Source organism: Oxyura jamaicensis, chromosome 14, assembly GCF_011077185.1.
Source record: "Oxyura jamaicensis isolate SHBP4307 breed ruddy duck chromosome 14, BPBGC_Ojam_1.0, whole genome shotgun sequence".
Classification (NCBI taxonomy): Eukaryota; Metazoa; Chordata; class Aves; order Anseriformes; family Anatidae; genus Oxyura; species Oxyura jamaicensis.
The window spans coordinates 2,255,476-2,327,564 of NC_048906.1; the positions used below are offsets into that span (position 1 = coordinate 2,255,476).

Here is a 72,089-nt window from a genome sequence, read left to right on the forward strand (position 1 = left end):
CTGTGGTGATTCTGAGGGCAGGTGCAGGTACTGGCCATGAGGACAGGCCAGTGCCCAGGGAAGGTGTCACTGAGCTGTCCCATGCACCTCCCTGCTGAAAAACAAAAACGTGGCTCTTTGCTGCTATAGGAGCAGATTTGGGGCTAATCTCAGGAAGGTGATGTCTAGCTGCAGCATCTTCCCACTGCAAAAGTATGCTGATTTCCCTCCCTGCTTCAAAGGTTTCAGGGTTAAAGCCTTATGCCAAACCCCCCATGGAGGGATGTGCTGAGCATCAGCATCCTAGGAATGGCAATGGAAGGGAAAGTCGCACACTTGGGAGGGCTCGGGGGAGGTTTTGGGATCATCTCCCAAGGAGGCTGAGCTGTGGGGAGCCCAGAGGAGCTGCTAGCCCCATCCTGCCCATGCTGGTACAGCTGCAGAGCAGCACGCAGTGCCTTATGCAGCATGCAGGTCCCTCGGGGAGGCTGCCAGCCTTGGCCCCCATGCTGACAGCAGCAAGGAGGCTGCAGAGCAGAGCAGAGCATGGCCCTGTGGCAGGAGATAAATGAGAATGTGGCACAGGCTGCTTTGTCCAAGGGACTTCTGAGACAAAGAGACTTTTCCCTATTTTTTTTTTTCAACTGCATCTCATCAGTTGTAAAAGAAGAAAATTAAAAATGTGAGTATGCTATATAGTGCAAGCTCCAGCACCACTCCTGCAGTAAAACTCAAAAAGGAAAGCAATGCCTTTGATCGTCCTGTGAACATCAGGAGGGGAGAGGTGTGTTTTGTCCCCTCGCAGTGCCCTTCCCTACTTCAGGTCACAACTCGGTGCTTTAAATATCCCTCCCCTGCAGTCCTCCGGCTCTGTCCTGCACCAGAGTACAGCACTTGGACCTCACATGGTCCACGAAGGCATTACCCCATGCTCTGGCTGATTTGTGCCTTTTGTTTTTGGTATGTCACCTGTCCCTGATAGCTCAGAGCCTTGGTCAGAGGCAGGGAGAAAGACATCGTGGTGGAAAAGGGCTTTTGCGCAGCTTTGCAGAATTGAAAAAATAAATAAATAAATAAATAAAAATAACCTTTAAATCTGTAGGTGGGCCTGTGTTATATAACGGAGAACGCAAATCGCTTGCAGATGACTTATGTTGGGAATGGGTGGTGTTAAATAAAACTAACAGGTGATTAAAACAGACCGCAGCGTGATTTCTTTGTTAATGCAAAAATCTGCAGCCAGAGGGTTGATGAGGGGGGACCAGGGGCTATCGGGGAACGAGGGCTTCCGCTGTACCAAGGGGAAGATTTACACATGCCACTGGCATCGTGCTCAGAGGCTCTGCTGGAGAAATGCAGAGGTTCGCTGCTGTCCCAGCGTGACCCCGAGCGGCGTCCAGCTCTCCATGAGTCACCCTGCAGAGCTGGGCTCCTCCAGCCCAGGCTTCCTGGAGCACCCCCTCCTCCTGTCCATCCCCATCTCCATCCCTGTCCCCGTCCCCGTCTCTGTCCCCATCCCTGTCCCCGTCCCCTCCACCCCGCAGTGGTTCCCATCCCAGCCCTACACACACGGCAGGAGCAGGCAGTGCCGGGCACAAGCCGATGGGAAACGGGCACACAGAGGCGTGCACGTGGCTGCAGCCTTTCAAAAGCAGCCAGGAAAAGAAAATTCTTACTCACCCTTTTTTTTGGAGGGACCTTAGAGAGCATCTAAGAAAAGAAATGACTTTGCCTCACAAACGCCAACCAAGAGCTTGCTTTTATTTATTATTTTATTTTATTTGGCAGGTCGGTAACTGTAGCACAGAGGTTCATTTTCCTTATTTTTCTTTTAGGAACTGAGTCTGAAATTATCCCAGGAGGGAGCTTACAGCTCCACTCGGCTGCATTGGTGGGTCTGCTTTCTGTGTCTGCACCTTGATGCGACACCCCACACCCCACAGCCCCTGGGGGTGGTTGCTGACCTCTCCCCTCTTGCTTAGTCCCACAGAATCACGTGGAGCCCAGAAGCAAATAATTCAGCATCATTTTGTGTTGTGTCAGTTTAGAGGCACCATGTGGCTGACACTGATGCCTCATCAGGCTTTGGGTCTATCTGCCTCCCAGAAGCGTGCTGCAGAGAGTTTCCTCCCCGTCTTTCTTTCCTTTGTCACCTGGCAAGTATTCATGAATAGTACATAATTAGTAAATAATATCTGTTAGCCCTGCTGAGACATGGGAGCAGCTTTGCATCGGGTATAGCATTGCAACCAGAACCAATGCAAAGAGAAGTGCAAAAGACCACGCCGAGGTGCTCCGGGCAGAGGGACGGAGCCCTGCAGGTGGCCGTCCAGCTCCTGGCTCTGCTGCTGCAGGCGCTGGGAAGGTCCCGTGGCCCCGAGATGCCACGTGTCACCTCCCAGCCTTCGTTCCTGTTTTTAGGTTTCTTCAGGACAAAAAAAAAAAAAAAAAAAAAAAAAAAAAGTATAACTGTATAACTGGAGTGCAACTGGGCAGAGCTCTGCTTTCACAGGGGGGTGAGAGGCAGCCTCTGAGCTTGTTTGTATGGTTATAAAAATAGTTTATAGATGCCACTCGATAGAAAGGGTGTTTGGGGCTCTGAAAACAATCTTATCCGGGGAAAAATTGTACAAAACAGGTTTATATGAGATATTTTAATTTTTACAGTGAAAGTTTGGACAGAAAAAAACTGTTATGGTAACCGGCGTCTGGCATCAGAGCCAGTCTCTCCAGATTAAACAGGTTTTCTGCCTCTTAAACCGACAGCCTCCTTTTTCTAAATAGTAATCGTATTCAAGGAAGAAGGATATTTCTGTTTACACACTTGATTTATAAAGCTTGGCTTTTGTGCATGTGGGGACCAAGGGAAAAAAGCCAGCCAGCCAGTTTGCAGCAAATTAATAAGAAAGTCGGCGTGCAATGCAGCAGCAAGGTGAGGGCGCAGAGGGCCCAGCTCCTGCTCCCTGGTAGCGAGCACGGGACCTGCCACGAGGGGTGCAGGAGGAGATGAAACAATGCTCTGCTAGGAAATGCGTGTGCCTACGGTGAATTTAGGCCTCTGAGCATCGTCTGGCAGAGCCACGATTTTCTGTGCAGCCTCAGCATGCTAAAACAGGTCTGGTGTATGGGAGGGTGAATGTTTCTAATCGCTCAGTCCACGAAGTGCCGGGGTTTTGGTGAGGGTTCTGGCGTCATGCTGCAGGAGCAGGAGCTCTGCCTGTGTTCGAGGTGCTCCCTTGCTCCCTGCCCAGCGATGTTCCCGATGCTCCTTATGCTGCTGGGAAGGGTTGGAGCACCAGGGAAGCTCATAAAGGTCCTGCGGGACCCCTGGGTTTTCTGGTGCTTTGGTGGCCCTGGGGGCTGCGGGTGTTCCTCTGTGCCGGGCACACCCCAGCAAACGCGCCGTACTGAGCGGCTGGGAGTGGACACAGCTCTGGCACATGCACGTACAACCTTCACTCCAGGTAGCCGATGGTCCTGACCCTCTGCTGAACCCACCACGAGCCCTACAAACAGGCCCTGGCTTCTCTGCCCTCATAGCAGCAGCCCGAAGGGTGCTGGGGACACCTGAGCAGTGCGCGCAGGCACACAGACCCACTCGCTGTTCTCCAATTGAAGACACAGATTTTTATTTTTATTTTTTTGAAATCTTTCCAATGCACACTATAGAATGGCTCAAGTTCATGACTTGTAACCAGCTCCTTAAACAAAAAGGCATGTTTTATATGGATTTTTCCATAGCGCTGAACTCGGTGAGAGGGACGGCTGTGTGCTCTCTCTCCTCCCGCCCGAGGCCGGGGCTCTGTGCCATGACAACATCTGCATCACGTGGTGGACACACACAGCTGATTCCTATGGAAACATTAAATATTAAACTACGTTTCCTTCTGGCTTTCTGCTGGGGTGTGATGCTGGAGCACAGCAGTGCCCTGGCCCTCACAAAACGGCGCTCCCCAGTGCCAGCGACCAGCACAGAGGGAGGCGGCAGGCTGCGTGCAGAGGTGGGATTAATGCTTCGACTGTGCTAACTCCAAAACTGAAGCAGAAAAAGTGAAGAGAGCTCTCTGTGCCCTGCCATGTCAGCCAGGGAAGAGTTTTCTAAGCCTCTAATATAACAGTCCCCAGCCAATAACATGATTTAATAGAATAAAGTACGTATATGTGCGTGCGTGGATGTGCAGGGCTTTCAAGCGGCCAATTGTACAAAGCCAAAAATAATTAGGAGTAAATTGGAGTTTAAACAGCAGCATGCGAATGATAATTGGGAACTGCTTAAGAATAATTTGCTAAATAACATGAAAGCTATGATTTCACAACAGAGCGAGAAAATATTTACAGTTAAAGCCTGCTTCTGAGGGGAACAAAAAGCTTTCTGGATGGGAAGAAATGCTGAACACAATAGGTGCTGGGGAGAAGTGGGTGGCTTTCCCCAGCGTGCTGGAGCTGCTCATGCAGAGCAGGATTGCCAAGGAGAAACAAGATGACCTGGAGAACTGCAGGTTAATCAGCCTCCAGGTGAACCTGTCAAAGCAACAGGACTGATGATGGTCCCTAATGAAGAGCTAACGGAGAGCAACGCGGCCAAGGCTGATCTGCCAGGACTGGTGGGGAAGAGAGCCCCCAGACCTCATCACCTGTCTATATTGCAAGTTTACTCAGTGCAGGTACACAGACTTTGGAAAAACACCAGTTGTAGCCTTTTAATTAAAAAACGAACGTGATGCTAACTCAGGCTGGCACGGAGAGGTCGGCGAGCAGGTTTGCAGCAGGGTGATGAGGAGGGACGAGCTGTCCCGCTGCCAGGACTAACGAGGCACGACATAATGAGGCCTGATCACGATGAACCGGGTCAGCCTTGCCGGGAACCTGCTGAATAACCAAGTGATGTTCTTAAAATTCACCACAGCTGCTCTGAGCTGCGACATTGATTCATCATTAAAGCTCATCTGCAAGCTGTCAAGCTGTAGACATTTCAGGCCTGAAATCCGACTTTGGAAATCTTGAAAGGTTTGAATCTCAATTTTGAGGCAAGCCTTTGTTAAACAGAACTGGGACTTCGCAGTGGTCATAAATAGCACATCCATCTCCCCCTGCATCCATCTTCCTGTTGCATAAAAAGCAGCTTAGTTTGGCTGAATAACCTCTTAGACAGGACTTAGGGCATAAATTCATTTTAAACTACGGTGTTAGTGTGATTAGCATTAGCTAATCTTACAGGGCTTTAGGTACGTGCTGGGAAGGCTGCCCAACCCCTGCATGGGCCTTACCTTTGGGGACAGCAGCGCAGGTTTTGGGACTGCCCTCATAGCTTCTGGCTCATGGTAGGAAATATGTTTGCTCAGGTCTGTGGCACACACCATGGAATTTCCACACCATGAAACATAAAAGGTGGCTTTCCTTGTTCTGCAAATTTTCTCTAAAAGCCCATTATTTAAAGTAATATTAGGCAGCGAGCCCTAATCCTGCTATTCAGACCCTGCAGCTGCCACCCAGGTTGGACTCCTGTCCTTAACCTCCATCCACCTCTGCTGGGCATTGTGTGAGGAGGCAGGGGAACGTCCCTGTGGGTAGAACAGCACCCACCAGCACCACCACGAACTGTGCGTTATCAGCAAGGCCTTCACCTACACCTGCTCTTTACCTGCACACAAGAACTGCAATCATCTCCTTCGGCTCCTCGGCACAAACCATGCTGGAAGGGGACAAGCCTCAAATGCCAAGCCATGCAGCTGCGAACAGGATCCAGGACCTTGCCCAGGCTGTCTCTGGCCAGGTGGTCATGGATAGCAATGCAAAAAATATTTACTCCCATTACCGAATGTTTTTAAAGCGTCTGACTGGTTGTTACTGGCTAGCATCTCCTTGGAAGTCCAGAGCATCTGGCTAGCCGCTGACCTGCTCACCACCGAATGGAGGGCTGGATTACACCAGGTGCAACCTCGCCAGCAGCAACGCGTGTCCACAGAGCTCAAATCTCCTTCCCCAGCTGCCTGAGACAGGCTCTGACACAAGTACACGGGTGGTCGGGCGTCTCGCTATAACTGACAGGTTTTTTTTGCAGTTGACATTGATGAGACGAAATGGCTGCCCCATTATCCACGTTTCCTAGGCAGTTCTGGAAACTGGATGAGGAAATTAGGACTACAGTTAGAGACGTGTTACTTAAAAACCTGAGCCGGTGACAGACCCAAATCCAAATAGCTGAGCCCAGAAGGGAGTCCTTGACATAGCACTAGTGCTCAGTGCTCAGATAGGTTCGTCACACTGACCGTATTTGTTCAGAAACCAAAATGAGCTGAGAAGGAAAATATTTCTCTTTGTTGTTTTGTTTCCAGAACAAAAGAGACTTCTGATTTTTCACTTTAATTTCTTTTCCAGTTCTTAGATTACTTGTAATTATATGGTGCCGAGCAAATAAATGGTGCTCTACCTCTTTGTAAATGACTTGGAAGTTTGCTTTAATCCCTTGGTAGGGTTCACCTGGTATGTCATTCATCACGCCGCTGCTCTGCGTTCCAGCAACTGGGCTCATTTAATTTGCTAGGCTGAATGAAATAGCTTTACCATGCCTACTTATACAGAAGTAATGATGGGTAGAGCCCCGTAGCACATAATAATTGCTATTTTCCACAGAGCCCGCGTGCATGTTCGCAGAATAATCTTTAAAAAGTTAAAACTCCTGAGGGAGAGACAGGCTGTGGACAACGGAGTAGAAATGATGGACGGTGTTTTTCTTCCCAGCTTTGTTTTGGAGTCACTGGTTCTCACCTTTAAAGTGGTATTTGCTGGTTGGCTTGCTGGGCTGTGGGACACCATACTGCCTCTTCTGCCTCTCCCCATGCACGGTGTGGCATCTGCCGGTCCTGTCTGCTCTTAACATTTAAATACTCAACCTGGGTATTTGGGGGATTTTTCCAAGAACAAGGATCTGTGATTTAAAAGTGGGAGCAAGAACCACACATCTGTGTGAGGAAAGCAGCAATGAGGCAGTTTGATAAATAAATAAATAAATAAATAAATAATGCTTTGTAAGCAGCTTTGATGCCAAAACTTTCTCTGCCCTCGTGTTACCACTCCTGGGTTGCCACAAATCCCAAGAAGAAAGTCTTTGCTTTGAGAACTTTGGAACCAAATGAAGCAGAGAAAGAAAGCCTGCAGGCAGGTGGGGGCAGAGAGGGGCACAGAAAGCTGGAACAACCCAGGCAGAGCGCGAGGTGTTCCTGCATGCATCCTGTTCAGACACCAGCCAGCACTGCAGTGATGTCTGCGTGCTCCTGCCTCACATCAATTGCAGAGCAAAGTACACAGGTCTGAATCTCTCTCCCTGGCATTTTGGTTAATGCTGATGATCCTTCCTACTTGCCAAGGCATGAGTGATCACCCCGACAGCCCGTCCACCTCCAGAGCCACACCACTCATGGAGCCATGAATGCATCAGACAGCAATTCACATGTTTTGGCAGCAGGGAGTGGTGGTTTTGGTTGGTCTGGTATAATCTTGGAGATTACTCTTTTTCCTGCTGGTTTGGGTCTCATTTTTAAGCAGATGCAATGTTGTCAGAAGTGTAAGACCTGGATGGGAAGAGCTCCAGAAGAACAGGAGCAGTCTGCTCAGGTAGGCCAGCCCCATGGACAGCCACACAGATGTGCTTTGCCTGCTGGCTGCCAGACCAAGGAACCCAGCACAGCACCCTCTATCCACAGCTAGCAGTGGCCAAAAGCATCATTTTTCTTCCAGCATCCAGACAAAAAGAGGGGGAAGAGCAGCATGTAGCAGTGATCAGCGGGATTGCTTGACATTGACATATATCAGGAGTATTTTTAGTATCCGAGCGCACTTTTTCTTGGCCACATCGTGACACCCGAAACCACTCCTGCAACATCAGTCTACGGGTAATCGTTTTATGACGGCAGAGTGAAGGCACAGAAAGGTTAAATGATTTCTTCCCATCTGCGCAGCACGACTGCAGCGGATCTGGGAATAAATCACAGGATCTCCCCCACCTCCCACCACTGCCTCAGAGGCTGACAGCAGGCCAGCACTGGTTCAAGGGCTTGCTGCCACTTCTGCTGCTCTTTAGGAGGTTGAATGGAGACGCTTTTGCAAGGAAGGCAGGCAATACATCATCTTGGTGACGGTGGCATTCCCAGTGCCCTTCCCAGCTTGTCCAGTGCCGCTCCCATCCATCATCAAATGCATGTCAGCACTGTACTTCCAAAAGATACCATAGTCTGAGACTTGGAATAACTTCTGTGCACAGTAGCAGCAATTTCAGAGCAGTCCGAGGTAAGAGGGGACAGAGAGCACCAGGGACACTTCAAAGTGGCAAGAGACACACGTTCCAAATCTGAATCTCTCCTCATTGCTGAGCAGAAACGGAACCTTTCCTTTTTCCAGGAAAAGACTCATCCAAGCAGTACTTCAAGTCTCCAAGGTACAAACGTTCAGAGGTCAAATTTGACTGAACTGGGGCCATCAGAGTCCAGATCTGTTGGGGTAATGCAGCCTCGGCACACCTCTGTGGCTCAGTGCTTGGAACAGGCAGAGGTTCCTGAGCTCGTCAGCCCCCACTGCATTTACACCCATGGAGCAACCCAAGAAGCAGCCATAGATTTTCATCCCCACGGGGCAGGCAGGGAATTGCTGCAGAGAGGTCTGAGCAACATGCAGAATCTGTCAAGTTTTTGGCAGAGGGCACTGAGCTGGAGCTTGTCTGTTCCCAGTGGGCACTGACGGAGGCTATTAATAGCTGGGGAACTGAGAAGAAGAAAAGCAAAGAGCTTTATTTGGACATCTTGACATTGAGAAGTTGGCCTTTTGGTGGGAAATCAGTCCCATGAAATGTTTCTGGGAGTGACCAGGACCCCCATTCGGGATCCATCAGGTTAATGACACCCAGGCTGGTTCGAATGGGGTCAATGTGGCAGTCATTGGGGTTGATTTCATTTTCTCCTTGTCACTAACATAAGAGCAAAGCTGCTGGCAACGGTCACCAATGTTATTGCAGTCAAAGGCCTCCCATGGACTGACTGTGCATTTTAAAATCCTATTCCTGCACAGCCACCATGGATCAAATGGGCAATTAAGGCAAGATGCTTTTGTGCTGAGCCTACATCTTCCTTTGTTAAATAAAAATCATCTCTCCCTGTTTTGACATTTCACTTTTGGCCCCAGACCAAATGCATAGGATGAAGACAGAGCGGTCCATTCGTCTGGCCATCCTGCCAGGAAACAAATCTGCTCTTAGTGGCACTAGGCTGGGTTCATGTCTCAGGGCAGCAAGCACCGATGGGGAAGCACAAAGAGGACAAAGTGTCTGCCAGTAGCGTAGCACGGAGCACAGGCTGAGCCAGAGCAGACCTGCTGGCCTGAGCAGCAATTGCCAACAAACAGATGTTTGTCTGGTCTTAAATTACATTGCCTGCATGCCTGAAAGAGATACTGTCTTATAAATAGCAGTGCTTTGATGCTCTCTGGCCCTGCATATTCAGGTCCCACCATGAATCACGTAGGTGTTAGAACCAGCTGGAAATGGGCTGTGGGTGGAAAACCTTTTGGTGTGTCCAGCAGTAGGGTGTCTTCAGCTCTTCCTGGGAAGCTTTTGCTGGATAGCAGGGGAATGGCTCTTCCTTTCTGTTCTGCACTGCACAGGAGGAGGAACCCTGGCTCAGCACTAATGGGGCTGTTCACCACCTGCAATGGGCTCGTGGTGAGCTGCTGCCCATTTCAGACCTCAGGGTGTCCCATCCGTGCTGCTACCTGCGAGTAGTGCTTTCTGAGTACTGTACAGGAAGAAAAACAAATGTGTCATAGAAGGTTTTGGGGAGGGAAATCGGAGAGAGCCCGTGCAACTCACCCATGGACTAAACAGAACCATTCTGCATTGCAATTTAATGTGATGGAAAGCTACAATTAGCTCTAATTAGGGTAGCCTCATTGCCTCTCTGAGAGCAGAGCTGCTGTCAGTTCTGTTTTCTTCCCTTTCCATGACACAGGCATGCAATTCAGCAGCTTAATACTCCCAGCACGATGTCCTCCCCGTGCACCACTGATGAATAGGCGCTGAGGATTATTAGTGGGGCCGAGCCTCCCCCTTACCACAGGTAGGGGTGTATTTATTTATTCAGAGCAAGAAGTCAGAGCACAGCGAATGCAGACGCAGGAGGTGCCCAGGGTGATATGGTTCCCAGCAGGGCTGGGATAAAAACTCCTTCATCTGGCTTAGGGGTGGGGGTACACCCATCTGAGCACCTGGCTCTGGGCACTGCAAATTGAGCATCGCTCACCGCTGTGTCTTCTGAGGAGTCTCTGTGACATTTCTGAGCTGTATCTCGGAGAACCGCCGGTAAAAGAGTGAAAACCAGAAGTTATTTTAAGCGTATCATCTCATGAATTTTTGTCTCAGTCAATGAGCATGACTGGGTTTCCTGGAAAGAGATTTAAGACCCCTTTCACATCCTTTTGTATTCAGATCTCTTTGCAAACTATTTTGTGTGTGGATGAGGCGTGTAACTGGCACCTGCCTTGGGATGAGTGAGCATTTCTCTCCTGCGCCTTGGGATAACAGCCGGGGCGGCTCTGCTCAGTATTCAGGGCAGTCGAGCAAAGTGAATCATTCTCATCTGCGATGCACTGTATTCAATGAGTAGAGATGCTCTTTTCTTGTAATTAAATGTAATTTCTCTGTTGCCCTAGAGAGTACAGAACTTTACCTCATTAGTGCATCTAGTCTTTTACTAACTCCAGGACAGGATTTTATTATATCTGTGTTGCTCAGGACACTGAGTAGAGAGACTGGTGCCATTTTGGGTCACATTATTAACTGAAGAAAATCTCTGTTACAGATGATGGATTCACACCAGTGAATATCTTGAATCTTTTCCTGAAATCAATCATTTTTAGGGATTAATACAGCTCTTGTTATGAGAGTGTCAAAGCCTCTCCAAATCACATTGTATCTGTCTGCACACTTTGGACTTGGCCAGGAGTTGGATCCTCCCACACAGGAAGGTTTCCCCCATTTGCTTTTAATTCTGAAGCAGAAAGGGATTACACAGAAAGACATCCTGTGGCTCAGATGCGAAGCTTTATATGAATTTCATGTTCCATAAAATATACGTGCATAGAACAAGGCCATTTCATCTAAAAACAATCACAATTAGACAAATGCATGCATTCCCTCCTGGGAGGGTCAGAAGTTGATGTTTCAGTGTGGGGTGGTTTCCTCATCTCTTCTGCAGGGCAATGCCGGGGGAAGTCATCCCAGTGCCTGGCAGCACAAGGACTTTGGTGGCCACCAAGGCTTTGGGATCTCCTGGGGACCCCAAAACATCCAGTACACAGACCGGACCAGGGCAACAATGTGAGCAGCAGAGGAAAAAAACCAGCTGAGACACTGGGCACAACCACACGTCACTGCGGTTAATGGCTTATTGATGGGATTACAGCGTTTCCTTCTATCATTAACATGCGAGATCTGGTTTTAGACTTTTACTCATTTGTTTGTTCGTAAATGTTCAATAGATCTTTTTGGCAAACACACTTCAATCTCTGGGTTGTTCACAAACATGTTTGCTAAATATATTGCCATCCACTTAATGAATTCCAGTTTTTCATTAGCACACCTATCATGAGATATTACTTCTGTTTCCTGAATGGGTGTAATAAAATAGATACATTAAATAAAAAGTAAATTAAAAAAAAAAAAAAAAAAGTGGGTGGAGAAAAATAAAGTGTCATCGCCATTTTCAGGTGGAAGACGTGAAAACCAGATGGACTTTGCACCGAGGAGGGCAGTGGCTTCCTCTGCAAAGGCAGAGCAGAGGGGCACTGGCAAGGCAGCAGCAAAGCACAGCTCAGAGCCTTAATCCTTCAACAGGTTAAGTCAAAAAATGGGGAAAGAGACCAAGCTGCAGCTTGCACAACCCTAGCTGAGGCTGTAGCCATTCTGTAGAGCCTACTTCACCCTGCACTGTCCTCTTCACTATTGAAAACTCAACCAGAGTGTAAAGCTTGTAGCTACCAGAGAAAGGAAAGTAGATTTCTTATTTCCCCAAGGATCTTTGAGTATTTCCAGGTGATTTCCTACCTGACACCTGAGAGAGGATAAACATGAATTATCTTAAGTTTTTATGAAATGGAATCACCAAATATTCTAGTTTTGGTTTGGCTTACATGCTGCGTTGATATCAACTTTTATTTTTATTTCCCCAGAAAATTACTTCTATTTCACAATGGAAATTGAATTCAGCAAGAAAAACATACAACCCAAGGAACTTCTTTCCCCAGGTACCAGGTTGGCTGCTTGGCAGGTCAGTCACATTTTCTCCCTCGGGAGTTTTTCAAGATAGGATATCTGGACACAGATTCTTCCCACCATGTATTCTCTCTTGGCATATTGCATGTGACAATAAAACCCTACTAATTATTATTATTATTTTTTTTTAAATAAACCCATTCAAATGCCAGAGGATACCTGGCAGATGTGGAACTCACCCCACCTCCATGGTGTCTCATTACCCCGGCCTTTCAAGAGAACTGGGGACTACTGAGCATTTTAGCACTCTCACACAAATGTGTTTGGAAGATATTTTCAATTCCTCGGTGCACCTTGTAATTGAATCAGATAAATACATGGAAGATACAGTGATATTCAGGGGACGCTAAGCACTGGTTGTATGATTACAGCAAATCTTTCAGCTCCTCTGAGCTCGCTGACAATGACTTATTTCTGTATTTGTAAGAGCTGCTGTTTATGATGGAGGAGTTCACAGGGCAATAAACAGGATAAAAAGCCAGGCTGAAGAATTTGATTACTGTAAAATCCATTTATTTCAAGTATACCAGTTATTTCTATTATGGGACATTTTAGAAATAATTCTGCATCTTGAAGTAGTTTAAAGAAGATTAATTTTCAAAGGAAAAAGCCTTTCTCAAATCTATTTTATCTGCTTCTCGGACAAAGCGTGAAATTAGGAGCTTATCCTAAAATCACTAAAATTGAAGGCAGGTCTTTCCCTTGACTTTAGTGGGTCATAAATCAAATACGATGCGAATAACTGAGTAGTCTTGTAACGGATAGCTGGTACGCGGCAGAGTGATGGGGCTGGAGATGTGCAGTACCAATAAACAGATGGCTGTCATAAAGACACCACTTGTCTCCACTCCTAAAAAAGCCCAAGAAATGAATTTTCCAGCTTCCTTCCAGTTTCCAGTATATCCTGTACAGTCCATACCTGAGCTGTGTTGTCCAGGGGGCTGGAAGTTGCCAGATTTGTACACCAGAAAGAAAGCTCTTGGGGTTTTCCACCCCTATTTCTTCATCATGACCCCTGTCTGTGCCCTGTATCTGAGCAGGTTGAGCCCTAAGAACCAACAGCTCAGCCCTGAGATGGATCCGCTGGGATCCCCTTGCTGACAAGGGCTGCTGCTGTTTCCCAACAGAAACTTCTGTGTTTCAGTTGCAGCCATCCTTTCCCAATACAAAGCTCTTGCTAGCTACTGCTGGATTTATGATTTTTGGACTGAATTCCCAATGTTGACCCCAAAAAGAGTTGGTGTTTTATCATGTTAAAACAGAAACCCTCATTATTGCATATGGACTAAAATTTCCCTGGATTTTTGATTCTCTTCACTTCTCCGTTCTATTGTTCTTTATATTAGACTGACCCTTTTGCTCACTCTATTCAGAGTACTTGTTTTTCAGCAGCTGCCTGGAAATGTTCACAAAGAAACCACCAATAAACTCAGAGCGTTAAATAACACTTCTCTGGACTATTTGAGAAAGAAATTCGAAGTAAAATAATTAAGAGGTGGCAATTAATAAAACATAAAGATGATCTTCCTGCTAAGTGAGTTGTATTAACATTTTAGAAAGTGAAAAACACGGTGGCCTTTGCTCTAATCATTTGTCTGATGGAATGGATTATTTTGTATACATATTCAGATTGCTGTCGTTGCTGTTGCAGTGGAATTAATTCTAGCTGCCTGTCAAGGAAAAAAGCTACAATTACTTTCCAACTGCTGCAGGTGTCCTGTTCTATATGCGTAAGAGACGGCCCTATTTAAGCAGGTCATAATAATTATTACTGCCTCAAAGGGCTGTCCGGCTTCTGTCCCTGACAATACCATTGGTTCAGATCTTCTTGCAAATCCAAGGGTTTGGTAAAAATATTTTCCTGGGACAGCAGCAACCTGCGGTGCTGATTCTCCCACCCCAGCCCCGTTGGGTTTTCCACATTGTAATGCGAGATCCCATGGGCAGATCTGCCGGGTTTAGGCTCTGTGTTCCCCATAGTTGGGTGCTGATATGAGGGAGCGACTCGTTTTGAAGTTGTGCTCACATAGGAGCACACCAGGAAAGCCAGGAGGAGTAGTGGCCACAGCTAAACTCACACTGAGTATTTTTCAAATGAGCCTTAAAATTTCCCTTGCGCAATTCAGTGGTTTAATTTAGCTCCTGGGTTTAACTGATCAAAGGACAAAGTGAAGCTGAGAAGGATCACATTTAGTGTGGAAGGAACAATTGATTCTAGGTGATAGATTTAGAGGTAAAATGACTGTTTTTCTCCAAAGAAAACACACTCATTCATTCATGCTTTTTAACCTTAATTTATTAATGCACTTTCTCTTTCCTCGGAAGCTCTAAAATTCCTCTGTCCTGCTGTCTCCTTCCCTTCTGTTTTTCTCCAGTTAGGTGTCTTCTGTGTACTTCAGATCTGTTCCCTGGGATGCTCAGACACAAAGCTGCCCTATCAGTGGACCCTGCGTAACGAGCTCTGCTCAACGAAGTGTAGGCCCAGAAATTTGGATTAAGACATCGCAATAAGAAAACATTTTACTTTTCTTTATCAGGAAGAAGAACAATGTTCAGATTAGCATTCAGGCTCGGTGTGAGAGCAGGGAGAATAACTGCAGATAGTTAATTTATTCAAACTTAATTCCTATTCCTAATTACTCAGAGTAATATTATCTATATAAATCTCCCTTGAAGAAGCATGGGGGATGACAAAGAGGAAGACAGAGCTGTGCTGAGCACCCTTGGGTTGCACTGTGGCAGCATCAGCAAAGGGTTAGGGATTAGAAGGGGAAGTCTGCTCACACCCACTTTGGCCTTAAGCTGGCCAGTACAGGGCAATTAAAATCAATTTGATTAAATGCTTTGCCCCCAGGGTGCCTGGCTTTGCTGCACTGGGAAACCAGAGGCTGAATGAAGGGCTCAAAGACGCTCTGATGCATGGGAAAGGGCTCCTGCAGGCTTTGCGGACTGTGCTGCAAAGAATTTATGCCCTGAATGAAAGGAAAGCAGGAAAGGGAAGCAACCAGATGGCCTGATTTGCCTATGGCTGTGAAACTGGTGATCAGCAGGAAGAGGAGAGCCCCGGTCCCCAGAGCCTCATCCCGGCCACCCCCTGGAGCTGCTTGCCCTGCGGTTGTGCAGGACTTTCCAGCACACGGCCAATTTGTTATTACTTGTCCCGTTAGACTTTTTTATTATGCCAGCTCAAAGCTTCTCTCTCTTGCTGATCAAGTCTAAAATAATTATTACAATCTGAAAAATTGCGCCTGTCTTCCTGGGAATTAAATATTTAAACTCTCAGACAAATGGGCCTTGCTTGTTTCTGTTAAAGGTTCATGCTCTCAAATGTCACAGTAAGTTAAATGTACCTTGAAATATAATCTCATTTCTGGTTACTTTACTTTTCATTCCATTTTACCTCCATATAAATTACCCACGCTAATTCAATCAGAGGGTTTGACACCACAGCTCCCCGGGTGGATGGCTGGGAAAACAACTGTCACCTCCGACAGGGAGGGAACAGAAATGGTTTGGTGAGAAAAGCTGAAAAGAGGCAAACACCTCCCTTCGGGTCACACACTGACACTGTGATGCTCCTCAGGCTCCTTCAGATCATCGGTGCCTTGTTAGGAGCATCCTTCCTGCCAGGGAGTTAACCTTTTGCCACTGACGGACTTGCAGAAATGCCAGCATATAGCAATGCTCCAGAAGTCAGAATATTTACGTATACGTGGCTGGCAGCTTGCAAACAGGGCTGGGAGGTGGGGAAGTCGCTGCAGTGCCCGTCACCTGCAGGGGCTGCAAGTCCCAAGGGCATCGTGCAGGTACTGGCTCAGAGAGCGCAGCCTGCAAGCCTGTGTGAGGTTTGGCTTCCTCATCATTCCATAAAACACAGTGGGAAAGTCTCAAGTTCAGTGAAAATTGGAACCTGTGCAGTTAAGAAAAATCAATTCCCCACTTTACTCCAGAAAGCAAAGTGCCGTGGCCTGCTAGCTGCATTTACTGCATGTCACTGGACAAAACCTTATTACAGATGCTGCCTACTGAATCTGACTGTTTCGGTTTGAGGGATGTTGCCACTCTGCCCATCTCCTGAAGGATCCTGTGGCCAGATTTGGCTGGGCAGGATGCGGTCTCTGCTCGGCCACCTGCCCAGAGCAGATCAGATGTCCTGACAGACCTGGCCATGCTCTGCTGGCCCACAGCCCTCGGGAGATGCTCCGCGAGCTTTGCTGATAGCAGGCGTCAGTGCTTTGACGTGCTCTGTTTCACCTCAAAATACTGCAGAACGCTAGGAGAGGCTTAGATTTTAGGGACAGACGGAATGATCTTCAACCAAAATCACTAAAATTGCCATGGGATGGCAAACTGGGTGGCAGGCAGCTTCCTCAGCTGGGGAACTGTGCAGCTCCAGGGCTTTGTGCCCGAGGTTTGAGGGCTGAGCCCAGAAGTGTGCAGAGGAACCTGCGCCCCTGTGCTCAGTGGCTGCTCACCTGTGATGGGAACAGAAGTGTAAAGAAACTCCAGGGGACAGTCTGTGGAATGAAAACCTCACAAGACCCAAAACTTTAGAGAAAAAGTCTCTGATTAAAAGAGATTTGGAAAGTGGCAATGCTGTGCTGTTTCAATCAATTCCTTTGACACCCACTCATTTTGAAGTAATTTTTCACAATTAAGATAGGCATTGTAACACTGCTTTGAAAACTCTGGCAAATTACGTACCATTATGCCATTCAGAGATGTTTGCAAGCCTATTTTTTTTTCTTTATTCTTTTTTATTATTATTATTATTTTTTAAACCACATTTAGATAAATCCTTATTTCTGAGCTCGGTGCCTGAACCCATCTCTCATGGGAGCAGGGGCTGCAGGGCTGCGGCTGCTGCCATCCCTGGGGCATGATCCTGGGAGCTGGAGGCTGGGGGAAAGCCAGCACCCGTCATCACTTCGCTCACTGCTGCTAAACACCCCCGAGAGCCCGAGTCTTGAGGGCCCAATTCAGCTCTCGAGACTGCGCTCACATTGGTCCACATCAAGATCCAAGGGGAGACTTAATTTGATCCACTCCAGGGCTGCTGCCAGACCTGTAAAAAAGCCAGGGGGAAGCAACCTGAGACATCCCCGGTGCTATTCCTCTGCTAATGCACCCAGGGGCCTTTCTTTTTAACCAGCGATAAGAAAACCCACCTGTTTCTTGAACCAAGGGATGATCTGGGGAGCCGAGATATGGAGGATGGATAATTTCTGCTAAATTGAACAGGGCTGCAGCTCCCCAGGCAGGCAGAGAGATGCGAGCGAGTGCAGAGGAAACACTGAAGGAAGTCCGGAGGTCTTGGTCTGACTTTTTCCAGAAGAAATATTTCCATCTTGAAAATTACCAGGCATTATTTTTTAAGTAGGGGGGTCAGAAAGGATCAGGATCAGTAAACAAAACTGAGCGCTTCAGCTCAGGCCCCACAGTATGTCTCACTTGACTTGTAAAGCAATATATTTCCTCCCCAGACTTCCATTTCGTTTAGGCAAATACACCATGAAAAAAAGTCTCATAGCAGCAGGGGATGACAAATGTGCTTGGATGGCTTTTTCCCCTTCCCGTTTTTCCTCCTCCCTCTCCTCATTATTAATTAAAGGACCCAATTTCCCACTCCGCAGTCCCACTATCCCTCCGCTGGCAGCAGGAGACATGGGACAGGGCTGGAGCTTTGCAGATCCCAGAAGAGGTGGGGCAGAATTTTGTATGATGTTTTCCCTGTTCCAACCCAGAAAAATATTGGAGAATGCTCATTGAAAAAAATATATCTATATCTATCTATCTATCTATATATAACCTGGGGTCTTTTCAAACCGTAAGGTTGCTCTTTTCTTTAAGTATAAAAAAAGGCACAGGAGGAAAAACCATAGCTGGACTTGCAAGTGGTTGTTGGATTTGCTTCTCCTTCAGCTTAATGTCTCTTCATCCGGCAGGACTGTGTGCAACACGAGCGGGTAAAGCAGGGTAACGGCATCGCAGCTGCTCCGTGCCGCTGAGGAGCTCCTCGGCTCAGCGCTCGCTGTGTGATGAGCTGTCAGGGAGAAAAATGTAACTCTTGTTCAGCGTCATAACCAGACAAACAATTTGTAAAAATAATCTTTCTGACAGATCATATTCCTTTTCCTGCATTAAAACAGCTTGTGGGCTTTTCTTTCCCCTTCATCAAGTTTAGTTGTGTTTTTTTTTTTTTTTTTTTAACCCAAGCACTGTAGGTAAGTTGAGTGGATTTCAGTGTGGCAATTCAGGGATTAAAGTGGAAAACTGGAGCTGTTGCCACAGGACATGTTGATGGTGCTGGTTTCTCTGTTCCCGACCAGCTATTGCTAAACCGGGTGTGTTTAAGGAGGGCTGATCCAGGAGCAGCTTCGTCCTGGACAGGGTGAATGCTGTTCACATTGCAGCTCTTCAGCATCCCTCGGGGGAGTACCAGAGGGCCCGAACATCCCTGGGGGTTGACTGTGCACAGGTTTGTGTTTGCAGGTGGATTTTTTACTTCGGCAGAGGTTTTCGTGAGGGTGACCACAGCAAAGCTCCTCCTGTGTGCCAGCCGGGCTGCAAGCGGGGCTGAGCGCAGGGTATGTCCCTTGCCTGAGCTGGCCCCGTGGGACAAGAGGGAAGATGCCGATGGTAGAAATGTGAGTGAACAGCCTCGTGCAGCAGGTGTCTTGCTCCCAGTTTTGGGCCAATCTCATCCCAGGAGTGTGAGATTTTGGTGAGCTTCTGTTTACTTCTCGTTTGAACACGTGGGGCTGGCGGTGCCCCAACATACATCCAGGTGGCCTCAAACCTCAGCAAAATGCCCAAAAATCTTCCTCTGGAGACTGCCCTCAGGCGGCACCAGCGCTGAAAGGTGTCCGAGGAGCAGGCCAAGTGACAGGGGAGAAGTCACATCTCTGCTGCGGCATCTCCCTGAGTTGGGACAGCGATTATTTTAGGCATAAATGGAGCCGAGCATTTGTCACCATAAAAAGTAACTTCTGAATCCCTCATTTCAGCCAACTGTTAGGCAGCAGGGTGGGGAGCAAGGGTCAAATACCTCGGGAAGCATTGCTCCCATTTTAAAGTTTGAATTTCCCAGAGCCCCAGGAATTCTATGGTTCAGACTTAGGGTAAAAGTCCAGCTCCATCCAGCTTTCTTTGTTTCCCATGAAGCCATTTTCCAAGGAAAAATATTGTTTATTTAAAACACACTTGCATTAGCACGATGATTTTTAGCTTTCATACGCTTACCATGTCAGTCTATGAAAAGTGTGGTTCTGATTTTAAAAAAAAATAAAAAAATAAAAAAATGTGAGTGTTTTGAACGTTGAAGGAAAAGACGGCCTCCCTCCCTCTGGTAAAACCCAACTCTCAGGGCACAGAGATGGAAAGGGAGCTGCTACATCAGCACGGCAACTAATGGGGATTCGCAGACAGCCTCTGCAAAAATCCTATCCTGGACAATCCCAAAGCTGACATTTATTTACGTAAAACATAGAATTGAAATGTCAGAAGAGAACAATTAAAAGCATTAACTGACATTAATGTTGATGAAAGCAGCACCATGACTATCTGCTTTCTCTGAAAAGGGAAAGATTGGTTTGGGCTGCTTTTCCCTTTTCATTAATTTCCTTAATCTGCTTTCAATGCACTGAGCATTTTGATCTACTAAATACAATGCGTGGCAGAAGAAAAAGGTTTTAGCCTCCAACAGCTCAATAGATCTTCCTTCACTGCTGTGGCTAAGGTCTCACACTTATTGATTATGGCTTTTTTACACTGTAAATTACACTTCCCTGAGTTTTTGCAGAAGATGGGGGACACCAGGGTGATCCCTCATGAGACTCCCCATCTTCTGCAGCCCCCCCAGGGCAGGGTCTCGCACAGTGGCAAGAGCTGATCATTTTTTTTTTTTTTTAAAAAAAAAAAGGTTGTTTTTAAATAAAATAAAAATATAAATTTTAAAAATTAAAATTTTAAATATATATATTTTAGAGTACCATTTTAAAGGGCAAAGCGTTAATGATGGAGCCAGGTCCCTCCAGGTGGGATTTCTGCAGCCCAAGGCTGAAGCTGGTGCAAGGGCAGCATTGGTGCTGCAGGGGCTCGGGGTGAGCAGTGCCTCCAGGCAGAGCCAGCACCTGCAGAAGGTCAGAGGGGTGCCCGACGAGCAGAAAGGGCTGCAAGCAGGAGGCTGCATGTTCCTCACAGGATTTCGGGTGTTTTCATGTTTCTCCTTGATTTTTGTGGTTCCCCCTCAGTTTATTTCCTCCTCCGTGGCTGGAAGACGCTCAGTCAGTCCCACGGCAGCTGGTCAGACAAGGTCGCCTAAAATAATTGCAGCCTGGACTCAGTCCCTGGTTGCCAGCCAGTTTCTTCGCTGTAAAACATCCTTTTATTGTACCTGACCTTCAGGACGCGTTTGCGGTTCTATGGCAATGAGAACAATATTCAAGAGACAGTCCTTTTGGCATTTTTGGCTTGATTTTTCACACATTTCAGGAGAAAGAAAAAAATAATAAAAAAAAGGAAAAAAAAAGAAAAATAAATAAAAAAGAAAAAAAAAAGCATTCTTATACCTAGCATCCTTCTATTCCAAAGAGACACCTAATGAGGCCATTAGCAGGAGTGGTCTGTTTGTTTGCTCTATCACCTAATTCCATACTGTGCTCCAGAGCCCTCCTGTCATTAGCCCGGCTTCTCTTACTGTCACCGGGGGTCTGCACCAGGCTGAGCATCACAGGGCAGCGAACAGGGACCAAAGCAGATGTTTCCCACCAAACTTTCAGCTCGTGGCAGCGTGTGACAAGCCACGAGAAGAACATGACAGTAATCAGAGCTGGCAGCCAGCAGCGGGAAATATATTTGTAAGAGCTTTGATTAAACTGTCAGCTGGAATTTTGGAGCAGATGCAAAGCATTTAAACATAGGCTGTTTAGTGGTGGGAGGCCTATTTTTTTTTTTTAATTTAAATGCTGGTTTAGGGGAAAAGCTATGGAATGTATTTACCTCCGAGTGCATACACAAATCTTGTGCTGTGACACAAACTGGGAATTAGGAGGCTGTGTGTATAATCACAAAGGCTTGATGCTCCTGTTTCTACAGGATGCTCCCTCACACACACTGCAACGCCTTCCCCTCCTTCAGCACCCACGTACTGCCATGGGGCAGCGCTAGGGTATTGGGAGGAGGTGACAGTTGTGACACACCAAGGTGAATTTAGAACAAGAATCCCCTCCTCTTCTGCCTCCCAGATGTGCCTGTGCATCCTGGGCTGTGCTCGTCAGGCCGTTCTGTCTGGCCACTTCTTTAAAAATAAAAAGAATCTTGGGAAATGTAATTTCATTGCCAAATGAAGGTACTCCCAAGTGCTTCTGCTTTCTTGGTGCTTGTGGGTTTTTGCCACTGTTATCACACTGCAGGAACAGCATTAGAAGAAAGACACTGAACTAATCCCGTGTCGCTGCACGGGGGCTGCACCTCCCTGTGCCAGCTGGCGCTGGATCCAACACTCAGGTACTCACTTCCCAGGGATTTTGTTGGGACCTAAGCCCATGTTTTAAGTACACTGGTGTTAAGGCCACATAACGCCATGGATTTCCTCACATTAGTGGGACTGCACATTGAAAGAGGTCTGGATCCTCACACTTCAGGGCTGAGCTTGCACAGGGTGGGCTGGCTCCCATGGTGTCCGTGCTGACCTGGGGATGCTGCCAGGACTGGGGGTGCTGGATGCTGGGGCTGGCCAGGACAAGGTTCCAGGAGGTCAGGGTATAGCGTCAGTGGCGTGGATTTGAGCTGCATTGGCTGGGTGCCTGCCGGCTCTGCCACAGGCATCGGCTGGGGAAAGCGTCAGATTTGCCTACTTTAAGTCTTTATTATATTGAAGGAGACAGCTGCGTATGGGCTTGCATCATCAGCTCTGGAGACACGGAGACCTTGTAAAAGCCATTCTTGCCTGTAAAGCAAACTGAGCGTGTAACAACTCCAGTGACCAGATCGTATTGGCACAGCCACCTCAGAGGGGTGCAGAGCAAGGGAGGACGGAGGGGTTTAATCCTTCCCAGCACGGGTTTCAGGGGAGGCAGCACAGATCCTGGGGAAGTTTCCATTCTAGACACATGAGGCAGGAAGCAATAATCTGAAATTAATTAAACATATGAGCTCGCTCGCTCAGCTTTACCATCACTCAGTGTAAGCTGGGCTACGAAGGCAAAGCTCTTCCTTCCTGGTTTATGGAAGCCAGTAGAGGCTTACACAAGGCTTTATAGGTTTTATATGAAGCACTCATTAAGTTGCTTGGAGAATATTCTCAGCAACCGGTGCCTCAGTTCAGCATTTGGTGTGAAGCCCACAGCCCTGCACCTCCACCCGGCCAGCACTGCTCCCCATGCCAGAGGCAGCGAGCAAAGCATCCTCTGCTGGCAGTGTAAAAAAGCTGCTTGCTGTGTAAGTGCTGCAGCAGACCTGCTGGCTCTCTGTTTTTTGGCAACAGACTTCGGTCAGCTTTTAATGGTCACCCACTGCCAGGTTTCCAGACAAGTGACCACCATGCAGAAAAAGTCTCCCAGACTTTCGCAGAAAGCACAGCGCCGTTTTACAACCCAAATGGCCTTCGCAAAAATAAATTGGACTTTGCAGACTGAGATAGATGCATGCAGCCCCACATTAATCTCTTGCACGCTTGAACCCATTCGGATTTTAAAAGCCTCTCCTATGAAGAGCTCATACACTGCAGCAATCATAAAAATGATCTTCTATTTGCAAGGCCCAAAGGCAATGCTTAATCATGAGCCCATATCTGAACGAGGCACTCCATCATTACAGGCTAAGTGTATGAAATGGAAATACAGCCAAGGACTTTGGTGGATTTCAATTTATCCACTGTGCGATCCTGCTCTGCAGTTCTCAGCCTTGTGGACGTTGCCACCTGGGCGTGCTGGAGGCTGCAGCGGGCAGCTGGGCACGCTGGTGGGCTCACGCTGCTGCAGGTCATTTCCTTGCCTAGCAGAAGAAACAGCCCCAAAACACAATTCCTCCAGAGTCCTGCGTCACTTACCGAAGCCTCTGACCAGCCTTCTCCTTCGGGGAAGGCAGCTAGGATGCAATGTGCAGCCTCGCCCTGCTGTTCTGCCCATCCTGCCTCCCCCGGCCGCTGAGCAGCCTTGACTCAGCGCTGGCTGGGTCAATTCCCTCTAGCAATGATTCACCACTTAACAGGCTCTCAAAAGGAGCTGGTTAAGGAGGGGAAAACTACAAACATTTCAAAATAAAGAGAAGCTCTTATATTCAGTCTCTGTGACTTTGTCATACTCTTCTGCCATTCCATGTCTGGGACAATCCCCATAGTTTTTTGCTCAGTCTCTGAATATGGTTTAAACAATCTGCACGGTATTTTGACGAAGAACCACCCTGTTACCCCTCTTTTCCATTTTCTCTCTGAAACGGACATGACATGAATCACTTGGGCAACAATTCATGGTCTAGACACTGCTGCCACAACAGGCAGCCCATGCCGAGCTCCACCAGAGTCCTGCTGACTCAAAGTGCCCCATGTGGTTGCACCATGCCCTCTGCAAGTCCAGGAGGGTTTGGGGAAATGTCTAAACAACAAGGAAAGCTCCAGCCCACATCCACACAGCTACAACGAAGAGCTGATTACAGCCCCATGACTGCCAGGGACTGCATCGTTTTCCCTGGGCTGCCGGGAAGCCTCATCCTGGCAGGCAGAGAGGGGAGAGAAGTGGCCACTTTCCTCCTGGAGGCACCCCCTGCTTTGTGGAGACATCTTCAACTATCTTGAACACTCAGAACGAACGTCGGGAAGTTCATCAACCTCCTTACGAGCTGCACTCAGTGCCTGGGGCTGCTCTGTGGCTCTGCCACCCTGCCCGTCTGCTCTCCCCCAAAAAGTCCCAACCAGCAGATGGGGACTTTCTGCCAGAGGCACTGACACCTTTCAGCCCTCTGGCCTGGCTTCCACCCAGGAAGCCAAAGGGTCACATTTCCACCTCTTTGCTGCTCTCTGCTCCATCAGCCCATCCTATGGCAATGAAGCCAAGAGCCAAGATTTGCAGATCAGGGTTGTTTCGCTGGCACAATGCATTTTGTTTACAGCTCCTGAAATACAAACACAGAAGCCTGAGAGAATTTTCATGGCTACAACCTGTGCCTGATTCACGTGGAGGGGAGCTACAAAGCTTTCTGATCCCTCCTTCAGTTTTGCAGCTTGATTTTATCCTTGGGAAAAAGCTGGTGTCACAAAATGCCAGGAACTGGCTGAAGAGCGCCCATGTCCTGTCTCTTTCTGGACATATCTCAGATGGCTTGGTGCTGCTTTTGTTTAAACAAAATAAAAGCCCCTGATTTGAAAGAGATCCCTGTCCCATAGAGTGAAAGGTCACTGGCAGAATTTTGAATTTTTAAAGCATGAAACAATGAAGGTTTCTAAGAAGTAAGTCTGGAATTTCTACCCATCTTCAGAGTTATTTCCTTTCTGGATTTTTTTTACAAATCTCCTGAATTACTCCATGACAAACATATCAGTTTTCCTGATTAACTGCACGACTATGTGAAAAGGTCATTCAATTTTTCTCCTCTGTCATTATTTTTATATAAATCCTCCAAGAAACAGTATTAAATACTTAAATCTTCCTATTGCTTTTAAAAAGAAACAATTTCTTTACCCTCGATGGCACTTTCCCTGAGGATTTCATCCTCTCCTGCTGCTGTTGCACTCTCGGGGTGCCCAGGCTTGTGACACTGCTGTCAAAACGCAGTTGGGACTGTGGCAAACCTCCCCCATCCATAACCTCAGTTTGGAGCTATCATCCTCTTAAGCATTTGGGGTAAAATCCACCTCTTCAGCAGGGCATTACTGCAGCAGTTGATTTTGCTCATGACACAACAGTAGTATGAAGGATGGAAAAGTATAATTTTCCTAATTCCTATCAAAACCCATGGGATGCAAATGTTGACTTAGGAGCCAGGTGTCCCAGTACATTTGTCAACTTGGGCTTGCTTCAGACAGGATTTTTTTACTGTCCAGACCTCCTAAATTCTCAAGAGGTACATACTTGCTCTATCTTCCCATTCTCCTTTTTTTTTTTCCTTCTAAGAAAGTTGAAGACGGATTTATAGGACCAAGGTGCATGTGCCTGGCATGTGGTACAAGCCAGAACACCCCCTGTACCCACAACTTTTTGAAACAGGGATGCTGTAGTGAGGTTGTCATAGAAACAACTGCATTCATCACCAGAGAGCAGTAAAACCAGGCCGATGGTCCCCGTTCAGGGATGGAGACCGGCAGGATGCGAACCTGAAGGGCCTGCCACTCCTTTTGAGACAACAGGCATTTTGGGGAACTAAAGGCACGTGGTATCTCAGAGGATGAGCTCCTTTCCCCATGCACCGTGAGCGTTTTGGTCTCAGTGAAGACATTACAAGGTGCCATGCCCACTCCTCTGAGCAGGCCAAGTGTAGCAGGCCCAGGGCAGCCTTTCTTCAGGAAATATTTCTTTGAAGGAACCAACACAAAATCATTCAATGAGATAAACCGTAATTATCACTCGTTCATTGAGGAGCGTGTTCCTAGGGAAGGGAGAGCACAAAGCCTGTAGTAACAGAGCGTGGAGTGAGCGGACGCTGCAGGGCTGTGTCAGCCTTCCTCGCTGCTCCCCTCTGTTTAATTGTGGTCTCGAGTGTTGATTTAATAGCTTGAATGACAACGCATCACAGTACAGTTTGTTCACAATCTAGATAGGTACCTTGGGCACATGAAGTATTTTCCATCCATTAACTTTGTGAATGTTGATTATGAACAGGAGAACAAATGACAAATAGAGGGTGGCTATTTTCCAAATAGATTGTAAGGAATTTTCAAGATGAATAAATTCACTGAATGTTAGTTAGTTAATAAATAATATCCAATGATGCTATTAATGTCAAGTCCAGCTCAAGCTGTTTGTTCACGGACTTATTAGCTGCACTGACCTTTCCCTATTCAGACAATTCTCCTCATGCTCGTTCACGTGGGATTTGTTTCTCAGCGATACGAAGACCCTGCTGCCACTTTGGACATGGAAAATGGGGTATAATAGATGGAAATAGGGCCGCGGGTGTGCTGAGTGCTGTGTGCCAGGGCCTGCCAAGGCTTGTGCCAGGCCGGGGGCAGGACTCTGTGGGCTCCCCTCTGGGACTGCTGCCCAGATTGATGTGCCCAGGGCCCACCACGTCCTGCTTGTCCTCCTCATGAGAGCTCAGCAGCTGAGAAGAGCATCGCAGACACTGTCACAGCAGGTAGAAAGGAGCCTACTTTGGAGCCAGAGTGCGGCCTGGCTACCAGCTACATCCCAGGAACAGCACAGGGCACTAATGAGCACCGTGCATGGCCGTAAAGTCGTTACCGTGACTTTTATTACTGACAAGACTGATGTTGGGATGCAATTTGCTAAGAGAGGCCAGCAGATCTAAGAGGCTACTTAGGAATTACTGGAAAAAAAGTGCTCAGGAAAAGATTTTAAAATAATTTCCTCTTCCCTGCAGGTTATCTTTGCAATTACACCACAAATTACCTCAAACAGAATCTTGAAGAACAATAGAAAAAAACTTGTGTTCAGATCACTTCTTTAGGACACATCTGGTGTTACAGGCTGTCCTTGTGGCTTTTTACTACACAGACTCTATTAAAAATCAGTATTTTAAGTAGGCACTGTTTGTGTCAAGTTTCTGGGGCCCAAAGAGGAGAAAGATGCTTCTGAAGAATCTTACCTGAACATCTCAGTGCTGGTGTCTGCCTCTTTGCTATTAAATTTTTAGTGACCTGTGATGTGGTACAAGGTTGAAATTATGAGGCAGCTGTTCTAAGCTTCAGTCTTACAGAAAGTCAACTGTCTGTGATAAATACAACACAAGTATTAGCTCCTCTTTGTAACCTTTGCTCTCCTTGCACAGCCATCTCTTCGTAACAAATATGTTTTTAGTGGTCTTCACTCCTGTTTTTTTTTGCTGTTTGTTGGTTTGTTTGTTTTTTTTTTTTTTTGTTGTTGTTGTTGTTGTTTTTCCTGAGGGCCCTGTACCAGGCATTATGAAGGTACCATTTATCACACCAATACTTCCTTCCTCCACCTGTGAGCAGAAACTCCCAGACTTTCCATAAATTAGACCTTGTCTTCATGACCAGAAATCTTTCAGGATAACAATAACAATACATTTATATACATATATATCCTAATGAAGTCCAAAATGTTCATACTTTTCAACCATTGGGAACCTCACCCATGACACTAGCTCATGTGAGAGCCAGCTAAAACATGTTTTAATCCTTCCTGGTCAATCCTCAGCTTAAAATGCATTGTTAAAAAGTAATATTAAAACTTGTTTACATGCTTCAGCAGTGGCTTCAATTATGATTTTTTTAAATCAGCAATTAAAGAAAAAATAATTACAGAAACTTGAAGCTCCTGCATCTGATTCACAACCTTACAACTTGCTTGTATTCATCTATTACCATGTGAATAGAGCAGTGATTACACCCTGCCAATGTATTAGGTTTACCAGAGCAAAATTTTCCTTGATTGGCCTAAAGCAAGGGCAGAGTAATTTAGTTCACAAAGGTAAATTAAACTGATAGGCTTTAATTAGGGAAAGATCCATTTACAAACCTATACAGGGCATAAGGTTATTTGTACTCAACACGGTCTCAGAGAAGATGACAGCACTTTCCTTTTCCTCTCTCTAATGCAAAACTCTTGAATTAAAATAATAGTTCTGGGGCCTTGCATATTCCCATGGTCCCGTTTGCCAATGACTGTAACCCAAATTCCACTCTGACCCCGACTGCTTCAGTTTTCTACTACCTGAGACTTTTCTTCTGCTGTAATAGATCTTGATCTGAAGAAATGGAAATGGTCCCCACCTCCAGTATTTTTCTCCAAGACTGAGATTTTTGAGATAATTGGGTCAGCATAAATAAGGGAAATGGAGCTTGACCTTTCAGCCATGTGACCTACACCTAGGATTACCTCTGCTCCAGTGCTGCCAGCTGAAAGCAAACCATCAGATAAATTGCATTCACTTGGAGATAGAACGAAGTTGGGGAGAAGGGGTGTGTTGGGGGAAAGGAGAAAAGCTGAGGTGTCAGGAGTCAAAGTCTTAGTGGGAAGAAAGGAACTCTAGCAAGTTTGATATTTCTTTAGTGGGTGAGAAAGGTCAATTTGAAAACGTTGCTCCTTTCTGTACTTTCTGAAAGGTTTCTGTGAATAACCCAGAAATGCATAGCAGAGCCACATTTGACTTTTTTAAATCCACATGCCATTTCTGTCTAATAAGGATTCAGCATCTGGACTATGAAAATATAATCACGAAGAGGAAATTATTTAAAAATGCAAAAGAAAACTCTTGAACACAAAACCTGCAAAATGGAGGCTTGGGTCAAACTCCCTCACTGATGCAGCTGGTTTTCAAAGAAATAAATGGTAGTAGCTTTTAGCAGGAGGGCAATTGCTGAATACTGCGCTGCACATCCTGAGTTAAGATAATACAAATAGCTGTCTGTGAGCAAAACAGATAGGCTAATGGCCTCTCCTGCTCTGGTTAACAGAGCAGGGCTATTCAGAGATGTACATTGGCTAGGTTTGTGTGTGTGCTGGGGAGGAGGGAGGGTTGATTTTTTTTTCTCTTTGGTCAGCTGCTTTTTAAAAGTAAAAACCTGTAATACAGGAAACCATAATGGAATTCTGTTCTGTGTCATCATTTCCCTTATTTGACATATGTCACATTTTCAACCAAGTGGCCTACTAAGCTAGCTAATGGATGAATGACATTTGTTACATTGCTCTACTAGAGTAGATGAATCTGATGCGTTCTCCATTATGGGTAATAGTTCAAACACATGCCTTGCTTCCAGGGAAAAGGTGGAACAGATCAAGAGCTCAATTCAACATCCAAGTGCTTAAGTTGAAAGGCATGATTGCTATTCACAAGCTGTTTAATTCTCTTTTTTTTTTTTTTCTTTTTTTTTTTTTCCTGAAAAAAAAGATTGAATTGACTTGAAAGTTAAAAATCCTTGAACTCATTTTCAGATTAGATAAGCAGGTGTCACAGACTGGGAGTGTTTTTTGTCAATAGTCATATTGTCATCTAACCAGTGCAAACTTTTTTTTTACTAATATTGTTTGAACAGCTTAAAAGTCTATCCTCTATTTCCTTGCTGCTTATGTGATCTTCTGTCAGGCAACCAGTTTTATTGCTCTCATTTCAGGCTGCCTGAAAATGCTAGAAAGCTATAAACTTTGTATGTCCACACCTGTGTACATTATTAAATACTCACCCAAGATATTCATTTATTAGGGTGAAAACCCCAAATACCACATACTGTGCAAGTTATGCGAATAGGACATAGATAATTTCTAGATACAATGAGTTGTCTTTAAACTGTATTTTAAACTGAATATACAGATTTGCACTCAGACCAAATTTTTAAAGGCAGGACTCAAAGCCAGACATGATATACTAGTGCATTTTAATACAAATAAAGGAAAATAACAGTACTTCTGTGTATAATATTACCCGTGTATTTTCTATGAAAGACTCTAGATTATACTTGTCTTCCAGACTTTGCATAGTACAGAGATTACTACTGGTAACCTGCTAATTTAAGAGTAGAAGGGTACCGTGTGCGATGGGCCATGCACTTTTGCCTATCAATAAAAATACTGTTTGTTTTCACAGCTATTTCTTTTTCTAAATTCATCCGTGTGTCTTCCAGATTCCTCAGAGACTGTTCAGCTTCTAGCAGTTTTTTCTTCAGAGATTCAATGGACTCTGTTAGTTCTTCAACTTCATTGATCAACCTGAATAGAATTACATAAGTAATATAAAAATGAGCAGAATCTTGTCTGTGTTCCCAAGGATACATGTACTGTAACAGGAATAAAGATCAACAGCTGTAGAAGCATAACACTCACAACAAAGGCAGGAGGAGAGACTGATCCCAATGCATCAAAGTGTACCTGAGACTTTGGGATACGGGACTCAGGCCTGTGGGACCTCTTTGAGATCCTGCACACCTAGTGAAAACCACTTCACTTTCACAGGTTTTTACTGAAGTCTCCCATGACTTAGATAGTACTAAGCATGCCTTTTGCCACTAAGCACAGTGGAACTATTCGTCTTTACCTTCTCCCACTGTGCAGGACACTCATACTAATAATTTTAAGACAGAAATTGTTCAATGAGTTACCCAGTTTGACTGTATCTGCATTTTTTAAGCCTGGATTTTGATATCTATTCACTGGTATAAAACTCAAGTATTAAAGATGATATTTGTACCAGACATCAGAAAACAGTCTTTGCTTCAAATGCGTTTAAGTTTTTAAAGAAGCAGCAGTATGGCATTTAAAAAAAAAATAAAATAAATACAATTTTTAAAAAGCCCATCAGTTCAGCTGAAAGTCAGTGTGGGTTAGGTGCTTTACTGCAATCTCTGTCTGCACATATTTACTTCCTGGGAAAACAAAAATCCTGTATGCTATGGGAACTGAGTAAATACAAACAGAATAAGCACAGCAATTAAAGACATGCCCATTCAGCAAAGGACTTGAATATGTCCTTAGATCCCATTAAAGAAAACATACATACTGAAAAGCTTGCACGAGAATGATTTGCTGAATCAGGACCTAAATGAGTGTGACTGCAGTGGCATAAAGCATTTGGATTAACTATAACTTCTTCCTCTCTGTGTAAAGAACAGCATATTGGCTTTGAATGGGAGACATCTTTGCTACAAGTAAATTGTAAGCCTGCAAAAGCTGATCCCCCACTTTTCCTAAGGGCAGGAAAATGTGAAGGATGAGAATCAATTACAAGGCTTATAATGAGATCAAAAGTGACAAATGTGACGTTCAGACCTTTAATTTGAAAGGATTTATTGACCTCTAGTTTTAAAACGGATTATTACTGAAAATCAAATGCCACCAGCCCAATTCTTTGGAGTGCTAAGGACATGTCTCAGACTGTGGATATGCGCAGCCCATTTACATTCTCAATGCTTGAAACATAATTCTTTCAGCACATGGTCCACCTTGTGGTGAACTTTTGCTAACAGCTAAAGAATGGCAAGTTATCCACACATAGCCAGATTTTTTGGATCATTTAAATCAAAAAGAAACCACAGTTCGGAGAAAAAAGCATAGAAGCAAACAGCAGAGTGTTGTCTATAAATTTTCTATTTGTCAATATATTAGGTTAAAATAATGTTTTCCTTGCAGTGATTTTAGTCAATTGAATTATTTCTGACATATCAGAATCAAACCTCGCAATAAAAGCTAAAGGCTTTGCCACTAAAAAGTGCAAATGCTAACACCACCTCTGGACAGAATGGACATCTTGGAAGACTTGTTTAATAGCGTTTACCTGAATTGTGCTGCATCTCTGCAGAGCTCAACATTGGGCCTAAAAGACCTGTCATACAGCCTCGTTTGAGCAACTTTCATTGGGGCTTCTTTCTCTTTGATAGCTTGCTTGAGAGCAGCGATGTTAGCTTCTTGATCTCCAATCTCCTTGAGGGTCTGAAAAGGATACCCAAGAAAAAGAACTGTTTAAAAAAAACATATTGTCTCTGTGCATGCTATACATTTCATCATGGTCCCAATGAGTCACTTACAGTTTTGACCTATTTGGCCAGAATATAAAAGAAATAGAAGTGCAAAGGTGTTTTTGACATCTTTATTTCTACTCCTACACTGAGAATCTGATCTCTGTGTTGAAAAGAGGTGGAAAATATGCTGTAACCTGTTCAAAAACTCTTCACATCTCCTCACAACACATCCCACTTCCATGAATTGCTTTTAATTGTAAATCTTTAACTGTAAATTATCCAAGAAAAGCTCAAGTTATTTCAAATAGGATTATGAACTGCTGGTCAGCTTGGAATTGTATGGTTTTCTAGCATTAGCGAAGAAAATAGAAAAAGACATGAAATTCTGAATTCCTTCTCTTTCATAACCACTGACACACATGCAGAAAATAAAGTCTGCCCAGCTGTCATTACCGCCAGGTGCTAAGGAATGACTTGTTCTTTCCATACTTCCCAATAGCCTAACACAGAACTAGGAGCTGTTCAACACTGGAGAAGGGGCAGAGTCTGAATACACCTCTTATAATTTGCCAGGAACTGCTGCTGCTGCTGCTACAGAAGCAGCACAGCAGACAGCAGAACAGGCTGAATTGGAGCCATAATCCAGCACTGAAGACTCTTACCAGATACTAAACTGACACAAAATAGTGTTTTATACCTGACATGGACTAAGAATTATTTTCTAGAGGATAATTTTACCGTGATCTTTTCAAACGATGCTATAATGCCTGTAACCAGCATTCCAAAAATAGCACTTACTTTTTTCAAATGATGCTCTAGTTTGTGTTTTGTATCATCCAGCTCTTCAAGACGTTTGGCAAAAGCCTCATTAACAGCAGCACACTGCATCCTCAGGTCCTCAGATACGTCATGAAGAATATTATCAATCAAGGCACGAAGATTAATTGAAGCTAGTTTTTCTCGTTCTGCCTTATAGATGTTGTCGTGACTGAACTTGGCCCATGTCTCTGGTGTTGATGCACTGGAAGAAGAAAAATAAAATAAGATAAAGCCAACTATTTCAAAGAAAAACTTCAACAAAACCAGTCTGCGTATAAGGAATCTACTTTGTCATTAGAGGTGTGGCATGCTGAAATGGTAGCACCACCACTGCTATCCATGTAGCTGTTTTAAAGCTATGACATCACATGTGCAAAGAAGCAGCAATCACACCTTTAATTCAGAGCAGCATTACAGCTTTCACTGCAAAGGATGTATCATATCTTACCAGGGTTGTTGTGGAGGGTAATGATGAGAACTGCTCACCTCTCTTCAAACTTCACTGAGCTAGGATGGAACTGGATGTTGGTGCTCTGGTTATTGTATCTTCCACATTTATCATCAATGTTGTACGTTTCAACTTTGTCTGACCAGTCCATCTCACAAACCTCTTTGTGGTCACGATTTAATCTGAAAAGGCCACCATCATTATCACACGTGGTTAATAGAAAACAATTCAATTCAATAGAAATATAAATGTTTATGAAGATAGGCTCTTGAACCATTGTCTGTCACAGAAAATTGAGAAAGTAAACTTTCCTTTTTGTTAAGAGTTGAAACTGCTGCTTTGTTTTCAATTAAATGAGTCAAACATCACCCAGCTAATTAGAATGACTTCAGATTACAAAAGACAGTGAGTCTTTATCAACTATTAACACCAGATGTCACTCTTACCTAAGGAATTGAAAAGATTCTGCTGGCCAGTGATGCTGTTGATCCTAAAATGATCTTAAAGCATTTATAAAAAGAGAAGCCTAAACTCAGTAGATTACTCTGAGACTGTAACTGATACAATAGAACTAAATTATTTCGCCTTTTTAAATATTCTTTTTTAAAAATAAAATTCAATTTTATCTGGTAGAACACCAAAAATTGAACCATATTAAAAAATAATAATAATAAAGTAAGATATCAATGTTACCAGCAGTTAACCCCATCATATTGATGCACCTGAGGATTTGGCTAACATCTTCTTTCCAAAGGCTTTGATATAAATTAAAAACAAATATTCCCTTTGAAGTGTAATGAACATTCATACTGGTATGGAAGGTTGAGCTAAATTCCATATTGTAAGTTCATAGTGACATCTGGCGGCAAAAAACTCATCTTGAAAAGGTCCTTTGATCAGACAAATTATTGTAAAAGATCTTACAGTTTAAATGTATCACAAGGTGCAAAAAGAGAGAGTAATATCCAGATAATATTTTATTAAATTTTGGTTTAGCATTGGAAAATTGGACAACTGAATACACATAAGGGCATGGCTCCCACCTTACCTTATCTTACTTGATAATCCTAAAGTTTCATCAGTGAGTATATCTTTTCAGGCTTAAATGGAATTCACACAGCTCATAAATGCATTGGTATGAACTTTATCCACGGGGTGTTGTAACCCTATATGCCAGGAATTATTTGGCTATAGATAAATTAACCACCGAGGTATTGAGAAAAACACCTTACCGCATCTGGTTACTAGCTTGCATCAAAGTTCTTTTCAAAAGCTCCTGGATATTTCTTATAAGTTCAGCTTCCTAGATAAAAACATTGAGACTTCTATGATATTCGATGCAGTACATACCATCCTGCAGAGCAATTTGATTTCAATCACTGTGGATATACACTCAAATCTTCCACTCATTACCCACTGTTACTTTATTATTACAAGACAAGATCTTCTCTGGAGTTAGCAAATACTGAGGTAACTCAGCTACAAGTCTATGAAGGCAGCAATACATAAAATACTTCCAAAGCCTGGGGATTCCTTACTTTCATATTGCATGTGTATTCTATGAAAAAGTGTGTGTTCTGCCAGATTAAACAGAATACCTGAATTACTTGCACAGCTTTGAAGTAGAAAAAAAAAATAAGGCAACAGCACCGTCCTCAGCAGGAGACCGGAGTCGCTGCCTTGCACAAAGCTGGGCAGGACCCCGTCTCCCCTGCAAGCACAAACTCAGAAGTCAGGGGCTGCTGCCTTGCACCGGGATGTGATGCAGCAGATCAATTTCTCTGGCAAGACAGTGGCAGTCAGAATCTGCTGAGTCCTTGTAGACACCTTCAGAGAGTGCTGCCTTGCTCTGTAACAAGTGCTTTAACTGTATGCAAGGCAAAGGCTTTCAGCAGATTCCTGCAGATCTCCAAAAATTGTCTGAAGTATGGTGATAAGGAGCTACTTAACATAAAGAAGTATCACACTTTTAGTTGGCCTGCTTCCTTTGAATGCTCTGTATTAACTAAAAATAGAAGTTACTGCTCTATGGTTTAAACAGTCACTGTCTGCTTCAGGTATAGGACAGCCATCCCAAGACAAACCTGACAACACTTGTAGCTTTACTTTTATCAGACCCATTTGTTCCAGAACTTGTTTTGCCTCTGGTGATGGCTAGTATCAAGGGCTTCAGAATTGTTTCAGATACACAGTGTTGTTTGAGAGGTTAATTTCCTCTTGGCTGCAAGATCCAGTGTCTGAAGTTTCAGTTTAATCTCTTTTTAGCAGGAACATCCATTTCAGCACAAATGTGTTCAAAACAAAAAAAGCCAATACTTTCTAAAAATCTCTTCCTGAACAAAAAGTATCTGGTGCTCATTTTTGTCTGTAATAATGTTGCTTTAGGGATTGACTATCCATGCTCTATGAAGTGATTTACTGGCCTGGTGATTATATGCTGCTATATAAAAGCCCATCCAACACACATTTTCTTCTTTATTATTTAAAGGAATTTAGTATTTGAGGCTCAGATATTGAAAAGAGCTTTTGTACATGCAGAGCTTCTAATTAATTTTGCTGTTGTGCATCAGTGACAGTCATCCAATGACAACTACGGGAGTATATTCTTACTAATAGACTTCATACTCAGAACGTTGCTGGCACTCACTGATCCTTGAACTGTTCTTGACAAATAAATAACTGCATACATCCCTGCAGTGTCAGTTTCTCCATTATAAGAAACCATTAGGGAACGTAAAAAGATCATTTTATTCTAAATGGAAAAAGGACAATCTTGATTGGAAAGAAAATACGCTTTAAGGCTTTAAAAGCACACAATTAAAATAAATACATAGCTGAAGGTATCATTTTACAAGCTGTGAAAACACTAGGATTCACTTTCTGCAGGAAGGAAATACTACAATGGCTGAGTTTTCAAAAAAAAATAATAAAAATATTTTAAAGTGTTACAAAGAGCCAGCACTTGAAATTACTTTTATAGTAATTGTTATTATTTTGTGCTGGGTAACCAGTCTTCATGTAAATAGAGAGGCAATCATTTTCCTGTGAGTAATGTGCACAATCTTAAATGAGAAAAGCCTTCCTTTAGCAATTAAAGTGTCACACATGGAAAAAGTGAACTAGTGCTAAAATAGAGAACTCCCTTGTTGAATGACCTAAAATAAAATTAAAAACTAATTTCCCTTTTGAGGAGATACGCATTCAAATCCAACACTTAAAACTGAAGATAGAGTTCTCCTAATTAATGGCAATCTAAGGCTACTTAGAGTGAATAAGCAGGTGTAAATGGCAATGGATTTTCAATAATTATCTAATAAATGATTTCTCCTAGCTTTTAAAACAGTTCAGAAGTCATAGTGCGTGTCTGGGAAGAGCTGTGGCACCATGCTGAAGATGAAGATCCTCTGATCTAGGTCATGCAGTCCTGGCTACACTGTGAGACATCACAGCGGGATCCAGCTGCTGACAAAGCGGGGCTGTGGCTAGCTTGTGGGATCGCAGTGGGAGAAGGGCCATAGATCATCATGGCATAAATATCTGCCCTCCTTGAGTCACTTCAAAATCCACGGTCTGAAGATGTTGAACGAGGTGCTATGCTTTTAACAGAGTTGTCCATGTACAGGACTGTCCTGTTGTGCACCAGTTCACTTGGCAAAGCTACAGATCAGTGTTTGGAAAGGGTTTTCCGCTGATTTCCTCGCCACATTAAGGCATTTGGCAGGAATACACACAACTGTATCCCCTCTCTACTTTTTTAATTTTATATAGTTGACAGGATCTTGGCTAATGCCTTTGTCTCCAGCATCAGGGAATACTGGGGCTGACATCATTGTTGAAGCAAATGCACAAGTCAACACTCTTGAGTCAAATACAGTTCTTGGGTAAAAAAGATGACTTAAATGTAAATACATCTGCTTCGAACACGGTCGGATCTGGCACTCAGTTAATGGATCTGGACACTGGATATGCAGAAGTAACCTTGAAATGCAGAATATACGCAGGTGAAACATGATTAACTGACAGAATAGTGCTATGTGGCAGGTCCTGTGCTAGTGATTACATTTTCAATATTAAGTGCTTGCACATAAACATACTAAACTGTCATTAAACAGATACAAGGTGGATGCAGAGGAGATTTCGTATGTGCTATAAAAGTAAAAAAAATCTCATAGAAGATAGATGCATGCACTGCTTTTTCTGAATTTAGCTGTTTCCAGTGCAGCAGCCCAAATAAAATGATTCTATTTAAGAGACTTTATCTTTTTAGTCATCAAGGATCATTTTTATAGGGAAAATAATTGTGTTCTTCAGGTTTTTTTCTTTTTTTTTTTTTAACCAGAACTGCATTAAGAAAAGATTAATATGCTGCTAAGTGGCGTCTGTGAAGTTCTGAGCAACAGCTGATTTTACTATGCATGTGAGGAGCTTTCACTTAAATACCTTAATCCCTTATCCCACCGGTGGCTATTTAGCAGGAGTATGTACCAATAGGTGATCTAAACATGACTCTATGCTGCAAAGCAAATAGGAGAGATGGGCTGGAACCAAAACTCTTTCAAAGAAATAGATAGTGTGCCAAAAATAGGAAAAAAATAAATTGATCTGGATACATAAAACTTTCATCAGAGATACTTCTGTATCTGTGTATCTTTTTCTTTGTTAGTCATCTGAAATGATTCCTGCTGAACAGACAGTGAGAGTGCAATTAATGCAGAGATCCACAACTTCTTGTGTATGTGCAATCAGTGTTGCCTCTTTAAATGTCACCTGCCAAGGGGCTGCTGAAAGGTGGTTAGCTCAGCGGGATGCTCTGGAAATGTTCATCATTGCTGCAGAAAGCTGAAAGCAGCTACAAGACCTATGTCCTGTGAAAAGCTTTTCCAAGGCAAGGTGAAAGGTAGCCCCTTGTCCAGACACGCTCTTCCCCCAGTTGCAGATTCCCCCATGCACCTATCCATGAGAGCTGGAAGGAACACAGTGAAGATGCCAAAGAATGAAGCCAACAGAAGGCTGGGCTGCTAGCAGGGGAGGAAGAATTTCAAATGAGGAAGATGTCCCAGAACATAAATTAACTATGCAGCTAAAACCCCTTGTGCAAGGAAAAGAATGTCCCTTTCCTCACACAGCTGACTTTTGGAAAAATATTTCTTCTATTTCTCAGTTTTTGCACAGGAAGAGTATAAATTACTCCTGATCTCCCTTGCATTACCATTTCTTAAGAGAGTTGAGATTAGAAAGTATGCGACATTCATAAAAAGTATGTAAGTACTTTAGTAATAAAATGTGCATAGCTCCTCCAAGTAAGCAAGTGAACACACAGCTATCAGGGAACTGGGCCATTAACTCTGAAATCCGTGCAATGAACAGTCAGAATTCATGGAAGAGCAACTCTAAGTGTAAAGAATTATTATTCACTTTTGGAGAGAGTAAGAAATACAAGGTTCTGTTTGACTTCTTGCAGTGTAAGAGGTACAGCTTAAAAAGCTGGCAGAGCCACAGAGGGCACATTATAAGAATCTATTTGCAAACATTTATGCCATAAAATCTATTCCTCTGTGAAAATGGGAAGGGTTTCCTCTCATATTATATACTCCTCTTCCTTCAGTACTGCAAAGGTCATTGGCATGGCAACAAAATCTTTATTTCTCAAGAGTCCATCTGCTGCTGGTATACACGCCTCAGCTGAACTCACATCATTCTTTTTTGATGACATCCCACTTGGCTGTCGATGGTCTGTCGTCACAAGCAGAGAATCACAATTTCAGGTGAAGAATTGCCAGCAGCAGACGGACTTCTTAGCAATGAACAAACTATCCTTTGGAACAGAGATCAGGAGGAGAGAAATGCCAGAAAATTGATTTTTTGAGGGGTAAATCTTGTATTTCACATCTTTCTCTGAAACAGGAGTAGCTGATGAAGATATTTTCTGTACTATGTTATATATTTTATTTTGTATTTTCTGTACTGTTATATATTTTATTTTATATTTGCTGTACTATTTTATATATTTTATATTTTATAGCAATTCACAAAGCTACCTAGCACACCACGGAAATACTCCATACACTAATCCTCCCATTTTTGCATTTTTCACTAGAACAGCTTCTTAGGTAATGATTACAATTGATCATTACTCCTACTGAAAATATTGCTAAATACTATCACTCCATCAACCCTGTAATTTTCTTAAGTATTTTTCTAACAACAAATATTAATCATCTGCGTTAATTAGTAACTCATCATGAATCAACTTTCCATTATATTGGAAGCTGCAGGCCAGCGTTCATTAATTTGTTTGTGGGACAGTAGGATATGTATCATTCAAGAATGAAAGATGACCCAGAGTCTGTTCTCTGTATCATAATGCAACCACAATAATTACATCAGCTTTGAAGGCAATCTACATGCTGTGCTGGATCGCAGTGACAGATAGCAAAGTGTCAGCTAGAACAGAGTCCTCTTTGGGAGGAAAATGATCGAACAAATTTCAGGAGAGCATCAGGTTTGTTGAAGTCACACTGTCAGAAATACCATCTGTCTGGGCCCCCTGTGTGTTTGGAGCTGTCATCTTCCGCAGGTGTCACACAGCTACATTGCACTGATTGTAGAGAGCCGTGCTGCTGTCCTGCCGTACCATTAAAGTGATGGTTTGTGCTGAGACACAACAGTGCCGTGTTAGATCACCTTGTTGAGAACCTTGGCAAGATTACAGTGTCAGACCTGGTAGTAAAGGTAAAAGGCAGAGACTGCTCTCTTGAGCATGGAAACAGGCAAGCAGCATTTCACTTGTCCTGAATTGCTTTAACCCGTAGGTTCGTACCCCCTACATTGTCTGCTCATGGGGTACTGCATTTTTAAAGTGTAGCCTGCAGAGATGAGGGGACTTTAATCCAGGCAGAGTCTGGAAAGAATTTAATGACAGAATAGGATGCTCAGCTTGGTACAGGAAACCTCTGTTTTGACTTTGCATGGATCTGGTCTGAGAGAGGGGATCTGGTCTCCTCTGGTTCTACTCATGTGATTTTAAACATTTTTTAAACAAAGGAAGGATTTTAAATAATCCCTCCTACATTTAGGATTGGCAGACTGAGTCCAGGCTGCCAGGAAGGGGAAACAAACCTGCGTCCTGACAGAAGGTACCTTCACGCTGCAGTTACCACCTGCTGACCAAGCTGCTCAGCATTTCGGAGACCGGGACAGCACTACGAGAGGGCTGTTAACAGCCCTGCCCATCCTACCGCCCTGCTCACCTTCAGCAGCTCCCTCTCCACCTCATCACAGACCAGGTCCGGGGGCTGCCTGCGCTCCCGACACTGCAGGTTATCGGTGGCGATGCTGTAGGGCACCTCAGTGGCATCGAGCGCCCTTTCCAGCCGCAGCTTCTGGGCTGCCAGCAGGCCGGTCTCTGCGTCCAGGTCCTCGATCTCCTTCTGGAGCTCGCCCTTCCAGAAGTGAATGTCCTGCAGGCGCTGGCCTAAGGCGGCCGTGGAGTCCTGCTGCGCGCGCTGAGCGGCGGCAGCGGTGCGCTCGCACAGCTCCTTGGCCTCGTCCCGGTTGCGCTCGGCCTCCTGGCAGCTGGAGAAGGCCCGGTGGTACTGGGCATAGTTGCTCTGGTGCCACTCGGGGGGCAGGTACTTGGCACTGCGGAAGCCGGCCGTGGCCAGACCGCTGGAGGAATCGGGCCCGGTTTTCAGCGCCGCCTCGTACACCCTGGGGGGCAGCGCGGAGGCGGGCACGGGCGGCGGCGGGGGCTCGGCGGTCAGCAGGGCCCGCCCGGGCGCCTCGGGCCCCGCCATGGCTGCGCTAGGCCTCGCCGCGTCCTGCCGTCGCCTAGGCAACGGCAGCAGCCAATGAGCAGCCGCAACCTTCCCCGAGGCGAAGGGAAAGCGGCAACGGCAGCCACCAATCAGAGCGCCGGCGCGCCCCGAGGTGGAGTCGGTGTTGCCGTGGCGACGGGGAGAGCCAATGGGGAGGGAGCGGGGGCCGCGGCGGGCTGGCGGTGTCATGGCGGCGCCTTGGAGGTGTCATGGCGGTTTCTGTCATGGCGGGGCCGGGCGGGTTTCCCTCGCACTGAAACCGTTGTGACTCCCCCGTGCGAGTGCGCGGGAGGTAATAAAGAGATAATTCTGCATTTCTTTCTGCCTCTTCCTTGTGCTCAGCGACTTCCCTTTCCCCCCCGCGATCGCACTTGCCCTTCATCGAAGAGGAACGGGGAGGATCCTGTCAGGGCCCGTCCCAAACGTCGGCCCCCAGGCCGCTGCGTGTGCCAGCGACAGCCGGCTGGTGCCGCGCCCCCTTCGTTGGCACCTGGGGGGACACCGACAGCGTGGGCTGGGTTTTTAGGTTATTTTTTGGGGGTTGGCATTGCCGCGCTGGAAGGCGAGGCAGGGCTCGGAGCGCGGCGGTGGGTGCTGCAAGCACGGGGACAACAGAGGGCACTCTCGTCCTTGCACTGCGGCAATCTCTCTTCAAAGTCCCTTTTAAGGAGAAAATAGGAAGAATGAAGCCATGTGCTCTGCCGCCCGCCCGGTGCCATGCAGGCTAAGGGGCTCCTTGGGTGCTGAGGGGAGCGATGCCCAGGTGTGCACCCCGGCTGCTGGGAGGTGCCTCCCAAACTGCTACTTAAAATACTTTGCTTTAGATCAGTTTGCTCTAAACCCACAGAAAGTCAATGGTCCTACGGGGCTTTGCACTCCTTGGAGAGATCAAGTGGTTGCTGCTGACAGAGCGCTTGCATTTGAAAGATGCACTGTGCCACGGCTGGCAGCAGAGCCCCAGCAAAACTTCCTTTCCACGGCAGCAATGTTGACAAAGGAGGCTGAATCCCAGCAGAGATGAGAAATCCTGCCCCTTCCCTTTTGAAAACATTGTGATATAACTGGCCCTTTCATTAAACAGCACCACTGGATGAGCTCTTTTGCACTGCAGAAGTCACTGCACCCTTTGCTTTCCCTTTGGACTTCATTTCTGTTTCTCTCTCTCTCTTTTTTTTTTTTTTTTCCAAGCATCTTTAACTGTCCCATCTGTTCCCTTCTTTAAGTTGCCCCCAGCCTGCATCGTTCCTCTGCTTGTGGCCTTCTCAGCATGGTGTTCTATGCAAATTTTGCATTTCCAAAGTACAGTATGTCTACAGGAAAAGCCTTGCTGAGCTATTCAGAGTGAAAGTTCTTGGTATGGAGAATACATTTTTGAAAATAAGGGCAGCAAAGATTTTCTCTTGGGGGGTTCCAAAGAGCCTTTATTAGTGGCATCCTATCACAGTCAGTACCACCCCGGCAGTTTTGCAGAACGGTCCGTTAGGGCCACGATGGGATGTGTCTGAGGTTGCAAACACAGCAGCAGGCTGGTCCCAAATGTGATGAATAAATTAATAGTCTTCTCCAAGAGGGAAACACTGCAGAAATAATATGTAAATTCTTCCTGATCCAATGCATGTATTACTTCAATGAGCAGCTTTATTGTTGTTATCCCAACTGGACATTGCTTCCAAGGAACAGATTTTTGAGAGTTTTGTCATCACGTTGTGTTTTTTTGGTTTGTTTTGCTTTGTTTTTGTCAGTCCAAGTCTGCTTTCAAGTGTTCACAGATGCATCTTGTCTTAACAGGCTGTACATCACATTGCTGCAAGAAATAAAAGCAAAATCTATTGGCACCTGGCAGATTCAGGAGTTCCCTTCATTATCCAGGGCAAACCCAGGGACCCTGTGTTTCAAAACTCTTCCAACAGCCAAGTGATTTAGTATGCCACTGTACCATATAAATTATTAACAGCCATCCAACATGCTTCCAGAGTACACGATGACAAAACATACTGGAAGAAAAGAACACAAATGTTTTCCAGCTCAAATCTTTTGACATGCAATAGATTAAGATTTCTCTTGGCTGGAATCCTTTTTACAGAAACTAGTTCCCCTTCCCATATCAAATGCTCCTGTTTATTTCAGGTGCCTATGAGCTTTTTGATTGCTGATGTTTCTTTTCGCTGTCTTGTGTTTGATTTTTGATTTTTGATTTTTTAAATTAGCATAAATGGAGAATCAGAAGCTTGAAAATGAGACCCACTTCCACCATAACACCTCTCCAAGCAGAGGCCAATACGTTACATAGTATTCCAAGAACCTCCAGCTTTTCAAGCAATGGTGATGCTTTTGGGGCTGCTTCCTGGCATCTGTTCAGCAAACATCCACACCACAAGATCAGGTGACCAATGTCACTTTTTTTCCTAAGCTTAACAAAATCTCAGCACAAAGTAGCTATATCATGGTACCTTTCTGGGAGTTAAGAAGCATAATCAGTAATTAAATGTAATCCTGTCAGCAGAGAAATCAAAGCAAGACCAAGAGCACATACCCCCATCTTTCTGCTATATATTTTCTAGGAAGAAGGAGCTTTGTTCTCATGTCTAATATAGGGAAATCTCACTAACATGGAGCATACACCCCAAACCTTTAGGTTCCCAGGTATAAAGAGGTCTACTGCAGATAAGCTCCAAACTGTTCACACGGCGTAATCATAATTTGCTGGGAGGAGATGTGGAACCAAAACCTGAGTTGCTGCAAAGCTGTGTGTGCTGCTCTGCCTGGACAGATAAAAGAACTCAAGGGAAATTGCTGCAGAGGCAAAAAAAGAGTGATTTTCTAGTTGTGGGGTAAACAGATTTTGGATTGCAGAGCCTTCATTTGGAGGCGTTGGGGAGGCAGCAGAGGCACTGTGCTGCCTGCGGGTGTATCCTCTGTCTTGGGGATGGGCTCTCTGTTCCCAGCTCCCAGGCCAACTGCATGTGCCAGCTGAGTCAGTGCCTTGCTCCATGGGGGAGTTGTGGATCCCCTCCCAGCTCTGTCCCAATTTCCATGGAGAGAAAACCTGGATGTGCTGGCTGGCAAGGAGATGTGGTGCCTCTGCATCAAAAGCAGCGTCGTCACTTTCATATCTCTGCTGTGAAGTGCCAGAAGATGTTTTCTTCCTCTCAGCTAATGTGGTAGGGTGGGCAAAGAGAGCTGAGCTACTTCCCTGGGCGGCTGGACCGGCTGGTAGGCTTTGAATCACTCACTACTAACAAATAACCAGCCACGCACAAAGGCAAGCAATCAGCCACACAGCCAGGAAATACCGTCTAGCATTTAACTGTAATTCAGCATTTTGCAATGAGGAGGAAGAAAAAAAAAAAAAAAAAAAAAAAAAACAAAGCTAAAACAGACTGCTAGTACATTAAAGTTTATATGGTGCATTAGATGGACATTGGCCTGAGCTGCCCAGGCCAGACTTGCTTTTAAAATTGGTCTCCTTTTTTTGTTCACAAGGGACAGTCTCATGTTGAATTGTCTGCAGAGCAACCAGGGATTGCTTTCGCTGCCTGTTGGATCCCAGACTGCAGTCCTGCAGTGTAAATTGATACGGCCATGGCATCAAAAATCACGCTGAGGACCCTTATATACCATAAATGCTGCAGCCAAGGATCCTGGTTTGCTTTTCTTACCTTTGTGGATCAGGCAGACATTCACAAGACCTCTTCAATTTACATAGCCTCGTCATATTTGCTGCTGTTTGAGTGCTCCGGTTTCTTGAGTCATCTCGGGCACCTGCTTCTCCGTGTCCACACTGACCAGGACAAGAAGTTCTGGGCACTGGTGAGGAGGGCTGGGGCAAAGGGAGGATGGGAGAAGCTTTCCCAACACAGCAAGGCAGGGCCTATAAATAGCATGGGCTGCGAGCACTGCTTCAGAAGAGCCCTCTGCTTGAGACGGAGGGCCAAATTCTCCTCGTGGCAACCCACTTGTCACAATTTGACTCAGTTTGAATGTGAGTGGACCATCGATTTTCTTTATTTAATATAGCATCATTATACTTTTTATCTACTGGCTGCATCCCCCAGTGATGAGTACCTTAGCAGGGTGATGGATAGAAAACAGTGTACATTCATTTAGATGATGGATAGGGAGAAAATGTGGTGAATTAGTTCAGAGGAGAGAAAATATAGTCAATTATTTTACATAAGGCAGCGTCTGGTACTCACAATCCCTGCCTGAGAGCAACGGAACACACGAATAAAAAGATTAAAGAGTTCAGAAGTGAAATTTTTGTTTTAATATCAACATATGGGCAAAATGTTACATTTCAGCCTAAGAAATAAATATGTGCTAGCCTCGGGAGCACTGATGTTCAACAAAAGGCTGAGACCAAAGGTTATCTAAGAACATTGGCGTTGTTTTTATATCATCTCTTATCACTGAGATTAGAATTGTCTCTGCTGTTTTGAATCTAATCACCCTCTCCTAGAATATGATAATTTCAGATAACATTAATTATTTGTAGCAGTATTAGCATTTCTTTATAAAATGCAGTTATTTCACAAACAAAACGAAGCACAAATTGAGCCATTCCTGTATGGATGAAAATGCCATTTAAAGTTTCGTTTCCCTGCCTTCTATCTCAGAGGCAGCCTATGTTTGATTAGATCCTTGCAGCGGGTGAGCTCAGGCTGAGTGACAGCCATCCACACCAGAACAATGCTGTTTTTATTTGCATTTTCCACCAGCTCTGGGAGTTTGCACTTTCTCCTTCCTGAAATCCATCTTGATAGGGGAGCATTAGACAAAGCAGTTGAATTAGAGCATTTCTGCAGAAAGCTTGATTAAAAGGGTAAGTAAAGTTTGTCTCACCTGCACGTCCCCCTGGCATGCCCATCTAGCTGGTGGTGGCGAGACAGGACTGAGAAAAGTGAGGATATTCCTGCGTACACCATGGCAGGGATGTCACACTGGCAGCGCTCATCGTGGGGACACATCATGGTGCTCCAAAGCTGTGCCGTGGCACGACTTATCTTGGCAAGGGGCTTGTTTTGGGAGGATGGGAAGCGGGGAGCTGGCAGGTGCCTCCTCCATGGCCACTGAGCTGCAAACACAAACCAACGCTGTCCTGAGCCAGCACCTCCAGGTCCCTCCTGCTGCTGCCCACCCCTCCTGCAAGCTCGGGTGGAGAGAGACACTGCGTTATTTAAAAAGAGAAAGCAGACTGGTTGTTCAGACCTTCAGTGGTGTAAACTGGCTTAGTTCCATTAGGTAAATGAAATTACACCAGCAGAAAATCTGATCTCATGCTTACAGCAAGACAAGACACGCTCTCTTTAGAAACTTGTCTGCTTTTAACTTTCAGATTCGACTTTGCTGTTTTCTTTTGCTATATTTTTGTCTTATTATATTCCCTTGTGCTCATCCAAACACCATCCTGACATCTGTTTTTAGAGCATGGCTTCCTTCCACACCAAACACCTGGCATGTGAGTGTGGGTCTGGTTGGTAAGTGTGTGGTGTGGGAGCACAGCACTGAATCATGACCAAGTCTGATGAGTTTGTTGAGTCTCCTTCAACAAACAGCCTTCCTCCATCAAGGATATGGTGCTCCATGCCCTAAACCTGAAAAAAAACAGCAACTCGCATGCATTATTTTGTTTCCCAACCATTGCTATCAGTCAAGGAAGTGCAAGAAGTGTGTCCTGCACCTTCAGAATTGAAATCCGTGTGTGGCTACAGCAAGCACTTCTGCGGAAAGCAAGTCCTGGGCTGTCTTTTTGGTGGTTTGTCTTTGGTTTTGTTTTTCCTTTTTCTAATTTATTCTGCTTAAAGGAGCCACGTGGTGATAATCAGACCGCATAGTGCTGACCTTACGGAGTTCAGCAGCCATCTGTTTAAAATGGAGATGTACGGAATTCCCAGCGAAGCCTTTTGCTATACTCTTGCTTCAAGAGAATAACAGGAGGAGTCCTCAGCATGGACAGCAGTTTTACAACACTAACAAATTCCACAGCTAACAGGAAAACATTCAATTTATCACTGAGGGCTGCTGCTTTCTCTGTGTGGAGCCTGGACATTCACTGTGGTTTGGAATGGTAGGCCATCAGTTTGAGTCAGCTTCGTTTTCCCAGCTTTCTCCAACTCTGTAGATGAAAACAAAGTCTTCTCTTCAGCTTCCATCTCTTTCCACAGCTGAAAAATACATCTGCAGGCAGAGCAGAAAGCGGGGATTTTGTCCGAGTGAACTCAGGACTGTTTAGGATTCTGTCTTGATCTAGACAGATCTAGATTCTAGATCTTTGCAACTGTAAGTAGAAAAATGTTTCTGTTTTGAACTTGAGCTGAGGTTGCACTCTGTGCTGTTCACGTTGTTTTCTGTTTGCGGGAACAAAGAGCAAAACTCTTCAAAAGCAGTGCCTTGGGCAGGTGTAGGAATTTCAGCACACAGCAGTTTGGAAGGGCTTTTCCATTCCATTCTCATCAAAAGCATCCTAAAGCAGTCTCCCACCTGGGCAAACCAGCCCATGTCCCAAGCTTTCTGGGCACCCCAGCATGAAGGCACAGAAGGTCACCTGCAGGAGGAGTGAGAGCTTCAGTTTGGACATAAATATGTTTGGGGGAAAAAAGTCATAAAGAGAGAGCGTCTTTGCTGGGACAGGGCTGAGGCTGTGGCTGAGCGAGGATGGACGAGCCCAAGACGAACTTTGTTACTGGAGGCGGCACCAATCTCACTGCATGTTATTTCTACAGGTTTGTGCCTTTGCGGTCTCCCACCAGAGCCTGAACATGTTGCTGCTTTGCACAGCTCAGGCAGCGCTAATCAGAAGCACAACACGGCCTGAGAATTTCTCGTCGTACCAGGGAATTAGTCAGCGAGGAGCAAGCCGATAATCCGCACCGTGCGAGTTCTCGCCTCCTGCAGCCCTGCAGTGAGTCACCTGCAAATGGCTTTTGCTGCGTGGCCGCACCTTGCTGGGACGTTGTTTCCTATCGGAAGCGTTCAGCACTCAAATCCTGCGTGGACAGGGAGCTGTGAGCAGGGGGAGCCGAGCTGGGCGCCTGGGAGCGTGGCTCAGGCCACCACGGTGGGGACGTGCTGGGAACCAGTGGGTTGTACGGACAGTCTCCGTGTCAGGATACGGTCAGTGCTTTTTCCAGAATTCAGGACTCGGGCTAACCAAAACAGCTGCCCTATACAGTTCAGCCTTGTGAGTTCTTAACTGTTATTCTCCTCCCCTGAAAAATAAATAAATAAAAATTGAAGCCCCACAACATTTACAGGTATGGGGAACGAAACCCTCAAACGTTCTCTGTAAAGCCAGGCCTAGGCAGAGATAAGAGTGATGGGGAACTAGAAATTAAAAGCCAGAATGTGAATACAAAGCTGAAAGTGATTTTCTTAAATATATAGAAAAACCCTCAAACAAGGCTTCCTTTTAGGGAGCTGAGAATTACTGCTTTCTGCTACTTTGGGGTGCACTTCCCTTGCTAGGAGGTATTTAGTATGGAAATTCGCAGGGATATGGCTGGGCTTTTGTAGTCACTAAGTGGAAGATCTTTAATGAAAATGACATTTATGTCAGGTTTTTGACTGATGAGCAGTAATTTTTTTTCCTGTCTTTTGTGGGTGGCTAATTATATTTGGCTGGCCAGGCTCCAGCAGACCACTGTCTGGGAGGTGAGGAAGGTGAGCGGTTACTGCGTGCAGCTGAAGCTCAGGTGTGTTTGGGCTTGATGACAACAGCTTAAAATTTCTGGCGTGTGGTTCTGTTCTAAGAACCTTCCCATCTCAGCCATTGAGTAAATCTTCATAAACTGAGAGGAAAAATGGAAAAGTAATATCCTTGTCTTATGTAGTCAAATTTGTACATTTGAATAATATGCACGGTGTACATTACTCTGTTCTTCTTATTAGCAAATGTGACATTAAAAGATCTTCTGCAAAGCTATTAGTTGTTGGTAAATATTTATTTAGCAGCATCAGGACAGTTCAGCTTATTTCTTTTCACATGAATCATTTGTTCACAACATCTTCCTATTATTATTCTTGATGCCTGATCGGTCCCCTAAATTGCCATCACTGTCTCTGCTCCCGGTTCCCTGGCGGCCACCAGCTCAGCAGTTGACTTTCTGGCACATCATTTTGGGTGATAAAACATTGTTTCTAGAAGCCCTGAATGCAGAAGATAGTGAACATTTTCTGTAACTTCCAAATGCTTATGACAAAAAATTAGTAATATAATGTTCCCTTAGGAAAGAGCAAACAAAAAGTGGTATGTTTCCAGATCGGCTTATTCTCTCAGACGCTCTAAAGCAAAGGCAATAAGAAGTGAGGTTATTCATCAAATGCCTGGACCAAACTAGCTATAATTCTTTGGAGAAATGTGGGTGTATCTCTGCTGGGAAAGTGAAAATTAAAGACAAGTACATTGGGTTCAGCAAAGCTCAAGGTCTCCTTTTTCAAACAAGTTATGCATACATGACCTAACCCAGAAAGATGCTATTTGCTATCTCTCTGCTAACGACACACAGCTCCATCTCGAGTTGGCTCACCCACCTGCAAAGCTGCTTTAGGTGGCAGAGGAAAAGGACATGAGCCTTGGATGCTCTGGAGAGGCCAGTGTGCTCCTGCAGGATGTGCAGACACCAGGCTGTGCTCCCAGCACAAGGCAGCCCTGATAGCAAGCCTGCCGCTGTAATTCACTGGCCCTACATATTCCCCAGAATATATCTTATTTATCATACCTGGCTCCTTTCCTAGGACTGAGTCCAAAACTGCTTCAGATCTTGACTGCTGGAGTATCTGTGTAAATACAGCGTGCTGTACGCCCTCCAAGAACAGTCCCCAGCGAGTCGGCTGTGGTTATCCCAGACAACAGCATGATATTAAGATCCCCCATTATCAATGGTTTGACTTTTAGAAAGCCGTCTACATAAACAAAGCCTATTTATCCTGTGATTGTGCCCTGGAGAGTGTCCTACAATCACTTTCATTTCCCCTTTTGCTTTCAAGGGAAGATCCTGTCCCTGCGGCGGGATCAGACGCCGGGACCGCAGCTTGGATCCGCTCCTGGCTGGGTTCCTGCCCTGCCTCGTGGCCATGGCCATGGTGTGGCGTCTTGGTGTTTCAGTTCATTCAGCCAAATAATGAATGTTCTTCCTGGAAATGGTTGAAGGAGACTCCTGCTCCTACAGCAAACTGCGCAAGAGTGGCTCAATAAATGGTAATACAAGTGAAGTTAAAATTTAATGGGAATTAATTGCAAACAAAATAAACAAGCAAATTATAATTATTTAAAAAATGCAGCACAATGTGATTTTAAGGTCTTCGGTTATTGATAATACCCGTGTTTTTTGCTAACCATCCATAAGACAAATTCTTTTGTATCTTGATTCTCCTATAACAAGTGACATCTGGGGGACAGCCAGTGCTTTCCATGAGATTTTTCCCTTCTGCAACTGAAGACTGATGTGTTTGGAGATCCTTTATCCTTTGCTTAGTGAGTGAAGACACCACGGCTCCTTCTCTGGATGACATGTACCAGTCCGGAGCATCCTCAGGTCCACTCACTCCACTGCTGGCCGGCAGCAGCTCTCCAAGGTGCTTTTCCTGTTCGAGCAGTGCTGAGCTTCTCTAAGTGGCACCCATGACCACTAGCTAGAATCTCATTACAAGATTTTCTCAATTGAGTGGACATGTGCCAAATTCACTCTTTTCCTCCAGCCATGGGTCTACATGGGGACCCATTTCATATTGAGAATCTTTGGCATTTTTTTCCCCTTGTTAGCACTGGTAGTTAATTTGCTGTTGCTGTTAGTCAGTGCTGCTGTCAGATTGGTTTCATCTTTCTCCCCTTGCTCCCAGAAAGGAAGGGGGTTTCCTGCTTCACTCCCATTGCACATCGCCGTCGCATCATGCAGTCATCATCTCCAGGCTGTGCCCCTTCTCCGATTTCATTTTAATACTTGCTACTTCCAACACCTGGAGCCGCAGGAAGATTTCCGTCTCACAGACCTGCCAGCCTTGCTGCTGCTCTTGGCTTTGAGCTGCTCCAAAGTGGGTGAAGTGGAATGAGAGCCTGTCTGTGCCTCGGAGAGCTCCCTCCTCCTTGGACATGCCCAGCACCACAAACGACAACCTAAACATCTCTGTGTGGGATGCAGCCTCCCAGGTCTGCACATTTCAGAGCTGCCAGTCGTACTGCCCTAACTGAGCTGGGGGCTGTTTCTCCTTTTTCAATTTTTTAATTTATTGCGTGTTTACATGGCAAATTGGAAAAAATTAGCCTGGACTAACTAAAGGCTTGAATTTAAAGTGGTCTCATTCAGCTGCATTCGGCCTCCATGTGGACAGAATTACAGAAACCTTTATTTGGTTTGTTGTGATTTGCCTCCAAAATGCATTAAGATAAACCAAATTAAGGCCATTTTTGTTCCAAAGAAATATTTTATGTATGCTCATTCATTTTAAAAGTTCTTAGATTAATTTTGCAGAAAATGTCCCTGTGCAGACACATCAACATTCCTAATAATATTTGGCTGAAACACGAGATAATAGCAAAGTCCAGGCTCAAATAAAAGGGATGAATCATCTCTAAATCACATGTTACGATATAATAGGATAAAGGACAATTGTTTTGCTGGCGAGAAACTTCCATGCACAGACTAGCTGTAGTGTCAGCCACAGCTCTCACCCAGCAAATTGACCGGTGGCAGCGTTTGATTCCCCAGGATTTGTCTCCGAGGACCCCACAAATGAGCACAGGACTGAAGCAGACCTGATCCAGGGACGTGTCAGGTGCCGTGTCCCCACGGAGCTGTAAGGTACATGAGTGCTGCTGCCAGGCTGTGGATGCTGTGTCCTGCATCCTCTGGTCCATCGTAAGAGCCACAAGGTCACCCAGTGCTCCCAGGCACACAGTTCTGAAACCTGGGACACTCCACAAGAGCCCAAGATATTACCTCGTGTTTTCATTAGTACATCCCCAAGTAGGATCAGTGAATTTTATGATGGAGGTGACTCCCTCTGCCAGTAAAATGTAACAGACTGAAATGCCTACCCATTACTTAAGCACACAAGGACCCATTTTCATAGCCTTCATCTCCTGTGCCCCTGGAAAAACAGTTCCTTGGAAATTACAGTAATTGTTTTATTCTCTTTGATCTCCACTAATAAAGCTACGGACTATCACTCAGCAGGAGCTGTTTCTCTTAGTTAGGATCTTTCCAACGGTACTTACATTAGAAAGGCTCTGGGGAAATTTCAGTAAATGCACTTGAAAAGAGCTCTGCAAAACTGCTTAGACTTTCTGTAAAAAAAATATTTCCCCCGCATTTGCTCACTGGCTTCTCAGCACACTTCTCAGCTTGTTTGTTTTTCCCCTTATTGCAGTTGTTGTTGGACTGAGGTGAAAGCTCGAAGAGAGAGCTGTGACTCAAGAGATCTTCTGGCAGCTGAAGAACAGCGTGGAAGTTTCTGCATCCCAGACAAGTCACTGTAGAAATCACACTCATGAGTAGCAGCTCTTGCTGTGCATATTTTACTTTCCAACCTCTGTAAGGAAGGTGGAGGAGTGATGGGGCCTGTTCACGTCTGAAGCCTGGTGTGATGGCCCCCAGCATCCCTGACTATATCCCGTTACAGACAATACCAGTTAGTTCCCAATAACAGCAGCATGAACCTGACTTAGAAGTAGCTAGGTACCTCACTTTCATGGAAATTGGTGTAAATTGAGACTCTTACACTTATAAATCCCATTTCCCAGATTTATGTATGCAGATAGTTGGAACTGTTGCCCTTTGGTAGCGGTGGGCAACTCACTGGTGAGTACTGGGAGACCTGGTGGGCCAGTAGCTTCATGACCGGTGCCGCAGAGGGGCAGGAGCACCTCAGTCCCTCAGTCCCTTGGTCAGCAAGTGGCCTGTGAAGGAAGCTGGGAGGTTGTAGGCTTAGTATTTAGGCCCCTGTCTTTAACCACCGTGGCCAAAACTGAAGCTGAGTTTGGCAGGTTGGGCCAGAAAACCAGGTGTCAGCCCACCTCCAGAGCATCTGGGGGGCTGATGGATGCATGGGTGGTTGTAAGGAGGTGCAGCAATAAAGTGTCAGAGCCACTGGGCACTGAGGGAGAAACCTGGTTCTTAAAAACAATTCTGCATTTCAAACAGAGCTGGGAGCTCCCTAGCCTGTGCCATCCTTTTGCTGTTTCTTACCGTTGTGAGATCAAGGTGGCAGTGGCCTTCACACCAAACAGGACGGGTCTAAAGTGCACCCATGTACCTGCCCATTGTATAACCATCAAATTAAAACAAGAGTAAGTGCATCAGCTTGTCTCTTTTTTTTTCTTCTTCTTCTTCTTTTTCCCTCCAGTTAGAAACTTGGCAGCTCAAAGGACCAACTGCACAACCCTGCAGTCATATTTCCAGTGTTTGGCACCCTGCCACAGGCACTGGGAGCACGGGTCCGTCGATGCTGCTAGCTGACTGCCGCTTCATGCTCAGTGATCTCACGGGCGTGTGGAGTGAAGAAACATAATCCCCAGCGAAGACAGGGGGCAGGGTTGGTAAGGAATAAAAAGCCTCTTCCGCTAAACTGGGTTTGATCTTTCTATGGGCTAGAAATGAAGAACAGTAATTAAAGCTTAACTGGAAGAGATCAGAAGGCTTTTAAAATTAATAAAACTTCTAACAGGCACCAAGGAAGATCACATTTAAAGCATGTGCAGGCTGAGGTGGCCAGTGGTGCTCAGAGCACATGCTCTCTCTGTCTCGTGGTACTGGGTTTCCCTGCAGTCGTTCCCTGGGCCACACCAGGATTATTCCAGGTTCACTCCGCTTCGTCAGGCCTTACCGGCAGACACGCAGCAGGTAATGCACGGCACTTTTAGTCCCTTTTCTCATCTCCAGAGCTGAACTTTTGAAGATTGAAGAGAGGGAGATGTTCCACCGCTTCCCTGGTACCACCGTAAAGCCAATGAGAGCTTAAACTTCATCTGGGTGCAAGTGATGGCAAGGAAAGGACAGAGAGCAGCTGCTACCTCCAGCTATGCTCCATCGGGAGGGAAGAATAGAAAGGGAGAGGATGTTTTAGCCCTATAGGATTTTATATATACATGTATATTAAATCCTAATGCTGAAACACCTATTAAAAAGAGTACTAAACCATGGCAGAAGAGTGTCTGTGAGGTAGGGCTTTTTGCATTAACCCAGCAGATTTTTTATTTTATTTAGTTTTTACTGCAAATGAACTCTCACTGGCTTTCTTTAAAGGTCACCTTTTATTTTTTTTAACTGCTTTGCTGGGAAAATGCTTTTAAGTTTCATCTGCTTTGTGTGTGTGCATTTTCTAAGCCCTGGGTTTACTTCTTATTGGAAAATGGTCTTGGATCATCTCTGAGTTGGAAATTTTATTCTATTTGTCAGGTGCATGTGAAAAAGACATTTTTTTTAACTCTTCAGACACCCAATTTATCGTCTTCATTGGGTGCTCAGCATACAAAGATGCAAACCATGCTCGAGATGCAAACCAAAAGCTGCCTGCTGCACCTTTCTTTCCTCCTACCACCTCTGCCAGCATCTGGGACCTGGACATTCCCTGTTTTTTCATCTGTCTCCGCTTTGGCACACAGAAGGGGTTGCGTGGACTGTCTCAATTCTGCTGGGTTGCTGACGAGCTGTTATCTCCTCCTGCTGCTGCTGCCACTGCCAACAGCTCCGCAGAGGCTGCTTCTCCTGCAACAACCCCACAGTTGGCGAGAGGTCTGGAGGCTTCATCTGTTGTGCTCCTGGCTGCTATTGGTCCGTAGCCTATGGATGTTCATGGGCAAAGTACAGCTTTGCTAAATTGGATTGTGAATCCAAAATGTTATTACATCCTTCTGCACCTTTGGTGCCTTTGAGGAAAAAAGGTCTGCACTGACAAACAGCACCAAGAAGAGACCCATTCTGTAGGGATGCACCAACTCAGTTTGCAACCTCAAATCCTTATTAGGGATTAGCTTGCTGCCCAAAACCTATTACGTGAGGATTGCTGATAGACAAATAGGTTTCCAAGGGGTGCCCAAGCCAGCTCATATTACCCAGACTTTGTCCATTCTTGGCCAGACCTTAAAGCAGTAATTCTCATGAGATGTCTCAGTTGTAGGAGAGCAAGGAAGAAGTAGAGCAGCACAAACACTCACATGAAATGCATCAGTCATTTTCCAGGGGATGACCAATTGTCCCAAACCATTTGCTTGACTCCTCAAGCTCATTTGCTTTGCCCGAGCCCTGGGCCAGAACAAGCATTGCTCTCCACCGCATATTTTTTATGCTTTTGTGTAGAATTCCCTTACAAAGAGCTGAAACAAATGGCTTCCCTGAACATATAACACAATTTCTGTATTTATTGATTACAAAGCAGCACTGTCTCAAAAGGAAACTCCCAGGATACTCCATATGCAAGTGTGTCACATAGCTCTTTGGTATTTATCAACTTCCCTGTTCAAGCTAGTTAGATTTTTGCTTCATTAATCACATTGAGAGGCTGTTCCTGAACCTTGCGCCTTTGATTGCTAGAATTACATTTCTGATTTCCATCTTAACTTATTTATAGCCAGTTGATTCATGTTGCCACATAAGTAATACTAGAAATATAAAAATAAAAAATGATATTTAACAATCTGCCTAGACTGAGGACAGAGAAAAAGTAGAAAATGCATATTCCTATTGTTAACTAAGCATATGATGGCATATTTTGCTCCTAGGAATTTACATTTTAAGAGCAAGTGAGCAGCAAGTATAGATGTTACTTTATGAAACCAAGCCATGTCCCGGTCAGCACGGACACCTGCACTCACAGCTGCAAGGAACCCGATTTCCATCGTGCCACTGTTCTTTGTAGCATGAGTAGAAATCAGAAAGCCACTGATTTCATCCAAAGGTATCTGGGCCTTTATCTACTGAGTGCTTTGGCTTTGAGAGGATGAAGGTTGTCATCAGTGCAGCCTTTTTTATTCATATTCTTGTAAGAATAGCGATCAGCTCTTCTGCTCCGGATTGTACAACAATAAGTTCATGTTACAGCCAAATTCCAGATGCACAGAAACTTTATATCGTCTCCAGGAGATATTGTCCATCCCATCACTTGAAAGCCAAAAGACTACATCTGAAAGTATTTGATCTTCAAAAGGATCTGCCTTCCACTAGAATATGCCTATGTGGAGCTATGAAAAGGTAATTATTTGTTAGTGTTTCCTAGCAATGGCATAAGTACTGTCAGTTAGAAATGCTGAAGAATGGTGTTCCACAAAGACACGTTCGAGAGGGTATCTTATCCCTCTCCTCTAGAGGAGGCAACGCAGTGTAAAACCACACAGCTCGCTTGCTTTGCCAGCGCTAGGTTGTAATCAAGCTATCATCACCTGCACGATCCAAAGCATTCCCTGGTATTTGAGCTTCCCGGGCCCGGTTCGGGGCCTCAGCCCCTGCAGAGAGCATGGCCAAGGGCTGATCTCCATCGCTGCTGACACCGTGCTCACCTGGCCCACGGGCAGGAGTCCCAGAGCTGGCACACTGCTGCTGGGAAGGCTGGAGCATCTCACACACACCGCGTTTTTTTCCCTTGGTGCGTGTACATATCTGTAAATGTGGCATATGTTTCTTTTTCGTTTGATAACAAGAGACATCAAAAGATGTATATTGATTTATTGCCTGCAGAACGGCGCGCTGTAATATGGCTGCAAGATCCCACTGAATTTTCTAAGTCAATAGCTCCAGCCCCTTCACGGTGAGCAGATGGAGAAGGCTGTGAATTAATAACGTCCCCAACCTCCAGCCTCTGCGAGGCCGAAGAGCCAGCGGAGGAGTTAATCCAGTAATCTGGAAGGCAGCACACCCTCCGCCTAGGCCTGGACCCATGATAAAGTGAAGAGAAGGAAAAACAAACAAATCCTAGGTCTAGGGAGGGGAGGGCTGAAACCGAAGCAGAATGGGGGGAGAGGGAAGGACTGCAGATAGTGAAAGCAGCAGCTCATCTGCAGTCCCTGGCTGCATCGTGCTTTCGTCTTGCAAAAGAGGTTTGGGGCTTTATTTCTTCTGCCAGGATCAGCTGGGCTTTGTGGGCACTCACTGCTGGCTTTTTTGCGTTGCTCAGTGCTCAGGGGAAGCTAAAGCTTCTTGCAGTGACCTCAGCCTGAATTGCGACCCGCCTCTGCAGCGAGGTCCCTGACCTTTTCCTGCCAGCTCAGCCAAGGGCACTGCGAGCTCCCGCCCAGCCGGGGACCTCAGAGCGCTTCAGCAGCCGCACAGCCGCCGCTGGGCTGGGAATTCTGCTCTCATACTTTGTTCTCAGCCACTTTATTGCTTTACCAGACTCTAAGTAATCAGCTTGAAATTTCCTCCAAAACATTTGAATATATATAAAGGGACAGGCTAAAATATTCCAGCTGCTCAAAGAAAGGGAAAAGAGGGTAAAAAAATCATCACCGTCCTCATTTTGAAAGCAAGACAGCGGTGTGCTTTGCTGCGAACACTAACAGGACAGATTTCAAATCGCAGTGTGAGCTCCAAGGGGGTCAAGGATTTGCTCTTCTTCCCCTGTGGAATTTGCCTGTGCTGGGGCAGAGCGGGAGGTGCTGGCAGACGGCTCTGCGAGGGGCTGGAGCACTCCCAGTGGGCACAAGTGCATTTTGCCCCCTTACCTTGCACCCTTCACAGCAGCCACTGCTGGGACGCGGGCACATGCAGCTCCCACTGCACTGTACCTTAAAGCACTTGGCAGGGGGGATCCATTTGGGGGGGTGACTTCCAAACTGGATGCTTGGAAATCGTGCAATAGCTGCGATCACCTCTTCAGAAAGCCGTCTGCAGAGCATACGCTGTTGTGAGCTGGTGAATTCAATATCAGAGATTTTATTAAAAATCCAGTCCGTGCGTGGAGTTGGACAGAAAGCATTAAGAGCATGAACGGGCCCACGGGGGCAGACAGGGCCCAGCTGCTTTAAGGAAGACCCAGTCCCTGTGCTGGGCAGCAACTTGTATTATTTTGATTTTGGATTACGGGACTCTTTAATTAAAGGTCTTGACTTTATAATCCAATCAATCTAGATAAATAACAACTCTGTTTTGCAGATAAAGTCGCAGGCTTATCACTGCCCAACAGCCATATTTTAGAGACGATCCATAAAATTACCCAGCAAATCAGCTTACGTAGCATCTGGCCGCCGCAGCTGTGTGCCGGAGGAGCTCTGCACTTGTGCTGACAGCCGCACTTCAGCCACGCCGTGCCACCCCAGGGCATTTGTCCCACCCAGCCCTTCTGCTACGAGCACCAGCACAAAACCTTCCTGCCTCCTCAGCAGCACCGCACGCTGCTACTCATCCCGCTCATCTCAGGAAATCTCTACCTTGGAGTTACTGTAATTATAAAGGAGGAGGTTACAGTGCTGGAAGGATGAAATATAATGCAATTAGTAGACTATTTTACCCGTTCTTCACCTTTTCCTGCCAAATAGCTTTGTTCTAATGAAGGGTATCAAACAAGCATTTCATTGTGATTTAATTGAGCGGTTACTTGTGCCACTCAGACATCACTGAGCAGTTACGGGAATGCTTTTCAGGGATCAGTGGGAAAGGCAGCACACTGGATTTGCACCTGACTCTGCACAAGGGATGAACTGTGTCAGTCCTGCCTTTAATACCTGTTTACATGAGCCTTGCCAGAGCCTGCCTCCCTCCAGTCTGTGTAACAGCTCAGAGCCTCCTAGAGGAGCAGCACAGGGGGATGCAACGCCCTGTCCCTGGGCTGCCTGGGTCCACAGGTGCACAGGACCACCCAGCATGTGAGCCACAGTGCTGAGACAGATTCTGAAGCTACTGCCCAATATAATGCAGAAAGCTTGGGCTGATCCCAGACCTTGTTTCCTCTCCTACATGTGAGCAACCTTTTTCCCCATACCTTGAGAAATTGCATTTTCTCAGTACAGCTTCGTGATGAAGTTGGCAGAGATGAAAGCGAGGGTGAGTCAAGCAACCACGGCAGGGCTGAGGATGAAACTCCGGAGGGTATCAGCAGAGCTGAGACAAAATGCCTGTGCAGACCCATCTGAGCTAAACTTGCCCCCAGACAGCACCGCTGTCTCATTTCCTGGAATATATTACCTAGACCCAGCTGACAAAAATAAACAGAGGAAAAAAGACCATTCTGTAATGCAATCAAACCTCAATTGCCCATTTGTTTTTGTCCTTTAAAAGAGCTAATAACATGGTAATTGGTGGAGATATCTCTTGGGCTCCATCACTGAAAGCAAGAGAGAGATTTTCCCACCACGAAATAGAGGCATATTTCTCTAAAGAAGAGAGGGAGGTATTACCCAAATTAAAGGAATCCATATAGATTTCTACCTGATATCCAAGCCAGTGAAACCTTGTTGCTTTGAGTGGTAGCTTTTAATGGCCCTGAGACTGTGGTAGTAAAACATCCCTGGTATTTGTTTGCAAGGAGGGATGTGTAGCAAGGGTTCCCCATCCCAGCTATCCTGCTTACACCTTATCTAGCTTTGCCCCAGGACGCACTGAAGTGGCAAGCACTGTTTTTATGTCCCACACCCTGTAAAGCGAAGAGCCAAGCAAGCAGAGAATATCCAGCTAAAGCGGGTTTTGTCTTTTCAAAGACTGTCCCTCAGCTCCCTTGTCCCTCTCCTTGCTCAGATTGACCTGCTTCAGGAACCAGTCACGATCACCCAAAAGGCACACAAACTGTTGGGAGACAAACATGGCAAAATTGCTTTCATCTTTCACAAAAAGCCCAAAGCAAACTCTTGTTTTTTCTAAAGTATCTGCTCATTTACTGAGCCTTATTTTGTTTTTCAGTTACGGTGTGCCCAGCTGGAGTTAAATAAATAAATAAATAAATAGAAATACCCTGAAAATAGGTGCTCAAGCTTAGTTCTTGCGTTGGGTGGAGTCTGACCTGGAACTGCTGATGGCTCTCCCAGCCTGAGACTTCAAGAGCACGGCAGATGCAAGGGGTGGCAATCCAGAGAGTCAGAGCGAGGTGCCCAAATTCCAGCAAGTGGGATCAATTATTTTTTATTTTTATTATATATATATATAAAAATTCTTTTTCAACTTTTGAGAAAAGCAGGAGTGCCAAGAGTCACCCACCCGGGCACTGCCTGAGCCCTCCTCCAGTTTATTGCCTTGCAATCCCAGTGCCAGGAAGACCCCAAGGCACAAAGGAAGCATAAACTTTTATTCCTCCATTATCTTGCACATTAATTAATATTATTAAGATCCCGCTTTATGCTGCTTTTATCTTTTGCAAAGTACTTATGGTTTCTTTAAGATCCAGAAGCTATATAGGAGCAAATTATCATTTTATTGAAGTGATTGGCTTTATCCTAAAGCAGGTTCTTAAAGAACAGGCTTTAAAGGTTAAACTCTGTGCCAGGGTAATATGTATATCACATTCCCCGGTGCCTTTTGTGTTTAAAAATCGACAGTTTCCATCTGTGAGAAGAGGAATTTAGACATGCCGATACTCTGACATTTAAATGTGAGCTTGGAAGATAAACACAGTCTGACATAAAGCAAATGGGGTGATATTAGGGAAAGTTAAATTCCAAATACTCGAGCTCCTGCTTCTACCTGCTGGGGTTCTGGGTGCCAGGAGCACGGCTGTGCATTCACACCATTGTGTCTCTGGGGTTTGTTAGAGCAGGGCACCACAACATCCCTGTCGATGGGATTTTTCCAAAGCAAAGGGCCAGCCTCGGCCGTCAGCTTGTGAAAACCTTTTCTGGCTGGCCATGAGTCACTCGGCTACTTTGCAGGACGCAGGTCTCAGGCACCATCTCAGCTGCAAGTAATTTTACAGTGGTGCTGGACGTGTGAGGTGTGCTGAGCCCAGCACTGGTGCTGAGCACCAGCACCTAAAGCATCTCACCTGCTAGGGACAGACACCTGCTGAACCATTCCCCAGCGAGGGAAAGGCAGCACCGAGGGGCAGGGAATGCCTCAGAGGGCTGGCTGTGCTGGGCTGCGGACAGCAGGGAGCTGTAGTGCCTTCCCCTTAAAAAACGGGAGCTCCTTCAACTGCTGTAGCAGCTTTTCTAGCAGATAGCGTTGTTACAAATGAAATACAAGCATGGAAAGATGTAAAATGTGCAGGAAAATGTGAGCTAGTGAAAGCAAGCGTGAAGTGCTAAGGGAGAGGTCAATGCAGTGTACCTTTGGCGAGGCCTCAGGCTGGTCTGATTTTGGCATTAACACACTATGCCCTCTCCTGTACCCAGACAACATTCAACTAAACCAAAAAAACCTTGCATTTGTGAATATTTCTAAAATCTCTGTCCCCCTCAGTAACCTCATCCCTCACACAACGGTGTGTGACAAAACAGCTCCTCGGCATCTTGTCTGACTTTCTCTCTTCAAAGCCCAAGGGTGTGTAGGCAGGTTAAATAATGCAAAAGCAGCTGTAATTATGCTGTGCAGTTTCTCTGGAAACATGTGAAAAATATTAGCAAATTGCTCTTTTTCCCCCCCGGCCTCTTTTTTAAAGGGGTCTAGAACAAAACTAATGGTTTAATGAGATATATGACAACATACGACATGAAAGACATTTTCAGTGACTTTCATTACCCAAACTCAATTAGAGGAGAGTAATCAGCAGGTCCCCTGCCGTGAGAAGTGCAGAATGAAATGCTGGCAAGATGGGACAGATGCAAGAAGGGAGGCTCATTGCAAAACAAGCACAGAGATGCTCACTGTACACCCCAAAGCACCCGCTGTCTACCAAAGCATGTACTGGAAGCATTAAGAACTTGTCAGATCTTTTCTATCCTCCAAGATAGATAATTAAACATAAATAGTTCCTCAATTTATTACTTTGAAAACAACTAATATTATGACACACAAAGCCCTTTTTTGCTTGTTTCTTGGGATGGGTAGGAAAGGAAACAAAGTTTTGTTTGGCTGTTGTTTTCTTTCTTACGATCCCACGGTAAGCTACCTTGGATTCTGCTGCATGTCACTACATCAGTGCCTGGGACTAATTTACTGCTGTCTGATCCTTGGCACAAGAATTTCATGAAACCTATGAAATCCAGCTCTGTTGTGGCCGGTTCACACCTATCGTGCTGGTCCCAGGCTTCATGCTCAGGGGAGAGGCGCTCCTCCATTTCTGGTCTTGCCAGTGTTATCCACTGCAAGCTGCTAAAACTGAACCACGTGTTCGTTTATCCAACTGAAGCCCAGAGCCCACATGTTGCAGTAACTGAGGGCACACACACACACACAAAAACAAAACAAAACAACAAAAAAATCACTCGGCTGGTTGGGGACTGGGGCTGGGCCCTGGGCTGTGGCAGTGTGGTGGGGTCCCGGGGCAGCCAGAGGAACCGTGGTGAGGAATGGCACCGGGGGCATCCCCTCCTCTGCCCGTGAGAGTGCCGAGATGGGTTTTGGGAGGCTGTTTTCGTCCTCCAGACACTCTCAACTATTTTGCTGTCTGATAGCGGCTGTGCGCCGATGCCTGGCCAGACAGCACAGTCTCCAATTTGTCTCTGGCACACCTCTCATAAATCTAATTCTGCTCACGAATTAAGTGCTATAGACCACTGCTAACAGAGGTAACCAGGTAAAGTGCTCTGAAGAGGCACACGACGAGTGAATTCCCCCAAACAGCTCAGTCAGTGACGGCTGTACAAGCTGACCCACGCTCAGATCTGCTGCGATTTTACCCATGCCCAAGGATAATCTCCATTAGCAAAATGCATTCATGTCTACAGCATAAATTCTTTGACTGGGAACATGTCAGCCCACAGTCAGACAGCATTGCTGGCTGCCGTGGGACTGGCTCAAGCACTTTCCCAAATGGGAGCGAGCAGAGATCAATTTAGACATGTCCTTGCATTATAGCAGGAGGGCAGAAACACAGCATCATGTTGTTCGCCACCACTTGCAGGGAGCAGGGTGTGATCTCTACCACAAATCACCGGTTGTCACTGCTGGGGGGAAGAGCTATCAGCTGCTGGGAAATAAATGGCTTTTACTATTACTTTCTGACCCATTTACCTTCAGAGATTCCTTAAGTGGTGTAGATTTAATCCTGCCCAAATGAGGAAAGCATATGCAGGTTACAGGAGAGACAGATAACTATTCACTTAAAATTCCAGGCAGGACTTTTGCTTTTCTTACCCTCATTACATTTTAGAGACATAACCAGCAGCATATGCAAATGAGCTCCCTGGATTATTAGGGGGGGAAACCCTCCTGCATAGGTAAGTGCACAGATGTGACTCAGTGGCAAGCACGCTCAGGTATTTCACATGGTCTCTGACGTGCATTTAGAGGCTTCCAGATCACTGAACTTGAACAGCCAAGAAACTGGGGTTTGGCTGAGCTGTACTGTCAAAGTGGTCTCAGGACTCCCTGTTGCTGAACGGGGTGATCCTGCTGCCCCCTCTGCCCGCATTCACCTTCCTTAGTGCTGCCCTCAGGCTCCTGCCTCCCCTACAAAGCAGAGGCTTCACTGGAAACACCAGTCAAGTTTTCTGCCAGGCCAGTGAGCTAAACCGCCTTGGTGAACAGGCTCAGGAGCACCAGGGTGGGCACAGGAGGAAGATGAGACCTTCCAGTGGCAGCAATGAGGTATCAGATCAGCTCAATCATGAGATCACACCGAGTCTTTCTGTCTCAGTGGTGGGGTTTAACCACCTGTGCAAACATACAGCCCTGCTGTGCCTCCAGCTTGCAGCTGGCTTCACCATCACCTTTCGATCCTCCTGCCCAGAGGGCTTGGGGGGTGTAGGAAAATGCAAACTGAGAGCACGAAGACATGCACACAAGGAATTTTAGCCCTGCAGAAGTGCATTACAAAGCATCCTGCATTCCCAAAGAAGTGACTTCAGACTTATCCGTAATGTTCCCCGACAAGATAATTTAGTCATCTTAGTGAGTATGACATCCATACACGCGGTGTCCTGGGTGCATCTGACACAGCAGTCTCACTTCAGGATGTCTAATTCAATAAGTAACAACACAAAAGAGTGGACACCACAGAAGAAGATGGTTGCCAGATATTCAGCAATGCTTACAGTTACAGCAGGATGAAGGGAAGTCTTTTGGTGCAAAACCTGGACATCAGCTGTGCTATGCAGGATTTTCAGTAAATAAAAAATATTATTATTATTATATAAAATTGTTGCAACAAATACTATTTACCAGAACAATCTATTTGCATTAAACTCAATAATAGCTTTGCTGGTTTTTGGACATTTAGGAATTGTTCTAGTGAAATTACACTAATTAATGCACAAACAATGTATGGAAATAATAGGCAAGGTATTCCCCAATAATTATCATATCTTTAAAGCATCATGATAGAAAGGCATTCACAGGGTTTTGTCTGAGGAACCAAAGTTTACAGGCTGCATATGTTGTTCCCTTTTCTATCTTGGGACAAAAAGGGGATGAACTGGTTACTTAGGTCTCTATTACACCATGGACCTTTTCTGCACATGACACATGAAAAATTCCTGGACATTAGGTAGCTGTTTCATGCCTTCAGGTTGCCAGACAGTACAATTGGTTCATGTTAGCTAATTTCTTCTGCACTTTGTGATCCAGAAGAATTTGGTACTTTTCAGCCACTTAGAAACATCTCTACCCTGCTGTATAGGGCTTTTTCCAGAAATCCTTTATTCCTGAAAGATCCCACTGACAGTCAGTCCATCCCAGTCTTTGCATTCAGGGATGGTGAAATACTGTACAAGGCCACTCTGGGTGAGGAGGGAGAAAAAAAAAATTTACCTACCAAGACTGTGCTTCAACTTCAATGAAACACCTACTTCAAAAATGCTCATCTGGCCATGCAGTCCGCCCACTGCTTTGGGGTTAAGGACTTCAAGCCAAAGTGCTTACTACAATACAATATGATATGGCCGACATACAATTTTTGGAAATCTTCCAGAAAATCTGAATCCTTTTAAAATGAATGTTGTACAGGACATATGTGAAAGTCATAGATACACACTTTACAAATACCAGTTAGTGTATGAGCTCAGCTTTCCTTCGGTGCCCCAGAGTTCTTGCCAGAGACTGTTGCTAAATAGAATTGAATTAATTCATGCTATTTCTCTAGCTGTTCCATCTAACATCCAAAGGGATGTAAAGACACTACTGCAAGGTAGCACCCACTAGTTGGTTAATGCATACCTGGCAAGATCTCAAAGCTAGTCATGATAAAATGGACAGGTGGAAGACGTTGCTGAACTATTGTGTATTTTCTCCTTCTGCAGGAGTACAATGGCAGCATTATTCTTGCAAGGCCTGGTACAATTCCCTTCCGCATGCAATCCTGAGATTGCAATAGGAGCTGGAATGGAGCCTCTGCAGCAAACACCCACGGAATAAACACGAGCCCTCATTTTGGGCTTGGTGGGATGGCAGAGCATAAGGAGTTTCATTAAGAATGTCATATTCTGCCTTCAGGGTTGCCAAGAAATCCAGGTAACACTTGTTTGCACTGTGGCTTTTTTGGCTTTTGGACGGGAAGAGCAAATCCAGTCCTTTGAAAACAGTTGGCATTTTTATCTCTATAAGCAGATCTAGCATTTGGCAAAAATACGTAAGAAAATACTTCCTACAGGTGTCAGGTAAAATAGACTTGCCTTGTCGCTGTGGATGGAGACATATCTGAGGGATGGAAGAGGCGTGCTTTAAGGGGCAGGTGTAATTTGAATGTAGCCTTGTTTAGGTTTGGTCTGGTTTGGTTCTGATTCTACTAATCCGCTGTCCCTTTGGGTCATGTTTTTTATGTTTCCTTCTTTCTCTTCTCTATTTAGACAGGGAAATGATTGATTTGCCTTATATGTATTCAATTCCTAGCACTCACCTGGATCTCTTCATGAAATCTGTGCATCGAATCTAATATCTCGGTGAGATCTGATATTGTGTCTGCAACAAACTGCTAGGGCTTGGCCAGCACCGAGCACAAGGGTCCTGCTTCTGATGAGGTTCCCAGGAACCATAACCATGCAAGAATGAAGACCGGTTTAAATCTCGATTTTTAAGAGGCCTGGATTTGACAATGCTTTGCTATATATCCACGGTAATGAAACAACAAACACCAGTGAAATACTTCAGAGCCCTCGTTTGTATAAAATTAGATGCTTCCCCTTCCCTCCCTGTCAAAACTTCAGTGAGGAGTGGAATCTCTGTGCCGCAGGAAGCGTAGCTGTGAATGCCTTGAGCTATTCCAGCACTCGTGTTATTGCTTGGTGCCTACAGTCACAATTAATTAATATGTGTATGCATTATCTCCCGCTAGGCAGCCTATAAAAGCACTTTCTAGCTTGGTATGTATTTTTGCTTAATTTGCAGTGCCTCCCAGCTTCACACTCCTTCTCTAAATATTATGTATACTGATCTAATTTATTTACAGTTAGTTCAGATGAAAAACTGATGGAAGATGATAGTGTCACCCGATAAAACCAGTGGAGAAGCCAGTCCTCCTAGCATGCAATCACTTACCCATGCCAGACAAACTTTGAAATATGGGTTTCAAGTCTATACAGATGTGGCATTTAGACCTTAAGATAATAGTTGCCTTTACAAAGACGGTGAATTAAGTTAGATGATTGACTGGATCAGACTGATAAATGATAGGCGATGGCACACAGATTTGGCAGAGCATCCCTGATTTCTCTTTCACAGCTCTAAGTGTCACTGTAAATTGTTTTAACATAATTTTGAACCTCTAAATCTGACAATGGGTAATAAATCAGCTTGAATACATCAGCTAGTGGCTTTATCTGTGCCTCCTGACACTCTTTTTAGTGTCCTTCTGTTTTGAGTATAGCTACCATTCTGTGACATCCATAAGGAAATTTATACACAATAGATAAAAGGAAGCGTTTAAATGACTCAAATGCAAATATGAGAAAAAAAACTTGTAAGTAGCAAGAAACGGGCATTAAAAGCTGCAAAGAAGATACAGTCAACCAAGATATATTAGGATATGCAATGATTTAGAGGGACCAAAGTTTGGAAACAGCTTTTACTCCAACTTTTTGGTCCCTCCCTTTGCCCACCACATTTTTTTCCCTATCCTTCCTCCAGGCTCCAAATCCCATGCAGTCAAAGCAGGTGCTGTGCAGTGTGGATTTACAAGTCCCTGACGCCTGAGATGGTGTCCATGGCTGGTGGTCTGGGTCACCTCCAGGCGTTCTTTGATCTTTATTAGCTGCTGGGGAAGGCGGACAGAGAGCTGGCTTAGATGAGATGCTTAAGCCACAGCCGTCTGAAGTTAGGCAGGGTAACTGCCAGGTGACATTATGGTAGGCTTGTGGGCAGGATTTCTGAACTTCACAGGCACTGCATCCTTACGTCTGCAGAGAAAATTGTTGCTCAGACTTACACTTGCTGTATGTCCAAGCTTGTTCCAGTGCCTCTGAGTTTTAGGGTAATGCCACAGAAAGGATTACACATCTCCCTTCTCATTACAACAGCTCTTGTAGAATCTGAGTCATCTATCATGCTTGCTCCAGAGTCCCTTTATGCTCTGAAGCTGATTAGATGTTGAAATAATCCAGCTTTGATGGCAAGCAATGCTTTATTAATACCGCAAGTGACTGCTTTTCTCCCATCATTTGCTTTTAATGGATCCCGTCCTTCTTTTTCCCTCCTTTGTCCTGTGGAGCTCGCAGAAAGGTTTGGTGAGTAACCAGATGCTTGGATGCACATCCTCTGCATCAAAACAAAACCTAAAATGCAAATGCTGCTGGTTGCTGGTTTTAGGATCTCTTCAAAGCGTAAACATGATCTGACAGTCTTTCTTGTGCATGTAGGCACTACACAGGGATTTATTGTACTTGTCTGTGTAAAGACGTGCTAGTCCTAGGCAGACAGTAATTCTTTCGCGTGGTCTCCATCTGTTCTGTCTTGCATGAAGAACTGTCCCTGGAGCTGGTTCTCCTCTCCCTGGAGGACCTGGGGAGACCTCAGGAAGCGAGGAGAGGACCAGCAATAACCTCTGTCAGCTGCAGGGGATCGATTCCAGCAGTAACGCTGAGCAGAACACAGCCAATACAGACAAAGGAGGCCATTAGCAGCACTAAGACACAGCCCCTCGCTAGCCTTTTCCCTGCCCATTCCCCTAGCAACAAGCAACAAGTAAATGAGAAGGATAATACAAAAGGATTAATTAGATCTGCAGCTGTTAAAAAATCTTTTGTCCTAGAAAAGTTCTTTCAGCCTACTTAAGTTACCTCAAAGATTTCCTTTAGACACAGCAATGAGTTGTTGTATTTTTCCCATGTTAATTAAGGAGCACCTAAATGGCAGAATTTATTGCTAACTGTAAGCAAGAGATGTTAAATGGCTTTAAATTAGCCTGCACTACTACTGCAGCTGACAAAGTTGCCTTCTCGTGGACCTCTCATTTGCTGGATGTGATCTGCTGCAAGCTTCATCGGATGTGGGCAGAACTGGGCCATGGGGCAGGCTTCCCTTCAAACTTGAGATGACTCTGCAATAGTTTTATGGTTCATTCAGCAGCACTTCTGTACAGATTACTGGATCACAGAGGCGGCTCTGCTGTCCCCGTGCCGTATTTAGGGAAGCTATGGGGAAAGGTGACCGCTGCTTTCTCAGGCAGGCCAGCAGTGGGAATCTCCTGGGCTTTAGCTCTGCAGGGCTGCCTGCTCTCAGAGCGCTCACCTCGTCTTGAAATCAGTTCCTTCTTAAACTGAATGATGAATTCTGGGTCTAGGGCAAATATTTAATTTAAGTCTCTTAAAACTTTGTCAACATACTTGACAGTGTTTTGGAGAAATAAAACTACCCAGTGATACGATGTCTCGTTTATATGTAAATTGTGAAGAAATTAAGGAAAGCGGAGGACAGCCATTACAAACATTACATAGATAATAAGTAGTTTGTGTACTTGCTTCCCTAAAATCTTTTTGCCATTTTTTCAGCTGGGATTATAAAAAGAAACGAGTGTTTTGTATGTATAACTGGCTGGCCTGATCGTCAGAGCACAGCGTGGCTTCAAAATCTGGTTGCTTTCGTATGCCTCAAAGCTGGGCAGCAAAAATCATCACTCTTTTTTTTTTTTTTTTTTTTTTTTTTTAATGTAAGCCTTTGATATTAAATATGTATTCAAACCTCCCACTGATACCAAGAAGAGCTACATGCATTTTCCAAGGTAAAAGGAAAGCTCTCAGCTACAGAATGCCCAATTGTTCTGGTTCTGAAATGAAACAGCTTTGCATGTTAAAAAAAAAAAAAAAAAGAAAAAAAAAAGAAAGAAAGAAAAAATAAAAGGATGGGTTGTTGGCAGGGGAATGGGGATGAAGAGATTGAAGCAGATCAACACTTCCTCTTTGGTGGGACTGGAAAGTGTGGCTGCAATGGTGAGATGCTGGCATGTTCCACCCCAAAAAGATGACCCGTACAGCTCATGAGACATGGTGTCTCTGCCCAAGAGCTGTGAGGCTCAGAATAGCTCCTGAAATCTGAAGAACACAGATAACATGTGAAAGCACTACCTGCAGGGAATAATACCAGAAAACATGTTGGGTTTGTCAGGTGTCACCATTGATAGCTTTCCAGGGTTTTCTGTCTGAGCAAAACAAACATTTCCAAGCTGTAGGAGTGAAAAACTAGTGAAAGATTCAGGTTATTGTGCAGGGCGATGCCAGGGTGGGCTATTTTCATTCTCATCTTCAGATGAAATAAAGTAGAGGACAAGTCTTTGCCAATTTAACTTCATCATAATCCCATTCAGTTACTCTGAGTACATCTGGGAGGCTGAAGATCGCAGCCATCAGTGGGGTGACCTGGTGCCAAGAGTAATTGTCTCTGTAGCTGGTTCCAAAGGCCAGAAAGGCCAGCAAGTCCGCTAAACGATCACTGCAGCATGCTGGCTCTGAAGTTAATTTCAGAGATTATAATCACACTAGGCAAATACTCAGAAACTGGGCATGGCTGTAACCTCACTGTGCTGTTCTGGCACTGCCTCAAAATGTGGCTCAATACGGCACGAGTTCAGTACAACGTGCACAGATGAGCCATCCTGCCTTGGGTATACGAAAGAAGCCATTATCTCCTAAAAGAGGGCATGCAGCCCAAGCTTCAACTCATCAGCTGAGTGACTACTGTCTCACCAATTAACTGCGTGCTGGTGCCAATCAATCTTTGGCAGAAAGTTGCCAGTTCATTTCAAGTGTTGCTAACACAGCGGACCGTTTTAGAAAGCTGGGGGTACACACGCACAACCCGAAGCCACAATTTTTGTTGTAAGTGGAAAGTGAAACCTGAAAGGCAATATGCATCTTTAGTTCTGTTCTAGAGAGCAGGAGCAAGAGAACAAGGAAGATCCCATCTCATAAAAGAGTTTTTATAAACTGTTAAAAAACAGAAAAGGATGTTTTCATAAATGGTAAATACATTTTATAAATTAAAAACAAAACAACAACAACAAAACGTATTTCTTTTTAGTCCTGGAGATCACAAACCACCCTGAAAGATGCAGTAAACATCAAAAAGGTGAAAAGCAATAGAGTGATGTAAGTTTATAAATGTATACAGATAGCCATCAGTGACTAACTATTAAAACACCTCTTTACCTCTGATTAATATGTTATAAACTATTTATAACATTGGTGCTGTGTAATCCATGATGATTTGCAAATATTTATCTATTTGTTTTAAGAGTTCTCATCATTTTAACCTTGTATGTGCTATCCATAGATACAACGCTACCAAAGCACATGGCCAAAACAAAAAGAAAAGTTAAAGATCTTGAGAGCAAGTAACAAACATAGTGTAGGTGAAGGATGGAGGGAAAGAAGAGCTTTACAAAATGTCTTTCAGTAAAGTTGCCAGATTCAGTCAATGCAGTTACAGATGTTCAGGTGCTGAAAAGCCCCATAAGGCACTTATGGATTCAAACCCATCCCAGGTTACCCTTGGCCACGTTGGTGACTGCAGGGCAGATACAAAGCACCAAAGATCTCTCTCTGTGCAAAGAGGAAAACCTCTTTCTCACAAATTTATTATTAGAAACAACAGTCTGACTGAGTGTATGAAAATATGTATGAAACAAAACCTTCCCCATCCAAACACTAGTCCCTACATAATGGAGAAAAACATAAAGGATCTAATAAAACATAAAGGATCTAACTGTTGCTGCTTGCTTTTTCCATACACTCGTGGATTGCAAAGACACTGTTAATGACTCTACCTTGGAAAGGCAACAGATAATTAACAATCCTGCGCAAGTCATGTGAGTAGCACTTTTCCATTGAAAAAGGTAGTGGTTTTGTTGAGGAATTTATATATATATATATAATGAAAGAGTTTTACTGTGATGTTCTTTAGCACAGTCAATTTCTCTGTAACACAGAGAATTTATATAATTATTTAACTTGATCTGGAAAAGTATTAAAGTACTAAATGAAGAATCAGGGGGAGACAATCCCCACTGGGATGCTGTGATAAAGTCTAAGCATATTAATACTGGATGTCTTATTTTTTCCCCAATGTCATGAGAGGATCCTATTGCACATTTTCTTTACATGAAGATATAAAGAATAGAAAAAAGAACAAAGTCTGCAGCATTACCAGCAGGATTCAATTGATCCAACTGGCATGATGAAGAGGCTCTTGTCAAGTCAATGCAAGAGAAATCTTTCTGAGCTATTACAGACTAAAATCCAAGTCAATTGGTGACCTGTAGTTTCAGCTCCCTGAGAGCAGTCAGGAAGATAAGCCTGGCTCGGAGTGTATGAAACCAAGCGTTTAAGTATGAGACGGGTCCTGGGCATGTTAATGCACAGGGGCCTGCGGTCACTGGCCAAGATCCATCCTTGGCTTCCTCTGGAGCAAGAGTCACGGACATGCTGGTCACAGCAAGTCACCCCCGTCCAGACGATGACCAGTGACCCAGGTGAAGACTTCCACGAGCTGCAGTTAAATCCCTCTGAAGACAACCAGGGAGTTATTCGTGCTTCTCAATGTAATGAGAATGCCACTTAGGTATCATTTTATCTCAAGTGTTTAAGGGTTTTAGTGAGTCTTTAATAACAGGCAGCCTTTGAATGGGTCTCATAGGGAAGACTCAATTGCATTCCCCAGTACAGACACCAAATCCAAAGATCACCGTATT

At 44.9% G+C, this 72,089-nt stretch overlaps 1 protein-coding gene across 1 annotated transcript; it reads right to left on the reverse strand.

The window, feature by feature from the left end:
- Window positions 1-29,306: 29,306 nt before the first annotated feature.
- Window positions 29,307-41,435, reverse strand: TEKT4 (tektin 4). Its single transcript, XM_035339728.1, has 6 exons — window positions 40,401-41,435; window positions 34,383-34,453; window positions 33,189-33,332; window positions 32,682-32,904; window positions 31,700-31,854; window positions 29,307-30,138 (listed from the first exon to the last, which is right to left on the reverse strand). Exons 1-6 carry the CDS (start codon window positions 41,154-41,156, stop codon window positions 29,922-29,924), a joined length of 1,566 nt encoding a protein of 521 aa, XP_035195619.1. The 5' UTR covers window positions 41,157-41,435; the 3' UTR covers window positions 29,307-29,921.
- Window positions 41,436-72,089: the final 30,654 nt, after the last annotated feature.

Bases quoted from the DNA above. Each gene is read 5' to 3' on its own strand.
- TEKT4 (XM_035339728.1), bottom strand. From the start codon at position 41,156: ATGACACCGCCAGCCCGCCGCGGCCCCCGCTCCCTCCCCATTGGCTCT. The intron at 34,454-40,400 runs GTGAGCAGGGCG...GTTTTTATCTAG, and splicing joins TGGAGAGGGAGCTGCTGAAG to GAAGCTGAACTTATAAGAAA. The intron at 32,905-33,188 runs GTGAGCAGTTCT...TTCTTCTTCCAG, and splicing joins TCAGTGAAGTTTGAAGAGAG to TGCATCAACACCAGAGACAT.